The following is a 55,727-nucleotide window of genomic DNA, read 5'->3' on the forward strand; positions in this document are numbered from 1 at the left end:
ACACACATAATAAACAACCACGACAAGAAATCTCACTCACGGGTTTGTATATAGAGATAGGGATATAGCCCCCATTTATCTACATAAGAACAAGCTCATTGTCCTTATTAATACACACATAATTCTACTAAAAACTTTATACATATTTTAGCTCTGAATTTATGCCACTGGGGACCTAAAGGTCACGTGCACCCCATAGTGGAAATGGACAGCGAGATTGGATATAAAAATAAAGGAACAAACTGGTGAGATGAGGAAAGTAATTAAGTAAGGCAAAAATAAATGACAAGCGTCAGAAGTGATTACTCTTATCTCTATCTTTAGAGAAAGGAAAAGCGTCCTTGTTTACCCTGTTTGTGCTGCAGTTGCAGACCAGTAGATTTATTAGGGCAGTCAGTGTGCATGGTGGTCTGATTATTAAAGTAAGGACAATGCTCTATCAGTCAATCTCATCCGTTGGTTGGGAGCTACAACCATCTAAACCTACCACTTTTATTTAATTAAATCAGGATTTCCAGTCTTTTATGATTTTCCTTTTTGGCTGGTCAAATTCCAGTCTTCCTGTATATTCATCACATTGGGAGTTGAACCATCTCTTAAATTCCTAATTTCTAGAAAATAAAAATTCAGTTTTTTTTTTAAATACAAGCGATACTAAGGAGGAAATTTAATTACATATATAATCTTTTACCTGCTTGAACTACAAGACCTTTACAAGAATTTTCAGTTTGATTTCTATAATACACAAACATTCAATTATATCTCTGTAGCTTATACTGTAGAGAATTGAATAATGCCACGAATCCTTATAAAAAAAATATTTGAATTGTCTCCAATAAGATAGATACAAAGATAAAAGCCCTTGTGACTTCAATTTGTCACACATGTCATGTGGGTTGAAGCAAATAATATTTTTGTACCTTCCATTTCCCGACAACCATCTATCTGCTGGTGTTGTGTCACTATTATTTATTGAAACCAGTAATAGTATAGCTACACAAATTATTAAATATTTCATATTCAAATGGAAGATTAGGATTGATTATTTGCTATTCATGACTAGGAGGTCCATTATTAGATAGTCTTGTCTTGTCTTTCAATTTCATCAACTACCTCGAAGTAAATGATATTATAAAATTAATATGGATTATTTATGATTTTTAGAAGGATCATGTGACTTAAGCTCCCAACTGCAGGCAAAAATTGAATGTATAAGCTAATTAATTTATATACAATTACATTGGGTTTTTCATCACAAAATCATTCATGAAGTTGCAAGATACTAATTTTTGTTTTATAGAGCAATCACCAAGAGTATAATGAGTAGGCAAATCATGTTTGATGGGTTACATAAGCATTTTCTTCCTCCAAAGAGTAGACAAAATATATGGTATACCTACGTTATTTTGCATACTCTCTTTGAAATGCTCTTAACGATCGATATAATTCTTTATATTGTGCCGAGGAACACTTGGCATTTGTGTCGTGTTTGCATTGTTTGGGTTAACTTGCTTTTTTTAAAGGGTTAACATGACACAATACGATAAGAAAACAGGTGGAAAATGTCAAACGCGAACACGCCTTGTTACAATTTGTAAATTACATGACGCCACCCATTTTACTCGTTAAGAATTAAAATACAAATAAAAAATTTGAAAATTGAAGAAAAAAAAAAACCACTTACAAAACCATGCCTCTTCCTCTTTCTATCCTCCTTCCCCAATCCATAAACCTCCATTAATGACACAAGCTGTGAGAGAGAGGGTTTGTTGAGAGAGAGAGAAGAAAGCTATTTTTGGTTTCCGAGAAAAATAATGGAAAGAGAAGAAAGAAGTGGGAGAGTTGAGAGAGAGAAGAAAGCCATGTTTGGTTTCAGAGAAAAATAATGAAAAGAGAAGAAAGACAGTGGGAGAGTTGGGGGAATGGGGAGGAAGAGAAGAAAGAGAAGGAGAAAAAAGAAAAACAAAAGAAGAAATATATAAATTTACAAAAATGCCCATGAGCTTAACGGATTAACAGGTATTCGCAAATTTACACGACATGACCCGTTAGCTTAACGAGTGGCTAACGGGTCAACACGATATCAACACAACACAATAACTCGAACCAAAATGCTAAAATTTTCTTGCAAATTCGTGTCGTGTTAATGGGTCATTGACTTAATCAATCCCCGCGTTGGGTTGGATCAAAAACTTGGGCCGAGGTTTCAATTTACGGCCTTTGGGCCTTATGGGCCTAGCCAAGTCATACCTATTTGTGGGGCCGAAGGGGAAAAATTAGGAGTCCGATTTTCCTGTTACCAAAGTTCCTGTGCCCCCATGTTTCCTCCTTACTTTTGTGGCATGTGGCACACAACTTAACAGGAGTTTAACTCTGTTAACTCTCTTTTACCATTTTTTTTCTTTAATTAAAATAATTAAAATATATTATATTAGAAAACATGTTTGACAAAAAAAATTTGCAGGCCGCTTCATCTTCTACGCTACACTTCAACCCCTACATCTTCTCTGCACTGCAAAACGCAGCCACTTCATCTTCTCCACTCTACAAAACTCAGCCCCTGCATAAGGTTTATTTTTCTAGTTCGCTCGTCGGCTGATGGTTCATCAAGTTAGCACGCTCTGCTCTTCATGTTTTTTTCTTCTGCTTTTTGATTGCTGGTTTTTTAGCATCGTATGCAAAATTCAGCCGCTTCATCTTGGGTATATAATTATCAAATGAATTGCGTAATGGGTATATAATTACCAAAACTCAGCCCCTACATATATTTCGCTCGTTGACCACTGATTCGTAAGGTAAGCCTACTTCATAATTTTCCCCCCCTTTTTGGTTGCTAGTGTTGGAGCCATCGCACAAGAAGCTTTTAAATGATTAATTTGCGATAATTATATACCCATTATGCAATTCATTTGGTTTCAATATTTTTTTTTCCAAAAAAGAGAAGGAAGAAGGTTGATTTGGCTGAAGCATACCTCCACCATTTTGGTTGATTAGAAGTTAATTCCCATCTTGCCTTTTAAATTGATCTTATTTTCAAGCTGTCTCTGGACACTTGGCTACAAAGTCATCACAAGATTGAAACCAAATGAATTTGGTTCAAATGAATGGCATATTTGGGTATATGATTGTTGCAAGTTATATATTTATAAGTTTTTCATACGATGCTCGAAAACCAGCAATCAAAAAGCAGAAGAAAAAAACATGAAGAGCAGAGTGTGCTTTCCTGATGAACCAACAGCCAACAAGCGAACTAGAAAAACAACAGGGCTGAGTTTTGTGGAGCAGAGAAAATGAAGTGGCTGAGTTTTGCAATGCAGAGAAGATGTAGGGGTTGAAAAGTGTAGCGTAGAAGATGAAACGTGTTTTCTAATATAGCATATTTTAATTGTTTTAATTAAAGAAAAAAATGATAAAAGGAGAATTAACAGAGTTAACTCTTGTTAAGTTGTGTGCCACATGTCACAAAAGTAAGGAAGAAACATGGGGCACATGAACTTTGGTAACGGGAAAACCGGACTCAAAACTTAGGGTATAAACACATTCCCGTAGCCACCCATCCACCACCCTCGATCAACCCGCAAATAAGTTACAAAGTAATCCCAGCGGACCAACCCCACCCCTTCTCCCCCTAATTGGAGTGAGTGACTGGAGATATGAACAACAAAAAACACAGAAAAAGAGAGGAGAACATGGGAGCGAGTTCTTTAAAAATGTCACCAATGATAATCGTTGAAGAAGAAATCATAAAAGAAAATTGAAATTAGAATCCATGCAACTCTGGTGCCACGTGTTAAGACCGGACCATTCACTTCCTCTAACGAACGCGCAGCGAGCGGCACCTGTCAACTTCCATACACTCCTCAGTCTCAGTGTGCCTCCCCAAACCTCACCTTCACTGTTCGTCGCTCAATGTTTCAGCTGCTCCACCATTTCCAAAATTTCCAAAATTCCCCAATAAACAAGTAAAATTAAAAAATGGCTTCTCATCCCGGAGATTTGCTTCGCCGTCTTCCATTTCCTCTGCTCTCAATTCGACCAAATCAAAGGTGTTATCTCTTATTTCTCTTCAATCAGAGTACTGGAACTCGGTGGTTCAGTAGCAGAACCGAGTCAAATCGGGCCGAGTTCACCTCAGAGAACGCCTATGAGGTCTTAGGCGTTTCAGAAACCAGCTCATTTGCCGAAATCAAAGCGTCTTTCCACAAATTGGCGAAACAGACTCATCCGGACCTCGCCGAGTCCACGAACGATTCCGATGCTTCTCGCAGATTCGTGCAAATCCTCGCCGCCTATGAGGTTGTCTTCAATTATCTGATTTTAATTATTCGATTTTAAACTCATTTTCATCTACTTTTTTGGTTATGATGAATGAACATTACATGGTTTGGGAAGTGATTATACTTAAATTTTCATTCAAAAGAAAAAAAAGTCTTGAAGTTTATAATTGGATTAGTGAAAAAGGAATTGGGGTTTGTATTATAGCTAGATTAAAAAACTTAAGCTTGGGAGAACTTTATTGCTTGGATTCTTAGAAGAACAAATAGGATGTTTACTGCAGTTTCCGTGTACCAACTGACACTGCAGCTTATCTGTGGCATGCTGCGGGTATCACATTAGTCTGTGTAGGCTGTAGGAAATGTACCATATAAATTGCCACTTCAGTTTGTTTTGTAAGAAAGAATAAAACTTTTGGTATCTCTACCATTAAAATGGAAGAGGCTACAAATAGAAAATTGACCTCGTTTTCCCTCCACCAAAAGAAAAAAGTCTCTTAGCAAACAAAGGGACAGACAAAAATGAAATTATTCAATTTATCCTTTCTTTCCTAAACAGCTCGTGCTGTAGTCTAAAGCAATGGAACAATGAAGGAAAATATGGTCAATACCCTCAGCATCTTCTTTGCACATGATGCACTAATAAAGTGATACAAACAATAGGCCTTCTTCTTTGAATAAGATCGTAGGTATTTACCCTTCTATGAGCAATCATCCAAAGAGGAATTTACAAATTACAAGGCAAATACAGGTATTCTGACCTGACTGCACAATCGATAATGGATTGCAGATTCTTTCAGATTGTGAAAAGAGGGCCCATTATGACAGGGACCTGTTATCTCAGAGAAATTTTATGCAGAAACATTCTGGGTGCGGCATGACATTGCACATGTACAAGCGTCATCTAACTACATATAAGCGGATGGAAGTTGTTGAATGGTTGAAGTGGTATAGACTTGCTATAAATGATGTGCTGTCAGAGAGGAAGGTGGTTGTTGGAACAGGTTATTTTGATGTTCTTGAGGGAGATTTTTATTCAGCTGTACGTGCGGCGTACTATGGCCCTCTAATTGAGTCTATGGACCTTCTTCCTGACTGCTTTGAAGCTGAAGAGAGATCTGTGTGTGAAACTCCAGAGGTGCTGCATTTGGTTTCAGGCCGTGATCTTTTTGGGATGGTCTGCCTGGTCAATATAGTTCCAGAGTTATCATCTTACAGCAATAAGAAATTAAGTTATTCCACATCTGCGGGTTTGGGGATTTGTCAATCTGTTCAGGACTTGAGCATCTGCATGAACTCTGGTGGTGTTGATGATGCTGGAAATGCTCATGTGCGAACCTGGGATGTTACAGATGAAACATCAGATGCATATAAAGATTTAGAATTGCATATATCTGGGAGGGTGGTTGCTACAGCCACCAGAGCCCCTCCAAAAAGCTACTCTGATGGGATGCAGAATGAAGAGTCTGATCACATTCATGTATATCTGAGCTCTAATGAAAATCCTGTCCATACCAGCGAAGGGTTTACTGAAGATTCTTTTTCAGGTGCTGCCGTTGGATCAAGGATTCTAATGGGAACTATAACCGGATTAGGGACTAGCTCAGAAGAAGGGTCTTGCCTTGTCTACAATAGCAGTGGTACCAAAACCCATGTGATTATGAAGCATAGAACATTGCTGGTTTGTAAACCTGGTTTTCTTAAGTTCTTATGCCCTTTGGCTTTCATCCTTATTGATACAATTTCTTGCTTAAAGTTTATATATTGTCATATTTGATTAGAGGGAAAATCTGCAGGTTTCAGATTCTGCATGATCCTCCTCAATTTCTTGTATATACCAGTGGTGCATATTCTAAGATGTACTTGCACTGACATATGATCGTCAATAGTTCTTTAAACTAAAACGGATTTGGTGTTAGAGATGGTTACTTTTTCTCATATTGCCTGCATAAATATTATATTTTGACATGACTTTTATTCTAGGGGGTTCATTTTGTACAAATGCATATCATTGCATGAAGCATCTTGTTAAGAACCATTATTGGTCACCATAACTGCCAGCCTGAAATTTTGTTATTGTCTGTGTCATATATCTGTTTGTGTGATTCTAATTATATTTGCCTTAGAGGTGCTTTATAATATATAGACTATTTTCAAATTAGTTATTCTTATATTTATACTTTTAACATTTGTACAGGTGAAACACATGTTTTGGTATGAATTGGGAGAAAAGGTTTCTGTTTGTGAGTGTAGATGCAGTAGAGCCCGGTTACCACCAAGCAAGTAAGCTGCGACATCCGTATGAAAGCTTCACTTTAATTTCAGTAACGGATTCATTCTGGTACTTTATTTTCATGTAAATATGCCTCCATGTTATTTCTTCATTGCAAGAGCATGCTATGGCTTTGTCATGCGTAATTTCTTTCTCTTCATAATTGTGTGTTAAATTTAATAGTTTTGGCATCACCAGACAATTGTTTGTAATGTTTATCAAAGCATGCAAAAATTTTGCTACCATTGTTATTCTTTATGTGCTTCCTTTTGTTCTTCTTCAGTTTACTTAGATTAGAGTAATGTGATATCACTTTCATAGTTATAAATCTACTTCTCTGTTCTCAAGTGAGACTGCTTTACGTAAGCTACCCAAAAAATTGTTGGTTAGAGTAATCCTGTTAGTCCTATGTATATCATATGAAATTAGTCCAACATATTGTATCATTAAATAGTTTTCATAACTTAGCTTATGCGAACAGATTTTGGCTGTTTGAGCCTCGCTGTGGCATGCATGATATAGGTGGTTGGTATATTGAAACATTTGGCAGAGATAAGAAAGGCCGGATGTTGCCATCACAACGGTATTGGGATGGCTTTGATGCAGGCAAACAATTTGAACAGTAAGTAGGTCGTGTGCTTTGAGGTTGAGCTCTTTTTCATCATTCACAGTTTTTCTCAACTCTAGTGTTTAATTACTTTACTAAATAGAACAGGAATTTTAATTTTGAACTTGTTTTGCATTTATGTTCAATTTGTATGAATTATATTAACTTATACTGTAAATTTAATGAGTTTGGAACACATCGCGTTTGATGTTCGGTTCTAAGCATAATAATTCATTACGAATTAATTCAATGAATTAAATTGCAAATGAGTTGAACCCTTTTTCCATCTGGTTCCAAACTGTGTGTTAAGAGTTGAAAAAAAATAAAATGAGATCTGGTGAATCTTATAATGGCTTGAAAAATGTGTTCAAAGTGAAACCTCAGAATTTATTTTCAAATTTAGTGTTTTTATTTTTTATTAAAATTTTCTTTTTGTGTTTCTTGTCAAATGCCAGCATTATGATTAATGGTGTTGTCTTTACATGTTTATTATTTTCAGGGAGCTCTTTTGTATATTATCCCTCTATTAGTCCATTATGACTTTAATTGGTGCTTTAATACCTTTTGAAATACACTTACTATCCGTTTTATGGTATGTGCAGGAGACTCCATCCTGCAATGTATCTTCTTGCTCTTGCATATAGAACTTTGGATCTTGAAGATGCAAAAAGAAGGAAAAGTGCATTCAGGGATGTTGTTGACAAACGGATTTTTAAAATTCTCAATTGGTGCAAAAGACTTGTTTATTAGGTATATTAGTTGGGGAACTACACACCATGGGTTCTACAGCTCTCTTGCATGCTAAATGCCTCTTTTCTGAGATCCAAGGATTCATCGTTGATTTTGCTTTGCTCTAATCAGGGTGTCAGATTGCTTACACATCTGCAATTAGTGCAAAAGCAATGATCCTGTATCCTGTTATTAGTTTTCACCATGATGATAGCATACAGTTGAAGGTCAATTGTCTAGTGTTTGCGGAACTTTTTTGGGAGAGATATCCTTTGGGGCTCTCATACACTATAATTTGGTGTAGCAATTAGCATTCATGATCACAAATGGCTCTTCGCATCTTTTTGAAGTACAGCTATTTAGAGCTTGCAATTGGTGCTACAAACTTGTTTGTAAGGGATATTGCTTGTGGCTTCACACTAATTTGGCTGAGCTATCTGCCGTGGTAGAATGCTTGATTTCTGACATCAGAGGCTCTGTTGTTGATTTCTTGCAAACCTCACTAATCAAGGTTGTTTGGATACCAAGTATGGCTGGCAGTGATTGGTGTTGAAGAAGATGACTTTTCATCCTGCTATCAAGACTTGTAAAGATTATCATTTAGATATTTAGGACTGTCTAGTTGTTCCTTCAGGAAGTTCATTTGGCAAAAAGCGTTGAGGTGGTAGTAGATAATGTGGAAGCAAACCAATGGTATTTTGATATGTCTCACATAGCTATGATATATATATTCCTCGTTTTTAATTTTACATGGTTCCCCATGTTTATCATGTATAGTTACTATCTTCTTTGAAAAGTTGGTAATTTTTCCTCTTCCATTAATTGCATAATGTACAGCAAAGTAGTAAATCAGACATGATGTGCTCAATTTTTGACACATCACCTTATATATGCGTGTGCGTTCTACCTCATTTCCTTCTTTCATGCTTTGTTTATCTCTGATTTTCTAATAATTTGTTCTACTAATATAATGAGATAGAACCTTACATTTTTGCTGTTTAAACAAATTACAGAGCATAGTTATAGAGAAAATTCTATTTGTCAAATGCTTTTACAGAATCTGTTTTATAAAATTAGGTGGTGACTAAGGTGGCATGCCACCATATCACGCTACCCACTCCCTCCCCCCATGTATTTGCCAGTGCTAGTGGATTTTCCTTAATGGATATTGCATTGCTATGCAGGTCACTACTTTAGTTTGTAAAACAATTTTGTATATTATGATATGGAATTTCATATGAATTGTTCTTTTCCTTTGTCTTTTGCCCATCACTTAAGTAGATCCTCCCATTTGCAGTACTGCCCACCAGCTAATGCACGATAAAACCTATCTCTGCAGTAGACTGGTCTTCCATCAGCAGCCTCAGCAGCGGCTGCTGCTAGATCATCATCAGACCTCACGTCCGTAGGCAATTTTAGCAACTCCTCTTTTCTGCAAGATTAAGTAACATTGGAGAACAAAGTAGAAAAAAACTTATTTGTAAATAATTGACCAGAGGGTTGCAATCTCTATTTATCTATAAAACCTTATGTTGAACTTTGTGCTGATCTTTGAGGCGGAAACATTTGATGAGTTATCTTTTATGCCAAATGTGGTGTGAATGAAATCCTCCACCGGTGTAGCAAAGATAAACAGCAACACTCCTGTGACAAGTAATGCCCCTGTTCCAACTAGAGTCTGTTTCAGCAATTTGATGACGGGTTTAACCTGCTTGCATAAATTTTCAATTTTTCACATGAATCTCATAATTCTAATGATGAAGTTTATACATGGCAGCTCACATCTTTTGTAGTGCCTTGAAAACTAAGGTGTGTGCATCTGTGCATTTTGTTTTTCTTCCACCTCAAAATAACTTTGTTTAGCATGCATCCATCCTTCTCTGGGATGTATTTTGATATTTGGCATACATTTCAAGTTCCAGTTGCTAGTACCTTGTAAGAGCCCAATAGTCTATCACGAGCCAAGACCTACAGGAAAAAATTTAGGTGTTAGTTTTCAGTGGTGAAACCTTACACATAGATGGTTCCTGCATTAATCTGTATGGGTAATAGAGGGAAGGCGAAGGTTGATCTCATGCCCTCCTGTACCATATTCATTCTGACTGTTCACTCAACCGGACAACTCCAAGAATAAGCTGATCTTGACTTATGGTAGCAAAACTCTTAACTATGGGAAACTCTTATTTGTTTTTTTCTGAGTCTCAAATTAAGATCAGATTCACTTAGGTATGCTGCTATCATTTATTCAGTGGTTGGCCACAAGATGAAATGGTCCGCCATAGCAACGGGGTAACAAGAATTGTGACATGACAGGTATTGTGGAAATACTTACCTATTCTTATTTTAGTATAAGTACTCTCTTTTACTTGACGTTTATTTCTCTTAGTAATCAAATGATGAAATTCATTAGGATCATCATGCTTTGTTGATATCTACCTAAATTATGGGTTGCCACAGGCCTAGATGGTTTTACATGTTTTTTCTTTCTGTTCAATTGGATGTGTTTTTACCTTGATAGATTTCATTCCCATTATGTAGGACACGGACCCTGATTTTTTTAATTGTTTAAATTTCTTAGTGTACCAGTTTTAGATACATTCAGATTTTCACCTTCTCTGATAACCATACTTAGTTAATATCTCATAAATTATTCTCCATGACATGCATTTGCACATATACACCACACATATATACACAGTTGACTATCAGAAACCTTGTTTCAGTATTAAGCTCTAATGATATGCTACAAATTCGTTTCCACAGCATAATCATAATTTCGAGGTTTTGATGTAGAGATGCAATATATGCATAAACATCAAGCCTCATGTGATTAGTAAATTCCTTTGAATGAATTTTATCATTTACTGATTATTCTACTTAGCCTGTTTCAGTTGAATACTTGAATAAGATGTGATTGAACTTGGAAGGCTAACTTGTCCAGGACGATTTCATCCTTGTTTCTTATTAACTGAGAAAGGATGAGGTTAAGGGTGCTAACCTCAGGTGGCTTTACCCACATTTGTCCATCATACCAGCCACTCTCTTCGTAAGGTATGACTGCTGATAGTAGTCGATCACCAACATAACTCCATCCCTGCAATAGGAATGATAATATGGTTTACTTGCTTTAAAAATTCTACATCAAGAGGTGTATCAAACAAATATCAAGCATGAAAATTGCTTGGAAGTAACATTCATTCGATTAAAAGATTAAGTTTTTTTTTTTTTTTTTTTCCCATTGCTATTATTTTTGGGAGTGCCGTGCATTTGTTTCATGGAATCCTTACATACTGGGGAACCTGTACATTAAACAAGTATGTTCTCTTGTATTTGGGACTGGAAACAAATAATATATATTGTGACCAGTAGAATTTAGTCCATTATTGTCAGTATCATAACAGACCATGCAGTGGTTTTCCTATCGAATATTGTAGTTTTGGCTATGAGCTTTTGCTAGTGCTCAATGTCAAACTTCCACGCATGCACTCCAGTAGTGATTATAAGAAGAAGTAAGCTGAAAATAGTACCAGATAAATTCTTAAGACGATCAACGATACAACAAAAAGAGTTCCAGTTCCAGCAGCTAGCGCAAATTTTAGAGGATCCTGCAAGGTTGGAACAACTGGAGTAAGGACAAATGAAATACCTCTTGCTGGTGCTGATATGTGCTTCTTGTTTAACTTTTTTAGTAATATGCCAGTGGTTCTGTGTGTGATTTTGCTGACCGTTTGAGTATAGTCTTAGACATTTGGAAGCACGAGATACATTTCTCTTCTAGTTTCAGAAAGACGTGTTGGTCCCGAGACATTAATTTTATTTATTTTTTTCTGTACACTACTACTCTACATAAAGTATCTGGCCATATCCGCATATTTTTTATTTTGACTTTAAAACGTTCAATATCTTACCCTTGATGGATTAAAGCTTGCAGCTGCAATAGGCACTCCTAGAGTTGTGAAAGTTACCAACCACAAACCTCCAAGACGAAGGAGGAAAGGCCCAGGTCCCAGTTCGCCCCACGAGTATAAAACTCCGTCCTTCAGAGATGAGTACTCATTCACCTAACCAAAAAACTGTAAGTATGAATTTTCATGGCATATTGCTTACAAGAAATAATGCGGGGGAATCTGTTTGAATCTGATTCCCTTTCCCTTTTCTATTCATTTTCTTTTTGGGCCAATTGCTGGGGTGCATAATAAGGGATGGCCCTGACTTTCCCTCAAAACCTCCTCTTACCCTTCTGGGATTCGAACACCTTTTCAATCCCATGACTTAAAGTGGGCATAGGTACTACTTGGCCATAAGAGCCGTTGTTTCCATAGCTTATGAAGCATTTCACTCACTACTCATGATGCCTAATTTTCCTTGTTATTTCTTTTATATTTTCTGATTCATTTAAGAAAACTGAAAAACTAGATTTGTTGTCACAAGGTTTCTTCAAGAGGGGTAGTGATTATTACCAACTGGACCCTAGCTAAAGACAACGGATCCTGCTGAAATCTCATTCAATGGATAAGTTCATCTAATTTGTGTCGACCGATGAAGAAATGGGATTGCTTGCGGAAGGTATACAGAGAAAGTGAAAACATACCGGCCTTTGTTCATAAGGAACCTCGATTTCTGACCCGGGATCCCAACTCTGGCCACGGAAACCGCTCGTTTCCCCGCCTGCCTCATCTTTCAAGGCTTTTACAGAAACCCCCTTGGGTAGCCTTCGAGTACTGCGGTATTGGATCAGCCATGAGCTGGAGCTGCTACCAACCTTCACTAACTTGACTTGTGGAGGACTGTAAAGCGGAGAGCAATATACATCTGCCCGGAGCATCTATTTCCCCAAGTTGAACTGAACCAAGCGCAGTTTAGGTGTACTCTGAATTTCTCTGTTCAACTGGCATGAAGTTGGGGAAAGAGATGAGTGAGGTTTCAGCTCTCTAGTTAAAAGACATGGCTGTGTTTTTTCAAGGACCATGCATTATTTACGTGGAGGAAAACAACTGATCAGAATTATATTTGTAATTTACTTGCAAGGAAAGGGTTTGTTTGGAGGGTGACCCAAGCCAGGTGGACAAAATGTGTGATAAGCAAGGACTTGTATTTCATGGGTGGGCCCACTCAATTGGACATGTGTGCAAGCCTCTTCTTTGTGTGCGTACTTTTGGACCGTCAATTATGTAGGCTTGTAATTTAGATTTCCCAAAGAGTAATGCTATTAGGGGCCTTCGGAGATTTGTTATTTTATTTTATTTTGTTTTGTTTTGTGTGTGTGTGTGTGGAAACAGAGTGTTGGGGGTGTTGATTGTGCAAATGCAATGTGGAATTCGTTACCTTCCACGCAGTTTTGTGTGCAATCCTCATGCTCATGGGACCAAAGTCCGGACCCAACCGAGGGAGAAAAACCAGGGAGTCTGCAGTAAAAAAAAAAATAATTATCAAAATCTACCCAAATATAAAAGGCTGTGTCGACCAACTACCAACAGGAGTTGGTCCAAGTGGAAGGGGCTTGTATCCTTTAAATAAGAGGTCCTGGGTTCGATCTCAGGCGCTTGCGAATAGAGTAGACTTTGTTGGGAGAGGTTCTCGCTTTGCGCCCGACAGTACCTCGAGGGTTAGTCCCCGCAATCACGCGGGGGATATCTTGGTTTTCACCCAAAAAAAAAAAAAAAAGGCTGTGTCTAAAGGTAAAAGATACGTTTATTTGTTTCGGTCAATAGGTAAAAGACACATTTGTCACAGTAAAAAGTGAAAAAAGAAAATCCACGAACGATGAGTACGGCAAAGAATTGAGAGAATATGATGCGACCCCAGTGACACTTAGGCTACCTTTGATCTTTTGTGGGTAATATCTTAGGCCAAGAGTTATTTCTTTCATCATACCCTTTTTCGTCATGTCATTTTCTTATTGATTTCCTCCTCTTTGGCCATGGTTTTTCAATATTCACCGTCTAAAAGATTGTAACTTTTCTCTCACTCTCTCTCTCTGTGGAAAGTCTTAAAAAGTTGTGTAGAATGGTATTTAGTGCCATCTTTTCAGGAGTAGAAAAGATTGGGGGTTCTATTTCTAGTTGGAATAATGAAGGATGATACTTGACCTTTTTCAGAACAAATGAGAATAATCACAATGGAGAAGGTAGAATTTGAATTTACAAAGCGAAAGTTTAAAAAAGAAAAAGAAAAAAGTAGAGTTGTAAAACCATGAAAGCCAAAGGACCACCTTGGGAAGAATCTATTAACCCACTTTGTCAGAGACACAATGCTGTGGGTTATGACTTTGGATTTGAGCACTTTGCAAAACAGGGAAATTTACTCCCCCGACCAAATATATTCGTTGTACCCATTGGATTCCAAATCCTTTTAAGCTTGACTACACCCCCAGTAATTTGGTTCCAAAAATCTCAATCTTCTTTTTTCGGTCAGATTACAAAAATCTCAGTAGTTTTACGCGAACTCCCGCCGTGCTGTGCGCGCAATTAGAATTTAGAACACGCTTGTTTACAGTCTTGACAAAGACTCTGCAATTAAGTCTTTGATCGACTGTCGTTTGTCAAACGCAAAACAAAAGCACAAAAATTTACAGACGAGAGAGCAAGTAGAAGCCACCATTCACACCACCATTGCCACCTGCATTTGAAGACAAATTGAAATTACAATGAGAGCCAAAAGCGGGAAAGGGAATTGGAGCTCCAAGTTCAAGTTGAAGTCCAAACTTGGGTTACCAACCACTTTCATCTTATGCTCCTTCTTCTTCCTCGCTGGCTTCTACAGCTCCTCTCTCCTCTCTCAGGCAAAGTTTTCATTTTTCCTTTTATGGGTTTTTTTGTTTTTGATCAAGAACTTTAGTGGGTTTTTCAGTTTTTCAAAAATAATTCATTTAACATTTTTCAAATTTTGATTTTTGGCAGGATGTGGGTGGTGGTGATAATAGGCTGAGAACGAGACTGTTGGAAACAGAGTATACTTCGATGCCTTATGGAGAGACCGGTGACGATTCTTTAACTTCCATTCCCTTTCAGGTTTCGGTTGTCGACTTTTCTTTGTGACGATTCTTTAAACAGTTTGATCAATTTAGGGTTGTATGAGTTTTGTGGGATCAAAGATTGAATTTTTATTAGCTTACAAGAAAAAGGGCATATGAACTGCGTAGGTCTTGAGTTGGTATCCGCGTGCACTATATTTTCCTAATTTTGCAACTGCGGAGCAATGTGAAAGCATAATCGGTATGGCCAAGCCAAGCCTTAAACCATCAACTTTGGCTTTGCGAGAGGGTGAGACAGAGGAGAACACGAAGGATATACGAACAAGGTACACAAACTTAATATTTTGTTAGTACTTGTTATGCATACCATTTTTACTCTTGCACCAAAGTTTTGAAGACTGCCTTGTTAGTGAAATATTATGAGTGTTGATACAAGCTGAGAAATACTAGCATCTGATGATTTTATATTTAGAGGAATAAATCTAACGGGTCCAAATGTGAATAGTTTTCTTAATATGAGTGATTACAGATCCCACAAACCATGCTTACAGTGTCTTTTCAAGCAGTTCTGGCATGTTTCTTTCCGCTTCTGATGATAAATCTGGGACTCTGGATGTAATTGAGGAAAAGATTGCAAGAGCAACAATGCTTCCCAGGACCTATGGAGAGGTACTATTTAGTGTACAGTTTAGAGCTTATTATCATCATCCTCATCATATCTCTCTATACAAAATCATAATGCCTAGTCATGTTTCGTTCTAAGCAATGCTCGTGGAAGTTTTTCTTCTGTCCAAGATGACAGCATCAAATAAAAAATTTCTCTTGTTGCCAAAGTAATTTTATTCCTTAAAATTATAAATGAGAATGCCTGCAATCACAAACTGTGGTAGGAAGGGTGAATGGAGTTGGGGGAAGGAGGGTTGTCGGAAAATCCTCAGTCAGTTCATGGCAGAATAACGAACCCAGCTGTTTACTAACTTCTTGGAAATTTCTTTCTTGTGCCTAAGAAATCGGAAGTGTGCTGTGCATATAGTTAACTTTATGTATTTGATGTTCCATTTCTTGTTGGCAAAAAATTTTCTCAGCATGGGTCCGAGCCGTGGAAAAGTTCTTTTTTTGGTAGTGTTGACAAGACTGTTATATGAGTATTTAAATGTTAGGTACCGCTGCTTGATGGGTTGTTTATGTTAATTTGCCAAGTAATGATGGGACACTTGATGTTGTAATCATAGTGAAGATATTCTTTCATGCCTATGTGTTTCTGTTATGCAAAAGCTAAATCTGCTTTACTTGTTTTATGAATTAGTTAACCTTTTATTTCAGGCCAATTTGTAAAATTGTCTGAGCTGAGGATATCATGTTTCAGGCTTTCAACATCTTACGCTATGAGATCGGGCAGAAGTATAATTCTCATTACGATGCATTCCACCCTGATCAATATGGTCCACAGAAGAGCCAAAGGGTACATCTTCAATATAAAACATGAGTTTCATTTGGTCATTATTTGTTTTCTATTTTTGGCTTGTGTATCACAGAAACCCTTGCACACCCACTCCCCAGAGTGCACATTTTAGGAAATAAAACCAGGCAAAGATAAACCTCAATATTTTATTTCCTACACTTGTACAACATTTATACTTGGGTTGGAGAGCACAGGTGGTCATTCTGTATCACCTTAAAGATATATGGCATGGGAGTATTACCAGGATAAATTCTATTGACTTCTTGAAACCAAATAGATGTGTGTGCTTTCATGTCTGAAGTCGCAGATAGATGTTCTGCGCTCATCCACTTGACCAGTTCAAACAAATTCTAGAAATTTATTAATGATTACATGTTCAAATCAAATAATAATATGCTAATAGCGGAAGTTAAGTTGCATCCAGGAGTGGTCATTAAACCATCTTCTAAGATTAAACACTAATAGTAACCATAACAAGTTGTAGATCTGATAGAATCATAATGTTTATTTTCCAAAAGGTTTTAAAGAATGCTTACATTAGTCTTATTTGATCTTTGTAGGTTGCATCATTCTTGTTGTATTTAACTGATGTTGAAGAAGGTGGTGAAACCATGTTTCCTTATGAGGTGAGTTGAACACCTCTGCTTTTCTCATCACCCTTTTGGTTTGTCCATTGTTCATCATCCTTTTTTGATCTGCAGAATGGCTCAAACATGGATGGAAACTATGATTTTCGGGAATGTGTTGGTTTGAAAGTGAAGCCACGCAAAGGGGATGGACTTTTATTTTATTCATTGATCCCAAATGGTACAATTGATATGGTTAGTTGCTTCCCAGTATCATTCTTATTATCATCATTTCAAGAAGTATTGATGAGAAAGAAAGAACGTTTTTCTTAGCATTTCTCGTGAAATTTATCCTGTATGAGGTATCTCATTCCTTGTAAGAGAAGTTTGTTTATTTTGTTCCATTCTAATTTAATTATTGGCTGGATGCGCCTCTGCAGTTATCGATACATGGGAGCTGTCCTGTAATTGAAGGGGAAAAATGGGTGGCTACAAAGTGGATCAGGGATCAAGAACAAGAGGATTAGTTGTAGTTGTCTAGAGTGTCATTGTGCAGTGCTCAAATTTTGATCCACACCTGAGCATTAGCACACACCAACCCCCTCGGAGGGGGTCGTTTGAGAATGAGCCTTCTTTTTCTTCTATGATCGAAGTTTCAATAAATTTTCATCGTGTCAATATCTCATGTCGCATCTAGCAATTCAATTAAATAAATGAAGAAAGGTTCCATCTGTTGCAATGCAAGATATGTGAAGTGTAGCTAAGAACCTTTGCATAATGGTGCAAGAAGCTGTAATTGCATGCCTTAGTCCATTTCCATCATGAGTCCAATAATTTCTTTAGTAATGCCCTCAAAACCAGAAAGAAAAAGAACTCGAAACTTTCTACGTTCGTATCTAAATCTCTTTGGTTTTCAAGCTAACTTTTTGACACAAAATTAACGTGATGAGAAAGAAGAGTAAATAAAAGCCACGGTCAAAGTGTTCAGAGTGTTTTTCATGACATGCTTTCACACAACTCAAGAGTCAAGTTGGCTAAACAAGCCATCACGAAGTTGTTAAGAAAAAGGCCCTGCAAACACAAGTTTATGGCACATTGATTTCGTGGCAGATAACCACAAAAGCCTACAAAGTACTCACACCTCTTCTCCCTCTTTGCTGTCTTTTCCTTTTATTCCCTCTCATTTCTCCTCGTTCTTCGGGAACTTGGGCAAAGGAAATCCATAAGAAGCTAATAAAAGTGAGGGTGGGGAAAGGTGTCAGAGGAGAAAGAAGCAAATTTGAGGATGAAAGAACAAATACAACAAGAAGCAATCGAGGTTCTGGCAAACGTCATTGTTCTCTCGGTCTTCATAGCTTCTGTTTGTATATCTCTTCTCTGTCACCCTGTTTGTGCTCAGAAATTTATAACAGATGAAAACGAGGTAGCTATTTTTTCTTTACTCGTCTTGGGTTTGAGTCATATTTGAAAGAAACTCCTCACTAAAGCGAAACATGCACATTGGATTTACAGGACAACTATGAACCTTTTTTTTATTCACCGATCCAATCATCAAAGAAATCTGGCAATAATTTTGACATTTCCATTCTGTTCCACATATTTAAGTACAATTTTTGCCAAACTAAACTGCTAATTGTGTCAGTTCAGTGCAAAACTTACAAACAAATCTTCAAAATGAGGATCACAAAAACTTGCAGTTCTCGCCTCTACTGCTGAGGTCTAAATCCCTAAACTGTGCAGAGGGCTGATGGTAAACATGTAAATCCCATCTTCTCCTGCCTAACCACCAGACCTGCCCAGAAAGTTAAGATGTTCAGATGGGTTTGGCAACTTGAATTGAACTCGGTGACAAGGAACCGATAACTGGTTTCTGTCTTGCACATAGTCATTCAGTTGATTCCTAAGGAATACACAAGACCATATCAATCCAATTTTTTGCAACTTACAACATATTGTTGTTTTTTCAGTATTTATGTCCCCATACTTCTATAGTCGCATACCTCAGGTGGAATTCAGAGGCACAGAAATTCTTTGAAACACTCATTTCTGCTAGTCATTAATGATCTCCAGGACTCACCAACTCAGCCAATAAGCTCGCTGATGGTTTGGTATAAAATCAGAGTTTATGCCAGTTGTGATATGGTTGCTTCCCCCATCGCTTCAAGACGTGCATGCAACCAGCTGCTGTGAATAGTCCAAGGGCAGCAAACGCTATGATTGTTGAGTTCCCAATGTTATTGTAGTATTTTCCCTGCATCAATAACACGGTAGCAAGAAAAGTCAGTGGATGGATGTTTAATCAATAAATCTCATGGTGGAATCTACCAGTCCAATTATGACCCCTTTTTACTGTGGCTGCTCTCCACCACTGGTGGCACACATCAATTTCACTGGGCAGGGAGTTTCTTAATCATATGTTTTCTATGTTGAAGTAATCCTGGGAAGAAACACTTACTTGCACCAGAAAAAGCAGAATTGCTGCATTTGCTGGGGCTTGAGAAAGGCTTATCATCCCCCCACGCAGTGCATTAGGCACATACCTGTGAACACCAAATAGAAGCAGGAAAACCATCAAATTAAAATCCACGTAACAAAAGTTGAACCTGAGGCATAATATTTAGAGGAGACATTAGCGGACAAAAAGACAGAATACTCGTTCGATTTACATTGTCCTCAATCTGGCTAGTGAAGGAAAAATCATGCCAAGACCGGCATGAAATATGCAAAATAATGTCACTAATACTCCAATTTCCTGCATATCACCAATTAAACATTTAAACTTTGGAACCACTATCATTAAACATAACTGATGATCATATTTCTTATATTTCCATTTACAGAAGACATCTTTACCTGATAATCATACGCTGTTATAGACAATACAAGCCCCATTATAATGAATGCATATACTAGGCAATCCTCAGTTCTCAGGGATGACAGTCCACTAACGAGCCATGGAAATATTGTGCTTCCAAGCATTCTTGAGCCCAAAAAACATGGATATATCAACCCTAGGTGCACTTCTCGTCCATCAGCCTAAAATCACATATTTATTAAAAATTGATGGAAGAAATTGAAACTATGATATCTAAGGTTCAATAACTTTAAACCCCTCTTTTAAATTTACTCAGGAATAAGAAAGAATTCTTTGTTGAGTGCAAAAAACAAATCCCATTAACATAAAGTTTCAAGTAGTTCAGATATTAACCATGGTACCTTTCACTTCGCTAAACATTTTGCTTTAAATTATAGAAACCATACCACTATAGTAGGGGCCCATAGTATCCAGAAGACTGCTACAGAGAAGTGAAGGCAAGCCTGTGCCCACACCAAAAGCCATATTCTTTTATCTGCCAACCATATAAAGTTTCAACGGTAAGAATACACACCAAACGTATAGTTAAAGCTTACACCTACAGTAGCTCACACCATGATTTGCAAAGCATTATGCAAAAGAGCAGCTAAATCATGCTAGCACAGCATCTTTAAATAATCAATCCTCTAAACTGCAAATAATAAGTTGCTGAAAAAGTGAAGATTAAAAACCAACACTCCCACCTAAAAAGTGAAGATTAAAAAACAACACTCCCACCTAAAAAGTGTGAAAATTATCTTCAAGGTACTCAGCTCGTTAAAGGAAAGATGACATAAGTGATTTAGCTAATCAAGAACATTATAGAAATGGAAAAAATTACTCTCCTGGATCAGAGGATTGATGGCATGTTGATCATATTGGGGCAAACAGATACAGTTGAGTATCATAGGAGGCAAATAGCAACAAGCAAATGAATGAAGTGCAAAGCAATAAGAGTTTGATCCTCAAGAACAAAATTTTACACAAATTCGAAGCATCTGCCTTTGACGGAATTAACATGCTTCACTATATCTGGAACTACAGTCTCACTCGAGCTCATTTAACTGATTCATTTTCATACTGAATGTATTCAAGCAGTATAGTTCATTTAAGTAAACGAACAAGAAAAGTAGATAATTTTTTTCAAACGAATGCAACTCTTACCACCAAAAATATATGTAGAGAAAGACGCCCTATACTCCTTAAGAGCTACTTTCTGTGGGGTTTCTGTCCATCCTCTGAGAAGACAAACCAAGGCAATTATTGCCAAGAAGATGGCTGCAGTGGAATGAGATGCCATGTTTTTGTCCACATTATTACCAATGAGCCAATTTGAAAGCACCTGGCTTCCAATGAGAGATGCGGACTCAAAGAAACTCATCAACCAAAAAGTCTCACTCAACATATCTTGCCTGTGCCCTTGCTGCAAACATAAATGTTTTCATCATAATTAGCACTATAGCTAGTCCAACAAATTGCTTGTGTACAAAAGTCTATATATGAGTCACTCCCATTTCTAGACTAAGTGATGTTTCTACGTGCAAACCAAGTCTGAAATAATTGGCACTTCTGAACAACCTCTTCGTGTTGAACTACCATCCACGTCTCGAAACTGAATGAAAAAATCGAAGCTGCGAGAGACAAACAAATGCTCGCAGCCAAAACACTCGGCTGATCAATAATTCTCTTCCACAAGCCAAGAAAGAGGTGTAGAATGCAAAAGAGGAAACAAACTTTCTTTGGACCTCTACACAAATTACAAAAAAAAGGAAATCAATTAAGGTTTAGCATTGAGCATTGGAAAAACGAACAAGAAGCAAGACTGGCCTGAAAATGCACTTACATTAAATCGGAAAGTACGCCTAAGAAGGAACCAATTAAAAGAGAAGCTGCAAATCCAACACAGAGAGAAAACATCATTTGCTCTCTGCTTAAACCGTAGTAAGCTAACTCAAACTCACCAAATACAGACCACAGTCCCTCCATCACTGACAGCAAAAAGTCATAAGAACCCCATCAGTGATCCAAACCAAATAGCTAAATTAAGATTAAAATGCGATTCTGCTTGATTTATGACAAAATGTAAGTACAAAAACTTAAACGGAAGCTGAACTAAAACTTAAAAGAGCAAAAATAACAAAAGAAAAGAAGATCTATCCGGAAGGAAATACGAGACGACGTCGTACAGACCTGAGGCGAGAGAATAGATAAGAAGGAAGTTCCTCTGGAAGCGGAGAGAGGAGGCGGTGGGGGAGATTCCATGGTCGAAGAGCGACGGAGCTTTGCTGGAGCTGCTGCTGCTGCCAGTGCTGCTGTACTTGTTTGAAGCATAAGGGAAGGCGAGGATGGAGAAGAGAGAGGCGAAGAAGATGAATATGTAAAGGCCAGGATTTGGCTCCCAAACAGAGCTCTCAATCACCACCCCCATTTGAATATTGCTTTTATTCGAATCAATCAGAATGAGAAGCTTCGGATCTCAGGGATTGGAACCAGTTTTCTTGAGGCATTGGTGCAGATTTGAACCAGTTCGAATTCGGGCTTGAGATCTCAATGGATTGGAATTTGGAGATGATTTGAAACGTCGACGTTCATTAATGGAATTGGGGTCTGCCGATAACTGCAAGTCTGTGAGTCTCTGACACAGTGCAACTATTTTCTCTCTGCAGCATACTACTGTAGCGGACAATCCAAACGTCGTCGTATTGAGTATGTTCGATTATCCTACGTGACTTCAACTCAAAGAAACGACCGCTCGATTCGCGAGCCTTCTGTTCATAACGATTTTATTTTTATTTTTAATCTAAACTTTATCAGAAGTTTGTATACATATAAAACTCGCAAAGTGGCAATGGATTTGTAGTTATAGCATAGGAGGTCTTCTATTCGTATCTCCTTCCCCAATATCTCTTGTAAAAATTTTAGTTCGTCTTATTAGATGAATCAATTTGTAAATGAGTGGTGACGACGACAGCAATGGTTGCAATGGCAGATATGATAGCCATGATGATGGTGGTGGCGGTGGTGAGATAGCTGTGGTGGCTATAGTACCCAAGGATGATGGTAGCGGCAATGATGGTGGTGGAGGTGGTAGCTTTCGTGGTGGCGCTAGGTCAACCTAACATTAAATGCAGTTTCAACCTTAAAAATGAAGATCTATGGCTTGGTTAGTTGTACAATACCATCTGTTTTGTTGAGGTGTAACATCACCAATTTTCTTCTCATTTCTCTCATGCAAGGAACAAAAGGGGTTTGGTTTAAACAGAGATGTAGTGGGCAAGTGGGATATACATAGTACCATAAACACATGGCTAAATCTTTATTATAAAAGACAATGGCAATATGTACTGGTCACAAATGAGACTGGATGTTTCCAATTCTTCAAGTGAACTCCTCCTGGGCCTTGGTAGCCTCTGCTGTCCTGAAGATGCTCTACCTTGGTGATGAACAATTGGCACAAACCTGGATTTCAAACATAACCGAGATACCGGAAGAAACATTACGGCAAGCTCTTCAAGTAATGGGAAAACTTCATCAGAGTTCCAATTTGTTGCAGATATGATTACAACATATTCAGTAATTTTTTATATATGGGATTTCAACATATCTAAATAAGCATTATGTATGATTACAGGAAGAGAATTTGTCAGCTTGTAACTTCTTAAACTTGATGAACCAAGAACCAAAATATTAATCATTAATTAAATACATAAACTGACTCCTGGTGGTATCAATAATATTTGTGTCTTATCTCCTACTCAATTCATGACCAAGCAATTAATTATGTTCAACTTCTACAGCAAACAAAGGGGGACAAGATTCCATGAGTAAAACTACAGGAACCATCTATTCATTTAATGCCATCAATGAAAATTCAGTTTACGTGTATATGCAGGCAACATTGAGCAAATAAATATTATATACAAGGTAATTTGCACGCACAACAAACTTCATTTCAGATTGTATTATGTGAACAGTGGCATCTGTGACTGTGGTGTTTATAATTTGCAAAACACAAAGATATCATATCAGATAAGGTAAAGCTATGGACAAGATTACATAACAACTAATTGCATGCATACCTTGCTCAATTATTTAAGACCCCCACCCCTGTCTCATCTAAACCTTTAAAATCAGGCTTTAGTTCTTCCATTTTTCTGCAAATTCAGAAAAGATTAAAGAAATCAGTAAAAAATACTACAAAAAGAAAAAATAAAATCTGCAAACCTTGAAAGTGCTTAACATTGGCCAATAAAGAAGGAAAGATTGAACACCTTTCCCCTGCAGCTTCTGATTGGTTTTGCACCAATGTCTTCAGATCAGAAGCTATCTTCTCATATACTTGAGCATCTGCAAAATCCTGCTCCAGTCAAACAGGAAAGGATTATTATCCTACATTGTTCATCTGTAAAAACAACTGAATGAAGCACTAGCACTTTCAAAAGTAAAATGCTTACACCATGAACATCTTGCATCCACCCAGGAACCCTTTCTGAAAGAAGTGTGATATACTGCTCCATTGCTACCTCCGCACTCATGTTTCCGAGTTGTTGCCAAGCATTCCTTGCACAATGTAAACCGGTTTTCTCTATAAACTTAGTGAAGCATCAGAAGTAATCATAATTATTGTCCATAAAACTACATTCTGGATGCGAAAGCTTAGTGTGATGCCATTCAACTCAATTTCTATGAGTTAACAGTACTAAAAGTTTATTCATCTTGAGCCTGAATATACTCTGTAGATGAATCGCTTGCACTAAGAAAAGGTCCTTCATTTTCGGAAAATAAGTTCCCAGTTTAGTCTGCTTGATATAAAATGTCATAACAGTTGGAACTTGCAAGTAGTCCAAGAAAAAATCGAAAGGGGGAAGAACATTAAAGGGACTTATCCCTGAGACACATGAACAATGCAATTGGGTATTGTGACTTAACAGTTTCATAAAAATAATTTTTCCTCTCCCCTCTGTAAACTTTGCTTATTCCACATTCATCATGTACCTTGATAAACAAAGTTAATGCTACAAAGTACAATTCTTGAGAAAGTTGCAAAGATTATCGCGTGATAGGACAATCACCAAGTAAAAAGTCTTAAATCAAAGTATCACTATTTCTGGACATGTAGAGAGCTTACACTCAGAGAAACCAATAAGCATATATAAGAACATAATCAAATCAAATAGTACCCTGGAAAATCACAACACAAAAAAGAGGCAGAAGAGAATTTAGAAGCTACCATTTTGCTCGTGCAGAGACCTTGAATGCCATAGGTTGGGGTTCAAAGCAAGGCCCTCGAGTGGCGATCTTGTGAAGCCCATCTAACCTCGTCTTCACATCACTTCCAACACTTGAACTTCTCTCAGCATTACTCTTAGACCCAACAAACACCACTGCAGCACCAAAAAGCCTCTCCAATTCAGTTCTTTCTATTCCCTCCCAATCATCCTCACCAAGCAACCCCTCCTTTTCCACACCATCTACTACACTCTCTTTGGCTCGATCAGCTTCATGATCACTGCCATCACACTCTGGAAATTTGATATCCTCACTTTCAAAGATTCCCACTTCGTTTTTTGTCAAATCTACCTCAATTTCTCCAAATTGATGCCTCTCAGAACTTTGATCAACCATGTTCTCTGAGCACCCGCATAGACCACCATGCCCACCAGAGCTTTCATCTTCAACACTCTTCTCTGACAAACAAACAACTCCAACTTCTCTGCAAACTTCATATTCATCAGTCTTTGAACCCTCATGTCCCTTCGGCGATCCACAACTTTCATCAACAAAATCTTGAAGTAGCAAACTTTCCTCTTTTGGTTCTTCACCCGTAAATTCCTCAACTTTCACAACTTTTTCAACAAACCCACCTCGTATCTCACTTCTCCAGTCATGAATTTCGGGTTCAAGTGGAGATTCACACTCATAAAGAACCCTTCTTTTCCCCACATGGTCATTGGCATCCCTGCTTGGACACGTAGAAAGAACCAGAGGAAGAACGAAAGAAAGCAAAAAAGCCATCAAGAGAGAAAAAACAACTGTAAATAAAAAATCAGGAAGAAGCTCCATGGCTTTGCAGAGAGACCCAGAAAAGAAAAGAAAAAACAGAGCTTAGTTTCCGATGACGATGATGAAAAAGAGAGAGATAATAAAAGCAATAAGGATTTTGCAGAGCAGAGGAAAGTATATTCTAATTCTACAATATTTTTCTCGTTGCTCAGCGACTGCTGCTTGCTACAGTTAGGTGTCGGTCGGTCGGTCGGTCCCAGTCCTTCCGAATATAAATACAGAAAAATGAGGTGTGTTTTTTTGGTTTGAGTAAAGTGCGGTATTGGAAAAGGACTCTTCCACTGACCCACAAGTCCGTTCAAATTCAGACCCAAAAATAAATAAATAAATAAAAAGTCCTTTCAAATACTCTTTATCTTCTTCTATTTTCTATATAACCGCCACTACAATGAGGGAGAAACAGTTTGACGGCTTTACCATATTATTTATATTTTATATATTCTTTGAGTGAAGCTGCCAATTTTGCCAAACAATGATCTTGGCTTTGTACATGCTTATTATGGAGGATCACGGATTATGGGACTATTTGTTATTGGAATTTGGAATTTCGTCTGTTTTTGCTAATACTAATTAGTGAGTGCTGATGTGTAAGTGGCGTAGTGCTAAAGAGGTGAGTATGAAACAAGTTGTAAACTTTGACATCTTAAATTTGAAGATGCACAAGTGTAAAAAACAATAAAATTCACATCACATGTAGTTTTCTAGTGATTTCAAGGCTTTGTACCCTTGAGAGGGTGAGGTTGTGGGATTTATTTACTACCCAATTGGTAATTTTTGGGTAGCCTTTTTTGTTTACTAGAATCAAGAAAAATATAATTATTTAAAAAACAATATAAGGTTCTAGATCATCAAAGTTCATTTAGAGATATTCCTCAACAGTTTATGAAACAAACTCAATTTTATGGGAAAATTGTTTTTTTCTTCCTGATCATATTTGCAAAATGACAGATCCTGATCATGGAATTTAAAACAAAAAATAAAACATTCCTTCTTTCTCTATGAAACCAATCATGTATGTGTGAATTTGTGGATGGTATTGACGGAATGGAATTTATTAGTGGATATCCAATTTATAAAAATGATCCTACTCACCACCATGTCAATTGATTGGATAAGCTCAAAACTCTGTTTGGTATAAGCTTTGACCAAAGCTTTGGGATTTGTCACAATACGTAACCTAATAAACTTAAATGTATCCATATATATTTAAAAGAATAATGTTTGATGAAGATGACATAGAGCTTGTTTGAGAGTGATTTTATAAAGATAAATAATTATTTTTTTAAGAAAAATTTATTTTCTAAATAATTATTTTAAGTGATTTTATGAAGAAGCTTCTCTCATATACTTCTCCTCAGAATCACTTAAATCACTAAAAGTGATTATATAAAGAAACACGTGGGAGATCACTTCTCACCAGAAGGAATTATGATCTATCCAGAATCACTCATTGTATGTAAGGCAAGACCCATTGGCAATTATTATTTTTATCATACTTGATTATTTGAAAGTTATAATAGGATGAGAAATTCCAGGGCCAAAAACTTGAATTTGGGTGTTTTAAGACACCTCTTGGGTGCCCCTCAAAAAGAAAAACACAATAGTCCACACCGAATGGGCAATAATGAAGGCATTTGTGGTTTGTAGCCAAATTGGGCCCAGATCCCTACGTGCCGTTCGTGTGAAAAAATATAGAGTCACCTGCCGTCAGAGAAGTCATCTCGAGCTTTCTGAAGCTATGGACTTTAATAAATTTCTCCCCACCTATAAATTGACTTATTCGCACCGAATTATTGCTCCCCTTTCTGCCTAACAGGCACAGAGCTCAATTGCGAAATTAGGGTTTTCAGGTCTTCATCCTTCTTCGGTTACCAGACATGGGAGGAGGCAACGGTCAAAAGGCCAAGATGGCACGTGAGAAGAACTTGGAGAAGCAGAAAGCCGCCGGCAAGGGTAAAATTCCGACTTTGTTGTTGTCACAGACAGACATTAATTCTCCAGTTGCATAAAATAAAGAATTTTTTTTTGAACTTTTGTATTATATTGGCAGACAAATATCCATTGTGAGAAAATAAAGAAAAACTTTTATGTTTAAAAGCTAGAAATTTTTATTTTTCTTGGCAACTCCTTTTGGGGATTATGGTTAGATCTAGTTGTTGGTCTTGTACAATTTGGTTAATTTTTTAATTTACACAGGAAGCCAGCTTAAAACAAACGAGAAAGCCATGTCCATCCAGGTAATTCTTTGGGGTGTTTCTAACTCCTTTTTAGTTTCTAAGGAAAATTACTTAACTAGTTGTTGATGACTATGCTTCCTAGTTAATTCAAGAACCATTTGTTTAAGTCTGTCTCGATTTTAGTCTTGATGGGTTTGTCATAAATACTTTCTGCTTATTAGTAGCTGACTGCATAATTCAAGAACCATTGGCTAAGATGACTGCATAATTCAAGAGCATCTTGTTGTATATATCGATAATTTGTAGCTGGTGATGAAGCCTCTTTGTTTTTGCTTATCATTCTTTATTTTGTGCTAAGGGAGTGATTTGTATGGGCTTTGGGGCTAGGATAGTTAAAGTACAGTACAATTAGTTGTGGGCTGATCCATATAGTCAAATCTAATTGTTTCCCAGGGAGCTAATGTGTTCTCTTTCATCTGCATACTATGACCGATTATCATTGAGTAATGGTATTGCAAATGTTGACTGCAGTGCAAGGTGTGTATGCAAGCATTTATGTGCACCACATCAGAGGTGAAGTGCAGGGAACATGCTGAAGCAAAGCATCCCAAGTCTGATGTGTACGCTTGTTTCCCTCATCTCAAGAAATGAACAAAATGTGAGAAGAAGTTGTAGGGACAAACTGTGAACGTTATGGCCCTCTATATTAAGCTTTCTAGAATGAATTTACCAACAGTTCTTCTGGATTGATAGCTATTTAATACTGGTTGTGAAGTGTTTGTGTGTGTTAATGTGAGTGAGGGAGAGAGCAAGAGAAAGACATGTATCTCCTTGTTGAACTGAATCTTGGTCTTAAATGATCATGAATGTTGGTGCTATTGCTCTTTGTAAGACTTTACATCAATTCATGTTAGCATAATAGCATGTGCTTTATTTGTTGGCATACCCAACTGCCTACTCTGGTCAATTGCCACACTTCAAAATGTGGGATTGATGTTTACTTAGCTTTTGTGGCCCCAAGCTTGTGCCAAGCCTTAGACAGCAATTGAATTCAAAATTTCTGAGTTGCTCTTGTTATAATAGGCGCGTTAAATGTGTAATAATTCCGCATTCTTCAGTATTATAAATCTTTTTCGTCCGAGTCAAGTCTCAATTGTGTTGTGGAAGGATATTGGAGGATGAACATAAATCCGATCTGTTGGTTGGGGCTGACAGCTTTGCTGAGACTTGTATTGCCAAAGTTTATTCAACAGAGAGTGAGTATATAATGAGCGACAACACACCAGAAAATAAAGGAGCCCCCTTTTGTCCAGGATCTAAATATTGTTGAAAATAGTTGAATGATGTGTGTCAATGTCATAGCCAAAAACCATTTGCTCAGCAGATGAGGCTTTCATTGATCGGATTTACAGCATTAAGCAAAAATATAAAAACAATCTTGCCAGAGCGAGGTGGCAATAAAGAATATATTCACGGAAATCATGCTTTAAATAATTAATCTTCTATCCAACAAAGTCATTAACTTGACAACCATACTATAAAATCCCATTCAACAATATTAAACTTACAACAATTGCCAAAGGCAGCCAGAGTTTTCAAGTAAATAAAACACTCCCAAATAGCACAAATTCTAGTCCTACATATGGGGCATTATATTATCAAAGCTCTTATGTCCGCATCCTGCTACTTTCTGCTGCCCTCACTTGGGAGAAATATGGATGGCCCTGCAGAAGTGCCAGCATGGCAGTAAGGTTTTCTCATCCCCAAAATATAATGGTAGAAGTTATCAACAGCAAACATGTAATGCATAGAACAGTGCTCACATAAAATGAAACTTAGTGATTAAATTAACAAGGAAAGAATTTGGTGTCACAAGAACCCTTGTTCAGTTTGACTGTAACTAACGGAGAATTACCATTGCCTCTTTTGCAGTTAGCCTGTCTTGATGATCATACCGAAGAAGTTTATCCAGAAAATCAATGGCCTGCATGTCAAATACCTTAAAAATTAATAGCATGTTGGCAATTGTAAGAGTTTTAATTTGTAAAATACATAAAAGGAAGTTTTGATGAAACATAATGTGAATAAACTAAAGAACTTTTTATGTACACATTTCGATGATGGGAGCTCTTATTGGCACTCTAAAAAAGTGATCATGCGCTCCTCCCTCATAATAATATAAGGAGGAAATTGCACTTTCAGAAGGATGAATTTTTTGGAGGGCCAATAACAGTTTGCTTCCAAGAAACGTAGAATTTACCTCTGGAGAAACTAGATGCTGATTATCTGCATTAATAAACTTCGACCAGGGCTTCCTGCTGTGCCTGCAGTACAGTGTAACAGCACATCAATACACGTACACAGATACTAATTCCACATTATTTATTACTTTCAAAATTTCATTCACATTTATATACTGCAGCACCTTTTTACTTTGTTTGATAAGTTAAACTGCAGCAGTTCCTAGCGGAAGATGGAACCTTTGCATTTGCATGCTAAGATATTTCCACAAAGAATTCATATTATAACAAAATTGACCTTTTACAAGATTACAGAGAATTAGCATCACTTAGAAGAAGAGATTTATGCTGAAAATACCTCCCCACAAGCGCATCAAGTTGAGGATCAAGCTCTAAATGGTATTTGTTCAGATATGCATTCAACTCATCAGTCCCAAGTACCTGGAAATGAATATAAATTACTACAACTCATTAAAAATATATACATATTACATCAGACGATATTGGTTAGACCATATATTATGTATATCACGAGTCATTAGTCCATATTTATAGGTGTGTGTGCGCGTGCATGGGTGCATGCAGATGGGGGTTGATGTGAAACTGCCCTAGATGATACAACACTATCACCTAAGTGAGAGATAGTAATACAAACAGACATCCTTGAGTTTCTCTCCAAAGATATATAGAATATAAACATTCATATAGAAGTAGTTGTAATATAAACAGAAACCACTAACCACTAATTTGTTGTTTCATTCCTGCAGAAATTTCTACCAGTGGCTATAATATGCATACTGATTACAGCATGTCAACCAAAAAAGGACTAGAATTACCTTGGCAATTTTGACCAGTTGGTCATGGTTGTCATGGCCATAAAAGAAAGGTTCCTTGCGAAATATCTACACAAAACAAGTATAATGAGCAAACACACCTGATTACATGCTTTTCTAAACAGAAACACATTAAAATTGGGAATTTAAGTAACTAACACCAGAAACCATCTAAACCAAAATCCAGTAACTGTAATTCTCACCATTCCAGCAAACATACAACCCAGGCTCCACATGTCCAGAGAATAGTCGTAATCTTGCAAATCGACTAGAAGTTCAGGACCTTTAAAGTATCTAGAAAACAAGGAAAGAAATTTCAATCATTCCACAAAGATGAATTAACAGTCTAACGATGCAAGAAAACTCAAAGGAACCATCACAATGCTAAAATCATTAAAGAGACTCTACTCTAGCCTTCCAAATACAGGTACCTATTTTAGCAATTGATTACGCTTTGATTTGCAGATGAAAAAGCATTGAATATGTAGTGCCAATACAGTATATGCATGAAAATAACCAAATAAAAATATTTATTCCTAGCCACCTAAAAATACCTGATCAATACTAACATCAACTAAAGGCTCAAGCAATTCACATTTCAATGTACATGCATGGTCTATATAGGACCCAGAATAGGTAATGATTCTACATTGTTATAAAATATTACCTTGAAGCTACACGGACGTTATATTCCTTTCCAGGGTGGTAAAATTCAGCAAGTCCCCAGTCTATCAAGCGAAGTTTTCGCAATTCATGGTCTATCATAACATTGTGAGGCTTGACATCTCTATGCATTATTCCTTGTGAATGACAGTAATCTAATGCCTGCAATGCAAAGATAATTAACATATGAAAAGGTGCTTACACATTACTAAGATGGTTAGTTTGGAGCTTAAATTCCACAAGTACTTATTAAGCAAACTAGATCCAGACAAGGATGTTGATCCAACATTCCTAAAATACACAACACATTGAAAAGTTGATAGCAGGGCTTTTTCCCAAATAATTAAGGTTGGTTGCACATTGAACTGCATATTATTGAAGCGGGGGTGTGAACCTCTTCCCACGAGGAAATATACCACCATTAAAAGAAATGCATGCAGCACAATGGACCAAAAGCATATCAAAGTAGTTGGCGAAAGTTTTTAGCTTCTGATAACACAAGATCTCAGCTGATATTTGCTATTTCCAAACGAGTCTAATGCAAACCTTCATTTGGACTGAAATTTCAAAATCCCCAGTACCTTGGAAGAGTGCAACTAGAAAGCACTCTGAGGCCCATTTGAATTAGATGATTTCAAAGAAAAAAACATGTGGATTTGAAAATAAGGTTAGATTATATTTTTTAATATTAAAAAGACAACAGAAAAACTAGCAAAGTATTATTGTGCACCTACGTCACTTGGCTCGTGCATGGAATGTATTTGAGATAACTACATGTACATACAATGAGTCATTTGAAATCCATATGTTCTTTTTATGAACTAAATTCCGAAATTTGAAACCAGTCCTCCCAAATGGCCACTAAATCAAATCCCTCCTTCCTTAGAGAAAGATATGGCAATTCATGAAGGTACACAAGAAAATAACATACTTGAAACAATTTCTTGTACAGTTAGAACAATCTCTCTCTGGAAACCATGTGCTCTCTCATTTCTAAATTCAAGTCTCCTCTCATTTAACAAACTGTAGCATTGCAGTACTACCAGAAAACAAAAAAATTTGACCAGAAATGATTCATAACTATTCATGGTTCCACAAGTTGAGCAGGGTAGGAAGGAAATAAGCAGAAACAAGTGACGATAGTTACCTTGAGAAGCTCATATATGTAGTAGCGTATGTCATAATCGGTCAGTGTGGGGTACAAAACTTTGAAATCGGTACTGTTCACAAACTCAAATATCAAGCTTGGAGTTTTTGAGTGCTGATCTCGGACAATGTCAAGAAGCTTGACGACATTTGGTCCCCCACAAAGGTTCTGGAGAATTTTTATCTCTCTCTTAATCTGCACAAAGACCAATAGAAAGATCAAATTCTGTTTTAAATGTTACAACAAATGATCCACACACATGACATAGTAAACAATGGCGCCTTTATAATATCGTGTCGCTAATGCAGTTATGACAGAACACATACTAAAAAGGTGCAGAATGGGATCATTGGCAACTAATTCAAACAAAACACCAGAACCCAAAACCCTAATTTTCAAGAAAGCAATTATTTTACCTTCTTCTTCTTAACAGGCTTAAGGATCTTGATTATGCAGCGCTCATTCGTATTGACATTTATGCCTTCGAAGACCTCGCTGTATTTTCCCCTTCCTACTTTCCGTACAACTTCATAATCATCTTGATCACTGAAGAAAAGAAAACCCATTATAAAAGTAGTAATCTTTTTAAATAAAAACTACAAAAAGAGGGTCACAGGGTACCCATCATTACCACAGAGAGCACAGTAGATATACCATAAAGCCCTAATTTACAAAATCAACAGCTTACTCTACTGCAAACTTAAACTCAAAATCAAAATCAACAGCTTTGGAATGAAAGGTCCCAAATTGGATTAAAAATTTAAGGAAATCAACAAATTGAATTGACAGAGAGAGAAGAAGAAGAAGAAGAAGAAGATGATGATGATGATGATGATGATGAATGTAAAAATGGTTACCCCCATTGAACGGTGAGGGACTCGTAGTCCCAGTACTCTTTAGGGCGGATGACATTGACGTCAGCGTAGACACGAGCTTTGGACATGGCTGCTCCTCCGAGATTATCAGAAGCCGAGATCTGATGAGTGGCTTTGGCGGTAGGGGGAGCCTGTGTCTCTTGAGGAGGGCAGGGGGAGTGGGTGCGCACGATAGGAGGGTGCGCGACAGGCGCACGCAAGGCAACAAGGGTGCACACTAGCAGGAAGCGAAGAGGTATTGCTGGATTGGGCGCATATATCATGTGCTATAGACTATAGTTACCGCGACGACGACACCATTAACGTCAAACGACGCCCAACAAAAAACCTGCGTTTTGGGTTCGTTGGTACTTTGCCTTTTCCCGATTAAATATCGCTGGCGGGGAGTTTTGCTTGCCTGTAGTTGTTGCAACATAATATTTTGGGTCTGAGCTGAGAATATGATTATGTGTCGACCGGTGAGTGGCCATTCTTAATGATTTTTTCTTAATTTATTATGTTGAAAGAAATCCAACGGTTGATCTATCATAATTCCAACTCATTACCCTACCGGCGTACTGCCATCTCATTACTATATCCTAATTCCAACTTGGCTGTATCCTAATTCAACTTATTACCCTACCGGCTACCCTCATGACAAAAAATGCTTTCAATTATTCTGGAATTTTTTGTTCTCCACAATCCTTCTTCCTAAACACTACTTTTTTTTATGTAGATTCACCAAATCCCTCGGTTTTTCAATTATCTCACATATGATAAGACTTCTAAAAAAAAAAATTCGGAATAAAATTTTAAAGCATTTTTGGAATAGGAAACGGAAAAAAAAAAGTATTCCAAAACATTTTCCTTCTTGTATTTTATTGTTTTTCATGCAGGATCAACACTTGGTGGGTTGGAAAAGAACAAAAAAACACAGGTTGGAAGTACACATCGTGCTCCAGTTGCAATAATGTGCTCTAATCACATACTTTGTGGCTAGGAGCAAGCCGAACCCCGAGCAGGGATTAATCCCACCTTTCAGGTGTGGAGACACCTCGTGGTATTTACCAAAAAAAGTGAACATAATTAAAAAATACTTTAATTTAAACTATTACATATTTATATTACATTAGTGTTGTTAGATAGCACAATCACATACTGTTCCATGCAAGTATTTCCTCTTTAGAACTGAGAAACTAGGGGAAAAAAAGTTGAGGAAACTAAAAAGAATGCTTTGTGGCTTGTGTTGGGATCGGAATATTGAATAGTTCATCTTCACACAGTGACAGCTTTAGGTTGGGTTTGCTCAAAATCGAAAACTTCAAACATGAGGCGCCTTACATCTGGTTTCCCATATATGGTGTATGAGAGGCCATGAATGGCTTGTTGAACAGCAGTTGTGGCTGGATTCCTTAATCTTCGGTTGTGCTCATATGCATCCTGAACCTGGTCGGAATAGATGATAAACTGATGCAGACGCTTCTCCCTCAAATACCTCCCGCAGAATTTGTTCATAAGAACACGGCGATGTCTCTCCGCTAGCCACTTTCCAGGAGCATCTAAATGTTTCATCAGCAACCTTTCAGCCATCACAAGGTCCTAAACAAGATGTAAACACAAAACCACAGAACTGTCAACTAATATACGTGGGGAAAGAGAAATATCGGGTCTCCTACACAATTGACAAATGAAATTGCATTGATGCACTGTTACCTGGATCTTTTGGCCAACATATTCTAACCGCTCGTAACAAAATCGAGGATGCTCAAATTTATGCTTCGATGGATGCAAGAAAGAAAGCTGTATGTAAATAAGAAATCAAACAATACATCAAGATGCAGGGCCTGAACAGATTGTAATCATTAACAAACATAATTTATCCACAAACTTTTTCTTTTGGTGGTTCTAAACATTTGGGAACAGGCTGATCCGCACTGTTGTAACCTAGTGAACTTTGAGTGCAAACAAAAGCAAATGCTAGCTAGATATCAGGCGGTACATGGCAGAACATGTTGCCTAGTGAAGAACAAATGCTTCAAGGTCCATGCTCGACCAGACAATATGATATAAAGGTTATAGAGATAAGATTACACTCTACTGAAAAATGCACATTTAGAGATGAAGGGCAGCAAATGAAACACCTGTAGCCCAAGTCCAAGTTCAATGTTCCTTGCTGCAGTAATGTCTGGAATTCTATCAGTCATTGCTAAGGGATATCCCAATGCCCGCATGACTTGAGGTCTGCTCTCATAATCCCATATATTTCCTCTGAACCGATGCATACCTGGTGGAACACAAGCCCTGAAGAGCCTTGGATGTGCAAAAAGAGCATCTTCTGGGGGCTGTAGAGGGGGAAAACATATTATTTGCAGGAACCTTCCAGCATTGAAAAGACAAATAAACATAACTATTTACTTAACACATGGGAACCAAATTGAAGTACGGGCAACTTAAATAGTCACTCTAATACACATGACATGAATAATTTATCTGAAAAGTCACTGCACTTCAATTAATCTAAAATTGCTGCAAAGCATGTCCAAGACTAGAAGATCAACAATGACTTTAACATATGATCATAAACAAACCTCAACAGTCAGCTTAAAACAAGTGCCTTGTGATAAGCCTTTAACAATCTAGTCTTATATTAAGTACCCTCATGGTTTTACAAAGTGCATGCAAAATATCTGACCACCTGAAAATCCCAGATGGTTTGGAGTGTTTATATGTTTTGTTTTTATGGATAAACAACAATAAAATTGAACAGAAAAGAAAACATTATAGAGCTTGCCTTGTATCCTGCAACATCTTGCCAGCTGAGTTTTTTGCCTTCAAATTCAACGGAAACATAATCAACATCTTCAAGTTGTCTCCGTAATTTTGGCTGGCAATCCTCAGCTTCTGGGTCCATTCCAAATACTTCAAAAAGAACACGATATACTTCGGGCATCCCGAAACACAAATATATAGCTCCAAACAACGCCCAGAATACAGACCTGCCCAAAAGACACAAAATTTTTGAAGCCCAAATGATTAGCAACTATGAAATTTCAAGCTGCAAAAGAACCCCATTCAATTGCATGAATTAAAAAAAACAAAAACAAAATCTGTTATGTATTGCCAAAGAAACTATGATCTTTTTATGGAAGGTGACATCCAAAAGTTAATTGAGCAGCAAGAGATAATTTATGCTATTAAATTATGATATAAATTATTTATAAGAACTTACAGCTTTATTTGTCATGAAAAATCAGCTAGTATGTTGGAATTAGGTAACAAAGATTTAGAATACACCCTAAATTGAGGCTAGGAAAGGGCCAAACAGTTATCATGTCTTCAAGTGCCATTCTTAAACCAAATAATGATTTTTTTTTCCGTATTAGTTAGGTATATAACTTTGATAATAGAGGAATGTCAAAAGCAAAGAGAAATTTGTAACCAAATAAGCCAGCCCCAAACCCTACATCTCCATTCTATTCCTTCGGGAAGAATTTTCAAGATATAAGATTATAAATGCTATATGATCAATCACCAACATAGATGGTGATCAGTATAACCTAATCCCCACATATGCATCAGACATCAAGACAAGAAGAATTCTTATCATATGCATGCACTCCAAGTCACAAGAAACAGATGTATAGTTAAAAAGAACTGATGGCTATATCTAGTGATATAAACTCCCATTTCCATGGTAAGATTGCAATTATATCCTTTACATTGTTTTGATATCTAACTAAAGTTCTGCACTTCAATACAAGTTATATTCTCAAGGATCCAAGGCAATGCAATAAAACATTTTTTGGATAGGAACTAAGGAAAGATAATTAAAATAAGAAAAGAAAAAAGACCATTGAACTTACTTCACAGGCGGCTCTCGGTCCTTCCTCTGCAACTTGTCCATATCATCAAAAGGAAATACCAGGTTCTGCAAGCTAGCTGCTTTAATCCACCTGGGCAAGTTCCTCTTCCCAATCAACCCAAACACTCTCTCTCTCATTGGACCAGGAGCCTCCCTCGGATACCTCTGCAGAAAAAACTCAGCCAAACCCAATTCAAGCACATACTGCCCCAAAAACCACAGCCTCGAATGCGCAGACCGCACATGCCGCGCATTGGTCCTCTCACACGAGGGATGCTGAAAAGCCATGTACAACAAAGTATCGAATTGCTTTGCTGGGTTATCGTCCCCGAACCTATCAGAAGGCTCAAGTGGGTACCCAAGCGCTTGCTTGGCCTCAAGCATGTACTCTTCTATCCAAGCCTTATCGGCATTGTTTAGCCGCGAAGAGGGCAAGCAAGAACTGAGTAAAGGAAAGGACTTTAGCGATAATTGTGGGCTATTGAGAAACCTCTGTGCTAGTCTCTTGTCATCCAACGGTGGCCTGAGTATGAACCTCTTCGGAGGTACCTTCTTCTTCGGAGAAGTGGCTCGTTTGCGCTCAGAGAGCTCTTTGAGGAGCCTTTGGGGGCTGTTTTTGGGGAGCTCTTGTTGTGGGTCTACGGCAACAGCAAGAACATGGAAATTACGCGAGTTTGGGAATGAGAATTTGGGGGTTTTAAGTCGAATTTGAGTTGGGAATTGTGAAAATGAGGATGAGAAAGAGTAGTTGTTGTAAGTGGAGGGGTTTGAGACTTGTATGAAGGAAGAAGAAAGGTCCATGAGTGATGTGGGTTTTTTGTGTGAAAGCTGAAGAGGTGATGTGCATTAAGAGGTTGGGTTATTAGAAGAAATGGGGTGTGTGGGTTTGATAACGAATTTGGTCCGCCATTGATGGAGGGTTTCTGTGCGGTTTTTGCAGGGTTTTGGGAAATTGGAAGTTGGATAAGGTGGAGAAGGCGTGGCGCGAGTGTGAGCTTCTGTTTGCTACTGCTCGTCGTTAGATATTTTTGTTGATGGTCTGGTGAAGACATTTTGGCTGGTGAAAAGTGTCGTATAGCTATTTTCAGTGTCGTCTGTACCAAGTTCGATGATAATGGGCAGCAGTGCTTCGTTATGACTTATGACCGGTAATTAATTAGGGTAGGAGCGGTCCGTTTTGATTTGGTTTAGGCCTCAAATTACAAATTATACATGGAATCAAGGTAACATTACAGTTAAATTGGTTTGGTTTAGGTCACAAACTAATAGCATAACCGAACCATGAAGTGTTCAATTCTTAGTGAATTCCAGAAAAGAAACTTGTTCTCTTGATTAAAAGCCTTAAACTAAGTATTCTCGGAGAAGCTTGTGATTTTGTTTTTGATGCAAAAAGTAGGGGAAACCAATTCTTAATTGTTAGTTTTAAAAAAATAAGGCTTGTTGTCATTATGTTAATAAAAGAATCTTCAACAGCCTCTTCAACCTCAGTTATCAAAGCTGCAACCTCTTTCTCTCTCCTTAGGACTGGTAAGTTGACTTTAGCTCTTCAAACAATTAATTTTACTTTGGAAAAACTAAACCTACATTGAAAATGTTAAAAACATGCTCTCTTTTTTTTCTTCTTCTTTTCATATAATAAATACATAGACATTTTTCACATGTTTTCATATTTTTCATTCTTTTCCATGATATTGCATTAATTGAATTGAAGAGTCTATCAGAGCAAAAATTATTCGAGTAGCAAATAAGAACATCTCCAATAGACTCTTCAACAACTTTGGAATTCTAAAATAGGTGAGCCACGTCAAAAAAACTCTCTCTCCAACAATCTCTTCAATCTCAGTCATCAAAGCTGCAACCTCTTTCTCTCTCTTCAGGACTGGTAAGTTGACCTTGGCTCTTCAAACATTTAATTTTACTTTGGAAAAACAAAACCAACCTTGAAAATATTAAAAACATGCATTGTTTTCTTTTCATATAATAAATACATAGACATTTTTCACATGTTTTCATATTTTTCATTCTTTTCTATGATATTGCATTAATTGAATTGAAGAGTCTATTGGAGCATTCAAGTAGCAAATAAGAACATCTTTAATAGCCTCTTTAACAACTTTGGAATTCTAAAATAGGTGAGCCACATTGTTGGCTTTGCAAATCTCACGGCCTGGTGCTCCAGGCCGAGGGGATTTGCGTCAACACAAGTCGTCCTTCTCTGGTGTGGTGCGGTTGTGCGCGGGCGTGCCAGCATGGTTTACAGTGCGTTTGAGGATGATGCGATTGGGTGAATAAATGAGTTATGCGCCTGTTTGAGTCTGACTTCTAATCAGAGCGATTGTGGCCGAGAGAGAAACTGATCTCGGCCGTCAGGTTCACGGCCTGAGCTACAAGGCCGTTAATGGTGGTGTTTGATGGTGGGTTTTTAGGTGGTGCTTTGGCGCGTTGCTGAGTGGCAACGGTCGTATGATATATGAGATGACCGAAAGAGTAACAAATGTGGTGCTCCGGCGCCTTGAAAATCAAGGGTCGTATGATATATTGATGAATGGATTTTCCTACAAGCTGTCACTACTCCTAGGAAAGCTAGTAAAAGTATTGAAAATGCATTACAAGAGGATAAATGATAGGAAGTAAATGACAGGAAAATATAATCTGCTCCGTGGGAGGCTTGTGTTTGGTGTTGAACCCTTTAAACGTAGTTGGAGCCTGGTATTTATAGGAGAAGTCCTGAAGAGACAGCAAGGCTGAAAATCTGCATGATGAGGTTGATCAGAGCTAGTGGGTAGTCGAGTCGACATTTGGGAATGTGAAGTATGGTGGTGTGACCCCCATAAATCCCGGCCGCCGCCCTGATGGTGGGTTCTGCGTCTCGGGCCTCGAAGGAGCATTTAATGCCCTGGTCTGATGGTTGGTGACTTAATCCTACAAGTTGTAAGATTTTCGCACCTAATCGCCCTGATTTTGCTCGTTATATCCTGACTTCAGTCACTTCCTCTCTTCTCTTGCACATTAAATGCTCTTACGTGACATGGGTCTTCTGCTGTAGTCAGAGGCGTTACTTTATTAAATGAAGTGTGGGACCTTGACGCCACGTGGCGACGCCACTTGACTTTCCTATCTTGGCCGTGTATCTGAGAAGCTATCACTCCCTTCGTCCTCAGCCGGCCTCACTGAGGCCGTGCTGGCTTTGCCTTCATAGCTCACTTTTGTCTTTAACGAAAGAAAGCGAACAACGACTTGCCACGTTCGGCCGTGGGTAGGCGCTAGGGCCGAGAGGAAGTTCCCTTAGTCAACTTCATCGGCCAAGATTTATTAGGCACAAACACACATCAGAAAAACTCTCTTCAACCTTAGTCATCAAAGGTGCAACCTTTTTCTCTCTCTTTAGGACTGGTAAGTTAACTTTGGCTCTTCAAACATTTAATTTTACTTTGGAAAAACAAAACCTATCTTGAAAATGTTAAAAACATGCATTTTTTTCTTTTCATATAATAAATACATAGACATTTTTCACATGTTTTCATATTTTTCATTCTTTTTCATGATATTGCATTAATTAAATTGAAGAGTCTGTTGGAGCAAAAATTATTCAATTAGCAGATAAGGCTTTTCAAATTGCCATGTAGGTCAACAAACTTCAATTTGAAGAGTTTTATTTGCTACTACTATTGGAGATGCTCTAAGGTTTTTCAAATTGCCATGTAGGTCAACAAACTTCAATTTGAAGAATTTTATTTAGGGTACTGATTTTCCCACTTCCTTTTTATCCACTTACACTCCATTTTTCTAAACAAAAAGGAGTATAGGTGGATAAAAGAGGAGTGGGAAAATCATTTTCCTTTATTTACTACTAGTGTTGGAGATGCTCTAACACTACACTATTACCATAACCATATTTAAATAGGCTAGAAAACTAACTGCTACCTAAACAACATTAAAGGCTACATTGAGAAACAACAAGAGACCAACATAAGATAGCTTATACACTTAATTTAACTCCAACTACCACATAATTAGGGATAAACCTAGATTAGTTCCGACCACTAAACATAGAGAAGTCTAGTTTATTCTCAATAGAACCCCTTAAGCTAGACTTCCTTTACTCCAATTAGAGTCCATGTATCTTGACAAGTATGTTCTTTTTCAATGGCTTGATGACTAGATCTGCTAGACTAGGCACACTTTCTTGAAATATTGACGTGCTCATTACTTTTGTAGTGGTCAATTTTGTGTTGGATTATGTGAGGGTCTCAGTTGAAGTTTCGCACAAGGACTTCAAAATCTAAAGTAAGCCCTGTCAAGAATATGTAATTATGCAAATAAAAAAACGAAAGAAAAAAAAAGGCTTCAAATATAATATAAAAGTTCAAAACAGTAAAGGGAGCTTTTGATCGAATGTCCAAAGTAAATCAAGATGATGATGAGATGAATACTTTCAAATATTACTTTATAAAAGGGAATATATATATATATATATATTGGGATGTGATTCCCTTACTTGGAATATAAAAACTTTTTTCTTTTTTATATGTTAAGCAAACAAAAGTTTACCATATGGAATAAAGGCATTTTATGATATTCCAAAGTGTTTTCCAAGTTCAACCAACCCATTGGTTGCTAATTGATCATGCTTCACATCATCCCTATTTTTACCTATATAAGTAACAAGCAGCATTGGATAGAAGACGTGTATTGAAGTGATGGGGACTGGGTGGTCCTCAAATGGTGAGGCCTCACAGTCACAGACACAGCCAACAAAATCAGTTAAGCACCATGCTCAGATGGTTTAATTTTGCGTACGTTTGTGTGTTAGTTACGTGGTATATACACAGATACATATTTATGCTTATGAAATGTGTGCTAAAATTCAGCTCCAAATCAAAATTTATGGGACTTCAATTTGATTTAAAGAATGGAAACTTGTAAGAGAACTTAGAAATCAACCATCTTGATTATGTCATTATCTTGTTGGATATTGTCAGCATTATCACTGTTATTGCATACGTATCTTGACCAGAAGTCCAACAAGTGCTTTCTGGTGTATGCAAAGGCTCTTGATATCACTTGGTCTGGAGACCCTCGTTACTGGCATTAGGTGCAAGAAACAAGGTACCAAAAACGTCAAGACATAACTTATGCTCAGTTTATCGGTTTCTCCAGTCCTATTGAACATATGAAACAGATAACATATACAGCAAATTTAAAATATATATCCAGATTTTTCTCCTATGCAGACATCCAAACGTTATCACCATGCGGACGCTATATATTTTCTACTACCCCTCATTGTTTTCCTCTCTATTTACAATGGCGTCCGCACATTCGCATAAGAGAATAATTGTATGTCATACTAATGCTATCAGTAATCTTAGGTTTCATTGCAGTGATGGCCCCACTGAAGCTGCTGAACTGTTAAAGGTATGTTGGCTAGAAGTGCGTGGAAAACTTAAGACCACAAAGCTGTCACCAAGAATTCGGTATGAAATTGTATTTGTGGTCAAGCTGCAAGCTAAAGCTTATGGATGGGATCTTCCAGTGAATCTCAAACTCACTATCCCACACACTTCAGATAATCGATGGAGTAAAGTTAATTTGACGGATAAGGCAAGAGAGCAATGGATAGAGATTCCGGTTGGCAACTTTATTGCATCACCCGAAAAACCTGGGGACGTCGAGTTTTCATTGTACGAATATGATGGGAGATGGAAGAGCGGACTTGTTATCAAAGGTGTTGCCGTTTGGCCAAAGGACTAATAACTTGGCATATAAGCAGAGATAGATGATGTTCTGATAGGAAGAGCCTTCTGTTGAACCTTCTGTTCTATTGGCATTTCCTTCTTTATTTTTATTTTTCTGAAAAAAAACCAAACCAACTGCAGCAGTGGCTGTTTAGATTAGCAAGAGCCATGCAGCTCAATAAAGTAATTCCACACAGAGGTTCAATTCATGAAGAAAGAGGCTGGTTCACGGGTAGGGGCGGCTCTGAGATTTTAGGGGCCCAGTACAAAACGAGTAATGGGCCAGTACAAAGTCTTCAATGAAAAAATATATAAAAAGAATTGTAGCATAAATATTGAAAGCAAATTTAAACTAAAACTCATTAATGTGGCAACTGATGTACAAACATCTCCATGTACTGTGACCTTGATAGAGAAAAGAAAGGGACCCCTGCTTCTCCTGCTATGGCCTTAGCCAGCAATGTCTTTCTAGTCCAAGGGAATGGTCACACCTCATTGCCATGACAATGACAACTCATACCTCATTTTCTCCTAAGACATTCTGGATACCGGATAGTGGTGCCAGTCATGACATGGTGCCCACTGTTGATCAATTGGATTATGTAACTCCATGTACTTCTGCAAATCAAGTTACTATTGGCAATGGGGTAGGTTTGCAGTTGCTCACATTGGACACACCAATCTCTTTAGTGGCACTTCTAAACTACATATGCACAATGTTTTTCATGTTCCACAACTTACTGCTAACTTTCTGTCAGTTCATCAACTATGCCAGGATAATAACTATTCTGTCCTTTTTGATCAGTTTGGTTTCTGTATACAGGACAAGGCAACAAACCAAGTTCTTCTCAGGGGCAGGAGCAATAAAGGCATATATCCTATACCTGGTGCAGTTCCTCCAGTCAATTCTTCTCCTCTAGCTGCTGGTTCCTTTTCTCCATCTACTGCTTATGTGGGCCAGCGAATCAAATCATCTATGTGGCATAGTAGGTTAGGGCATCCTACTAATGAGGTAGTTTAGACTATGCTTAAAACCTCTCAATTACCAGTTCTTGTAGTTGCTCATCATCATATTTGCCCTTACTGTTTAAGTGGTAAAATGCACCTTACCCTTTCCATCTACTCATGTTAAGTCTTTAGTGCCATTTCAAAGAATCCATAGTGATCTTTGGGGACCCTCTCCGTGTAAATCCTATGATGGATACAGATATGTAGTGACTTTTATTGATGAGTTTACCGGATATTCTTGGATATTTCCATTGTTCAATAAATCTGAGACCTTCTCAAAGTTTCTTCAGTTTTCTGCATTTATCAAGAATCAATTTTCTGCATCTATTAAGTGTCTTCAAACTGATTGGGGGGTTGGGGGGAGGGGGGAGAGTTTATGAGCAAGCAGTTTACAGATTTCTTGTTGAATAATGGTATTGAACATCAAATTTCATGTCCTTATTCTCCCCAGCAGAACGGCCTTACTGAGAGGAAAAATAGACATTTGATTGAGACATCTGTAACCCTGTTAACTGCAGCTTCGTTGCCTGAGATTTTTTTGGTTTCATGTTATGGCACATTCTGCCTATCTTATTAACAGAATGCCTAGTAGAATATTGGCAGATGAATCGCCGTATTTTAGATTGTTTCATAAACTTCCAGAGATTAAGCATCTACGCATATTTGGTTCAGCTGTGTATCCTTGTCTGAGGCCCTTCACTAAGCATAAGCTTCAACCTCGCTCTTCCTTATGTGTGTGTTTAGGCTATGTGTTGGGCTATAAGGGTGTCCTTTATTATAATATGGAAAATCACAAGGTTCTTATTTCTAGGAATGTTATTCATGATGAAAGTACATATCCTTTTAAAGGTCATAAGGTGTCTTCTCCTCAGGATACTTCTTCAGTTCCCTATATGCCTATCAGTGTTCCTTCAAGTGTAGTTTTCCCCAACTCTCATATAGATCCTCCACCACATATTGTACCTTCCGTCTCAACATCTACAGTGGAGTTTTCTTCTTCTCATGCCTCTGAGACTTCTATACCTGCTATTCCTACTCTGCCAATTTTATGCGAAGCTCAGTTGGAAGCTTTACTCCCTCATATACCATCATCTAGTTCTTCTGAGGTTGTTCCCGACTCAGATAGTTCCTCCAGCTCTACTGCTTCAAATCATGCTAATGAACATCCTATGCAAACTCAAGCAAAGTCTGGAATTAGCAAACACAAGGATTTCTCAGATTATCATTGTTTTAGTTTGACTTTTCTGCCTTCTTCAGAACTAGATGAACCTGCCAGTTATAAGATTGCTTCTTACTCCTCAGAATGGACAAAAGCTATGCAAGAGGAGATTGCAGCTTTACATATGCAAGGCACATGGGTTTTAGTTCCACCTCCTTTGCATAAAAATGTGGTTGGTAGTAAATGGATCTACAAGATCAAACGAAATTCTGATGGCACCATTTCCAGATATAAAGCAAGGCTAGTGGCTTAAGGTTTTAGCCAGGCACATGGTTTGGATTACTCTGGGACCTTTAGTCCAGTAGTTTGGCACACCACTGTCAGAATTATTCTTAGTATGGCTGCAATGCATGGTTGGAAACTCAACCGATTAGATATTAAGAATGCTTTTTTACATGGTGATCTTGATGAAGAGGCCTACATGAAGCGACCACAGGGGTTTGAAGATTCTCAACATCCAAATTTGTCTGTCGACTAAAGAAATCGTTATACGGCTTGAAACAAGCTCCGAGGGCATGAAACTCAAAGTTCACTGGATACTTACCTTCTCTAGGATTCAAAGTCTCTCAATATGATCCCAGTTTATTTGTCAAGCATCATGGTTCAGATGTAGTCATCTTACTTCTTTATGTAGATGATATCATTTTAACAGGTTCTAATATGAGTCTCATTCAAGAAATCATTGCTGATCTTGGTTCTGTTTTTGAGTTGAAAGATATGGGGCAACTATCCTATTTCTTGGGGCTACAGATTTCGTATCATAGTAATGGGGCTATTTTTGTACATCAGTCAAAGTACGCAAAGGATTTGCTACCCTTGCAGATGTATTTACAAAAAGACTTCATGCACTTGTGTTCTCCAAGCACTGTACCAATCTCAGACTGGGAAATCCAAACTGAGCTTGAGGGGGGATGTTTGGCTAATAGCAAGAGTGCTGAGGTGTCAAGACTGTTGCGTTAATCATGGGAGTTAGTTTGTATTAGCTGTTGTAATGGTCACGTGTATCTTTTTGTTAGTTAGGAAGAGCTAGCATAATTACTAAGCAAAGCCCAAAGTATAAAAGGTTCTGGGTACTGTAATATTCATTATTCAGAACAGAATTCTCAGATAATATTCTCATTTTCTCTTTCTAATTTCTCAATTCTTCTTCTTCTTCTCAATTCTTCCTCATTCGTTAGCAACGAATTTTCAAGCCTAACACATGGACAACTCATATTGGCTGCTTTCACACGTGGGCTAACCTGCTCTGATACCATGCTAACAGAAAACATATTGTGGAGAAAAAGAGATGAGAAATTCCAAACTTGTAAAAATGTGCAATTCAAACAACCATAAATAATTTTAAAGGAAACAATAGCAAAACAATTGCAATACACTAAACATGGAAACGGTAAGTAATTGCATGGCTGATTCTTAATGACGTCTTTAAAAGTCTTGAAATGAGTCATCCTTGAAAATTTTCAGGGTGTCTAGAGTGATTAATGAACCCAATTATGTAATACATACACTGTAGTCTGTATGCATATGAGTTATATATATAGTAAACCAATCATGTAGATAAGCATTTGTAACAAAATCAGTGACAAAATTCATTCAGAATAATTTGTATTATACGGGAATTCGTACCAACAACACTTTTAACGAAAAATTTACCAAACGCCAAACTGCATTATCTCACAGCTGATTTCTCTCACAGCAAATTTAACAGCGATTATTTTCACAGCACAGCAATACCAAATTGACCCTTACTATTTTTCAATCATAAATATGATTTCTCTCAAAGGTACTATCATTTTCTCTGCGAAACAAATGTGGGCAAAATTAATTATCCCTTCAAAGGCTCCTATTATCCTTTAAAGATTTCATGAAATTCTATGTCATGAAGTTGTTTAATTTTCGTCTATTTTTTTCAAGCAACAAGCGATTGGTGTTATTTGATTGAGGGAGATCAACATGATAGGAGCCTGGGGACCATAAGCATTCGAACCCATGCTTCAACTTCATGTTCTTCAACCACATATGTATTAAAATAAATCAATAAGAAATTAAAGAAGACCTAAAAGAAAATAAATACCCAAATCCCCTTTTCTACCGCACACAACCCCTCTCATCACAAAGTCCATGTGTCACCTCCTCCAGGATGAGAAAGAGGGATGAACTCTTGAAAGAACCACAATCGGCTTGGAGAAAAGGAAGGGGGGTTTCCCTTAATACGGGTCAGGAAGTAAAACAGATATAAGTTGGGTTTTTGAGAGAATTTGCTTTGAATTAATAATTAAAGGGTATTTTAGGAATAATGGTGGGTGGGGAGATAGGATTGTGTTTTTTTAAAATTTACATGGTGGGTGGAAAGATAAGGTGGGTGGAGAAATATGATAGGTGGGTGGAAATAGTAGCACTCTTATTTTTATTTTTGTTCACCCTATGGTAGAGGTATAGTATATACTCTTGTAGATATATTATCCTATGGTGTAGGTATATTGTCATATTGCCTATTGCATAGGAATATATGTGTTTTTTCATATTTAAGACAATGAATAATAGTATTTTATATACATTTGTTTTTATAGGTAACATGCAATTTTATTTGTCTATTTTTGGATCTGACTTATATGTAGTCTTCTAATTTATGTTAATAACTTATAGGTAGTATTCTAATTTATGTTCATGACTTATAGGTAACACGATTTATCACTAAGTTTTTTTCGTTGCTAATAAGAACACTATTTACCTGTATGTTAGGTACATAATTTAATGTGGGCGCTTGCTTAATCGATTAGTATAATATGTGGGCCTTTTACTTTCATTGATTAATTTGTATTTTACCCATGTATTAGCTAAATATTATCAATGAAAGAATTCAAAATTTAAATTCTAAAATTCAATTACAAGTAAATAATTCATTAAATTTAAATTTTTAATGTTTTCCTTATTTATCTCAAAGGGTAATAAAAAGAGTAGTAAAAGTCAAAGGACCTACATCTAAAACAAAAAACGTGTGGACTAAACCTAATAATAGTTTATCGTTTTGGACTTAGATCTAAGAACCCCAAATAAAAAATAACACATAAATCAACTTACATTGTAAATGAATACCCGAATATAGAGCCTCCCATTGTAGGAGAGAGAGATGTCTTTAGAGCCCCAAAAATTCCGTCGAAGCTCTAAATTGGGTCTATCAACTTCTTTTAGAGTCTGTACCATTGGGGATGGCCTAAGTGATGCACACTGCCCACCGCCCACACACCTTCTGATAGTGATGTGCGGTTGGACCGCAAATACCCGAATTCGGCGGTTTCCAACCGATATTTTCGGTCAACAAACCGTTGACTTTTCCAGTCAATGACCGGTTGCGGTTGGATGACCGAGCCGAAATGCGGCAGGTGCGGATGCAGTTGCAAGATACCAAAGCCGTCGGCAACTGCAACCGACCGATATATATATATATATTTTAATACAATCGCCGAAGAAACTAGACGTTGAGATCGACTCTCCCTCATTTCATTTCATTCCCTTCAAATTCGAACCCTAGTCATCTCTGAATTTCCTTCTCTCCTCGTCTTCCCCTTGAATATGAGAAACAGGGGGCCAAAAACCCCACCAAGCCAGGCAAAAAAAGGAGAAGAAGATAAATTAAGAGAGAGGAGAGAAGCAACGAAAGAGGAAGAAAAAGAAAAAAAGAAAGAAAAGAGAGAAACGCAGAACAAAAAGAAAATGAGAAACAGAGAGAAAAGATAGAAGGAAAGAAAAGGGAAGAAGGAAAAAAGAAAAAGGAGAGAGAAATGTTTTTCTCTGCCGTTACATTTTCTTCTCCCTCTCTTGATATTCTATACAATATTTTAATATTCTAATGGGGAAATGATATTCTATACAATATTTTAATATTCTAATGGGGAAATGGGCAAATGGGGTTGATGTAATTAATTTTAAATTCTAAATATTAACAACTTTTGATTGTCATGAGATTTTTTAATATTTTCAATGGGTGTTAATAAATGCCCAAGGTTTCCTTTCATCTTTCACTGCTCAAGGAAAAAAAAAACCACGAGCCTTCTTCCCTATCTTCTTCTTCCCCTCTCTCTTTAACTCATCTCTCTCTCTCCCCTCCCTTTTCTCTATTTCCTCTCTGGTTCTTAGGTTAATAACTAAGTTTGGTTTTATTTTTTAAATTTCTCTCTCCCTCCTTCTCTGTGTTTGTGATGAATCGAGGTTATTTCTCTCTCTTTCTCTACTTTTTTTTTGCAGGTTTGTTATTCTAGGTTTGGTAACCGACCGATACCGCAGCTACCCACGGTGACCGGCACCTCCGGTAACCGTCTTTGTGCGGTGCGCCGTTGGTTTGGATTTTGACTAAACCGCAGGTAGTCGGCCGGTAAACGGTTTCTTTGTTTCGGTGCGGACACCCCTACCTCCTGATGTAGACAAGTGCAGCAGCTAGCTGCAAGAAGATTCACCAACAGCTCCCCCGTGAAGAGAAAAGAAGCCAAACCATGACTTGCAGCACATGGTTTCGGCACCATGATTTCTTCCTCTTTTCCATCTTGCTTTCGGCTGCCCATAGAGCCAAGGGAACACAATATCCAATGCAATTTTATCAATAAAAGACAACCACCGAAAGCACTTGTGAAGCCAACAAAGTCAAGGTAGGTGCCCATAACAAAACACATCACATGCCATCAAATTTGAGCCAATTCCAACATTTACCTATATAAGTAACAACAAGCATTGGATGGAAGACGTGTATTGAAGAGATGGAGACTGGGTGGTCATCAGGTGGTGAGGCCTCACAGTCACAGGCACAGCCAACAGAATCAGTTAAGCACCATGCTCGGATGGTTTAGTTTTGCGTACGTTTGTGTGTTAGTTACGTATATACATAGATACATATTTATGCTTCTGAAATGTGTGCCAAAATTCAGCTCCAAATCAAAATTTATGGGACTTCAATTTGATTTAAAGAATGGAAACTTGTAAAATAACTTAGAAATCAACCATCTTGATTATGTCATTATCTTGTTGGATATTGTTAGCATTATCACTGTTATTGCAGATGTATCTTGACCAGACGTCCAACAGGTGCTTTCTGGTGTATGCAAAGGCTCTTGATATCACTTGGTCTGGAGACCCTCGTTACTGGCGCTGGGTGCAAGAAACCAGGTACCAAAAACATCAATACATAACTTATGCTCAGTTTCTCGGTTTCTCCAGTCCTAATGAACATTTGGAACAGATAACATATGCAACAAATTTAAAATATATATCCAAATTTTTCTCGGACGTCCAGACATTATCACCGTGCCGACACTATATATTTTCTACTATCTCTTCCTGCTTTTCTCTTTGTTTACAATCGTGTTTACATTTTAGTAATGTTCAGACATCCTCATAGGAGAGGAACTGTATATCATACTAATGCTATCAGTAATCTTAGTCCTAACTTAGGCTTCATTGCAGTGATGGCCCTACTGAAGCTGCTGAACTGTTAGAGGTATGTTGGCTAGAAGTGCGTGGAAAACTTAAGACCACAAAGCTGTCACCAGGAATTCGGTATGAAGTTGTATTTGTGGTCAAGCTGCAAGCTAAAGCTTATGGATGGGATGTTCCAGTGAATCTCAAACTCACTGTCCCACATGCTTCAGAGAATCGATGGAGTAAAGTTAATTTGACAGATAAAGCAAGAGAGCAATGGATAGAGATTCCGGTTGGCGACTTTATTGCATCACCCGAAAAACCTGGGGACGTCGAGTTTTCATTGTACGAATATGATGGGAGATGGAAGAGCGGACTTGTTATCAAAGGTGTTGTCGTTCGGCCAAATTACTAATAACTTGGCATATGAGCAGAGAAATGATGTTCTGGTTTTTTCATTTCAACGCAGAAATGAGAGAACTGCATATGTAATAAATGATAGCATATGGTTGTTAATTAGCAAGAGCCTTCTGTTGGCGCAGTTTTAAAAACCTTCTATTGGCATTTCCATTTTTTTTCTGAAGAAAAACAAACCAATTGCAGCAGTGGCTGTTTAGATTAGCAAGAGCCATGCAGCTCAGTAAAGTAATTCCACACAGAGGTTCAATTCATGAAGAAAGAAGCTGGTTCACGGGTAGGGGCGGCTCTGATATTTTAAGGGCCCTGTACAAAACGAGTAATGGGGCCTCCTAAAACAAAGTCTTCAATGAAAAAAAATATAAAAAGAATTGTAGCATAAATATTGAAAGCAAATTTAAAACTAAAACTTATTAACATCAGTTAATACTAGACTTACCATATTTTTCATACCACATGATGTGGCAGCTGATGTACAAACATCTCTATGAATTGTGACCTTGACAGAGAAAAGAAAGGGACCCCTGCTTCTCCTGCTATGGCCTTAGCCCGCAATATCTTTCTAGTTCAAGGGAATGGTCTTCACCTGCAAAAAACTTCTCTTGGGTTTTTAAAAATTCAACAGTCTCTTCTCTTGGAAATATTGCTTTGCTTCGTCAGCTCCTGCCAAATCGTCAAATGTTACCCTTCTCATTGCTGTAAACATCAAAACAATTGCATTAGGCCAACATGAAAATTTATTGAAAATAACTACAGAAAACATATTGTGGAGAAAAAGAGAGGAGAAATTCCGAACTTGTAAAAATGACAACCATAAATAATTTTAAAAGAAACAACAGCAAAACAATTGCAATACACTAAACATGGAAACGGTAAGTAATTGCATGGCTGATTCTTAATGATGTCTTTAAAAGTCTTGAAATGAGTCATCCTTGAAAATTTTCAGGGTGTCTGGAGTGATTAATGAACCCAATTATGTAATACATACACTGTAGTCTGTATGCATATGAGTAATATATATATAGTAAACCAATTGTTGTGTAGATACAGCTGCACCAAAATGGATTCAGTTGCATCCTCAACTTGTGATACTCGCAAGTGCACGAGCCGTTTGGTAGTATAGCATATGTAAGTGCGAGGTCGATCCCACGAGGATTGGTGATTGAATGATCCAATTCATTTTCCCTATACAAAACAAAAACAAAAACAAAGAACATGAAAGAAGGAAAAAAAAGAAAATAAGAAAGTAACTCAAGCAAATAAGTTCCCAAGTTCAATTTATATTAATGGATTGATTCTAGCTAAAGTATGATTAAGCCATGGTGTGTGGTCATAACCTTGTGTTCCTAATTCCCTAATTTGATCATTTGTTGTCTAACCTAAAATTAAGCATTAGGAACCCATTAAGCATAGAAGAACATTTTAAACAACCAAGTATGTATCTAATCCTTGTTGTTGAATGTCCATACATACTCTTCCTATTCATAGTTCAATTCGAATTAAAGCATGGTGTATACTCTTAATTCAAACCAAGATAGCTAACATGCAAGCCTAAATGGTGATCAATCATTCAAACTAGCATATTAACTTATAAGCATAATGAATAAGAACAAAAACCATAATTGAAACTTGGAAACTAATCAAACTTGAAACTAAAGAAAAGAATTTACATAATGAAAAGTAAAGTGGAACTAAGAAAAACTTAAGGAAAATTTCAGCACAAATATTTCATTACTACAATTGAAAACTAGAAAGAGAAACTAAGAGAATTTGAGGGAGAGAAGGGAAGGGAGCTCTAGAGAAGTGTTTGAGAGCTCCCCCCCTTGGGGTGTGTTTACAAGCTTAGAGAACTTCCCTATTTATAGGCCTAGGGGAAGTGAAAATCTGAATTCAATATGGCTAATGCATACAACACTTGTTTTATAAAATCTGAAATGGTTGATGCACTTGTATTAGAAAATCTAAATTGGGTGATGCACTTGTATTAGAAAATCTTGAATTGGTTGATGCACTTCACCAATAGATCCCACCAGCAGCCCTAGCTCATCTTCATGTCACCATGACCAAGCTTCCAACCAGAAATGATAGCTCATACCTAGCTCACCATGACCAAGCATCCAACCAGTACATGTTGAGGTCAGCATGACCAGCAACTTCAAGGGCTTACAACTTGGGCTTCTCTTAATCAAATTAGGACTTTAAGCACTCGAAATTGAAGTTCAGAATGTCTTCTTTCCAGCCATATGTTATTTGGGCCAATCCAAGGTCGGAGGAAGAAGTTAAGGCCGAAACAAATTGCTAACTCATTTTCCGCGCTGATAAGATCCATCCTGAGCATGGTTCTGTGTTTGCTAGGTAACGGACTCCAGATTTATCCAATGGGGCTGAATTTTGGATATGTTATAGTACACACCCATTGGAACAACTTTCATGAAGAATGTGGCCTCATTCGAGCTATGTAGGTTGTTGAAACAAAGCTTGCAATATGACCTACGGAACTGGACTGGCAGGGGGCTGTAGCCAAAATGAGTTTGTCTTTAAGCTCTTCATCCATTCATCCAAATTAGGCCTTAACATGCTTAAATTGCATGAATTATGCTCTCTAAAGCCATCATTATTACCTAAAGCTCAATGAACTGAAAGATAAACACAAAAAGGATTAAAAGCACAAGTTTAACTCAAAAACATAACCAAATCATAAGCTAGAAGGGTACAAAATGATATACAATTATGAACCGATCACCAATCATGTAGATAAGCATTTGTAACAAAATCAGTGACAAAATTCATTCAGATTAAAGAGAAAAACCCAATAATAATAATATTAAAAAAGGCAAAATTGACACATCATTGAAGTTGAACTACTAAGGAGATATGAAATACTTAATTCAATTTCAAAAATAACGACCTTGTTCATAGCAGGCATGGCACCAATATGAGAAGTGGTTCGAAGTTTGGCTGCAAACCTCTGTGATCTCCTTGGAGAAGTGGTTCGAAGTCTGATGCATGTCAATTTTTTCTTGTTCTGTAATCATTGGTTTGTTTGGCTGTTTACTAAACCCTTTTTACTTTAAAAAGAAAAACCGGATTTTGATTAGTTTCTTACTTTCACTCCAGCATTTGTTTCGAAAATGTATAGGAGTGTGTTAGTCAAGACATAAACAAGACATAGACAGCTTCCCTAAAACAAGGAAAAGCTTGTCTATCACACTTCCACATTTCCATGGTTATAGAAACACTTTTCCATGTTTACAGTTCCATGTTTTAGGGAAACACAAATCCTGGAAATAATCCATGCTTTGTGACCTTGTTTGTAACTAATAGTTAGCTAGCCACATTTGTATATATCTCCTCAAGTTAGTAATACAAGAAGCTCATTTGCATTCTCTGCAAAACCTCTAATATTTCACATTCTCTACTCTCTCAATTACACTATCTTTGGCAGAGTAGAAGAGACTGACTCAACTTTCTACTGTGATTTGTTTTTATGGTGTGTGCTTACATCGTTGTTTAAAGTACTTAACCATTGTCACCCTCAACTTTATTAAGGGTTGGTTATTGACCTATGGCAGATAAAAAAGGGCTTTTTGTCTATGGTTTTATAGGCCTTGTGACCTCTAAACTCCTTATGAATCATGCATGGTTATTATAATGGGGGAAAGAAGTTGAATCTTTTAACTTATCCTGTTTGGGCTGCTTTTAAAAAGACCTCAAAAGCGCTTTCAGATATCTAAAAGCGCTTCTGCCATTGTTTAGCAAAGACATTTTAAAGTACTTCCAAGTGCTTTTATAATCCATAAGCTTTTTCAGGAAGTAATTTGATGTTGTATTAAAATTTGGACATACTTCTATTAAAAGCACTTCCAACAAAACTTCTATCAAAAGCACGTCCAACAAAAGCGTTTATGAAAAGAAGCACTTTCAAATAGACATACACCACAATCAACATGAGTGTGAATCTAAATTGTGAAAGCATGCATGCCTGACACACATGCCTATCTCAGATGTTTGTACTGGATAAAACTGCTGCCTGAGCCTCACTCACTATTCATCATTCTCTCAAACTTTCAGCAAAGTAGTGAGGGTGATCAGGTCAGGTGAATACAGTATGTTACAAGATTGTAGCAAGATTTTCTTCCTACATAAAATGGGTTTCATTCTGTGTTGTTACATATATATATATATATAGACACAGGATACAGATTAGGATCGATATAGACGGGATTCAGGAAGGTTGTATTTAGCAGTTAATTATTTGCATTTGGATTATATACATGCATGAATTCGTTGACATAAATGAATGCTGAGAATTTTTAAGAAAGTAGGAAATGATTCATCACATTGTAGTTTAGTGACTCCA

General features: G+C 37.4%; 9 protein-coding genes and 1 pseudogene across 16 annotated transcripts; 5 read left to right on the forward strand and 5 right to left on the reverse strand.

Annotated features, from left to right (window-relative positions):
* Positions 1-3,541: 3,541 nt before the first annotated feature.
* LOC110753051 (Chaperone DnaJ-domain superfamily protein) lies at positions 3,542-8,698 on the forward strand. Of its 3 annotated transcripts, XM_021953855.2 has the most exons (5): positions 3,548-4,296; positions 5,065-5,955; positions 6,472-6,557; positions 7,028-7,168; positions 7,756-8,698. In XM_021953855.2, the coding sequence occupies exons 1-5, from the start codon at positions 3,976-3,978 to the stop codon at positions 7,901-7,903; spliced, it is 1,587 nt and encodes a 528-aa protein (XP_021809547.2). In that variant the 5' UTR covers positions 3,548-3,975; the 3' UTR covers positions 7,904-8,698. The 3 variants fall into 3 exon arrangements, 2 of the variants coding, with proteins under 2 accessions (XP_021809548.2, XP_021809547.2); XR_002526101.2 differs by lacking the exon at positions 7,756-8,698 and having other exon boundaries at positions 3,542-4,296; positions 6,472-6,615; positions 7,028-7,167; XM_021953856.2 differs by lacking the exon at positions 7,028-7,168 and having other exon boundaries at positions 3,542-4,296.
* A 155-nt stretch (positions 8,699-8,853) lies between these two features.
* On the reverse strand, positions 8,854-12,861 carry CGLD27 (DUF1230 family protein (DUF1230)). Its single transcript, XM_021953857.2, has 7 exons — positions 12,474-12,861; positions 11,791-11,943; positions 11,410-11,487; positions 10,881-10,976; positions 9,815-9,850; positions 9,409-9,590; positions 8,854-9,314 (listed from the first exon to the last, which is right to left on the reverse strand). Exons 1-7 carry the CDS (start codon positions 12,705-12,707, stop codon positions 9,152-9,154), a joined length of 942 nt encoding a protein of 313 aa, XP_021809549.2. The 5' UTR covers positions 12,708-12,861; the 3' UTR covers positions 8,854-9,151.
* Positions 12,862-14,148: 1,287 nt separating this feature from the next.
* Positions 14,149-17,627, forward strand: LOC110753045 (putative prolyl 4-hydroxylase 9). 2 transcript variants are annotated; one of them, XM_088254005.1, is made up of 8 exons: positions 14,149-14,663; positions 14,782-14,892; positions 15,024-15,181; positions 15,407-15,524; positions 16,222-16,317; positions 16,878-16,943; positions 17,019-17,138; positions 17,324-17,627. In XM_088254005.1, exons 1-8 carry the CDS (start codon positions 14,529-14,531, stop codon positions 17,408-17,410), a joined length of 891 nt encoding a protein of 296 aa, XP_088110131.1. In that variant the 5' UTR covers positions 14,149-14,528; the 3' UTR covers positions 17,411-17,627. The 2 variants fall into 2 exon arrangements, with proteins under 2 accessions (XP_088110131.1, XP_021809533.2); XM_021953841.2 differs by having other exon boundaries at positions 14,154-14,663; positions 15,422-15,524.
* A 761-nt stretch (positions 17,628-18,388) lies between these two features.
* Positions 18,389-22,519, reverse strand: LOC110753047 (Major facilitator superfamily protein). 4 transcript variants are annotated; one of them, XR_002526099.2, is made up of 10 exons: positions 21,928-22,518; positions 21,581-21,725; positions 21,316-21,484; positions 20,902-21,160; positions 20,145-20,233; positions 19,737-19,919; positions 19,550-19,635; positions 19,339-19,423; positions 18,884-19,134; positions 18,389-18,783 (listed from the first exon to the last, which is right to left on the reverse strand). XR_002526099.2 is itself a non-coding variant. In XM_021953844.2 (10 exons), exons 1-9 carry the CDS (start codon positions 22,163-22,165, stop codon positions 19,000-19,002), a joined length of 1,389 nt encoding a protein of 462 aa, XP_021809536.2. In that variant the 5' UTR covers positions 22,166-22,519; the 3' UTR covers positions 18,389-18,675; positions 18,961-18,999. The 4 variants fall into 4 exon arrangements, 2 of the variants coding, with proteins under 2 accessions (XP_021809536.2, XP_021809535.2); XR_002526100.2 differs by having other exon boundaries at positions 18,389-18,675; positions 21,928-22,517; XM_021953844.2 differs by having other exon boundaries at positions 18,389-18,675; positions 18,961-19,134; positions 21,928-22,519.
* A 403-nt stretch (positions 22,520-22,922) lies between these two features.
* Positions 22,923-25,992, reverse strand: LOC110753049 (uncharacterized). Its single transcript, XM_021953846.2, has 5 exons — positions 24,968-25,992; positions 24,192-24,297; positions 24,009-24,094; positions 23,817-23,891; positions 22,923-23,196 (listed from the first exon to the last, which is right to left on the reverse strand). The coding sequence occupies exons 1-4, from the start codon at positions 25,798-25,800 to the stop codon at positions 23,822-23,824; spliced, it is 1,095 nt and encodes a 364-aa protein (XP_021809538.2). The 5' UTR covers positions 25,801-25,992; the 3' UTR covers positions 22,923-23,196; positions 23,817-23,821.
* A 1,575-nt stretch (positions 25,993-27,567) lies between these two features.
* Positions 27,568-28,920, forward strand: LOC110747935 (uncharacterized protein At2g23090). The gene is made up of 3 exons (XM_021947990.2): positions 27,568-27,753; positions 27,997-28,037; positions 28,509-28,920. The coding sequence occupies exons 1-3, from the start codon at positions 27,678-27,680 to the stop codon at positions 28,626-28,628; spliced, it is 237 nt and encodes a 78-aa protein (XP_021803682.2). The 5' UTR covers positions 27,568-27,677; the 3' UTR covers positions 28,629-28,920.
* A 524-nt stretch (positions 28,921-29,444) lies between these two features.
* Positions 29,445-34,086, reverse strand: LOC110753057 (casein kinase II subunit alpha-2). Its single transcript, XM_021953862.2, has 10 exons — positions 33,718-34,086; positions 33,277-33,406; positions 32,861-33,055; positions 31,718-31,875; positions 31,254-31,344; positions 31,054-31,119; positions 30,576-30,658; positions 30,238-30,301; positions 29,893-29,961; positions 29,445-29,701 (listed from the first exon to the last, which is right to left on the reverse strand). Exons 1-10 carry the CDS (start codon positions 33,996-33,998, stop codon positions 29,645-29,647), a joined length of 1,194 nt encoding a protein of 397 aa, XP_021809554.1. The 5' UTR covers positions 33,999-34,086; the 3' UTR covers positions 29,445-29,644.
* A 705-nt stretch (positions 34,087-34,791) lies between these two features.
* Positions 34,792-38,614, reverse strand: LOC110753061 (Ribonuclease III family protein). The gene is made up of 5 exons (XM_021953866.2): positions 37,578-38,614; positions 36,506-36,710; positions 35,856-36,056; positions 35,428-35,514; positions 34,792-35,313 (listed from the first exon to the last, which is right to left on the reverse strand). Exons 1-5 carry the CDS (start codon positions 38,375-38,377, stop codon positions 34,990-34,992), a joined length of 1,617 nt encoding a protein of 538 aa, XP_021809558.1. The 5' UTR covers positions 38,378-38,614; the 3' UTR covers positions 34,792-34,989.
* A 3,662-nt stretch (positions 38,615-42,276) lies between these two features.
* Positions 42,277-43,330, forward strand: LOC110753075 (protein PHLOEM PROTEIN 2-LIKE A1 pseudogene; annotated as a pseudogene).
* A 6,228-nt stretch (positions 43,331-49,558) lies between these two features.
* Positions 49,559-51,506, forward strand: LOC110753062 (protein PHLOEM PROTEIN 2-LIKE A1-like). Of its 2 annotated transcripts, none has more exons than XM_021953872.2 (3): positions 49,559-50,388; positions 50,592-50,698; positions 50,996-51,506. In XM_021953872.2, exons 2-3 carry the CDS (start codon positions 50,592-50,594, stop codon positions 51,363-51,365), a joined length of 477 nt encoding a protein of 158 aa, XP_021809564.1. In that variant the 5' UTR covers positions 49,559-50,388; the 3' UTR covers positions 51,366-51,506. The 2 variants fall into 2 exon arrangements, with proteins under 2 accessions (XP_021809564.1, XP_021809559.1); XM_021953867.2 differs by having other exon boundaries at positions 49,562-50,355.
* Positions 51,507-55,727: the final 4,221 nt, after the last annotated feature.

This window comes from Prunus avium, chromosome 6 (assembly GCF_965620075.1).
Source record: "Prunus avium chromosome 6, drPruAviu1.hap1.1, whole genome shotgun sequence".
Taxonomy (NCBI): Eukaryota; Viridiplantae; Streptophyta; class Magnoliopsida; order Rosales; family Rosaceae; genus Prunus; species Prunus avium.

Bases quoted from the DNA above. Each gene is read 5' to 3' on its own strand.
- LOC110753051 (XM_021953855.2), top strand. From the start codon at position 3,976: ATGGCTTCTCATCCCGGAGATTTGCTTCGCCGTCTTCCATTTCCTCTG. The intron at 6,558-7,027 runs GTAAGCTGCGAC...TTATGCGAACAG, and splicing joins GCCCGGTTACCACCAAGCAA to ATTTTGGCTGTTTGAGCCTC. The intron at 7,169-7,755 runs GTAAGTAGGTCG...TGGTATGTGCAG, and splicing joins GCAGGCAAACAATTTGAACA to GAGACTCCATCCTGCAATGT.
- LOC110753061 (XM_021953866.2), bottom strand. From the start codon at position 38,377: ATGGACCTTTCTTCTTCCTTCATACAAGTCTCAAACCCCTCCACTTAC. The intron at 36,711-37,577 runs GTAAGTTCAATG...TCTTTTGGGCAG, and splicing joins GACCGAGAGCCGCCTGTGAA to GTCTGTATTCTGGGCGTTGT. The intron at 35,314-35,427 runs GTAACAGTGCAT...CATCTTGTTTAG, and splicing joins ATGTTGGCCAAAAGATCCAG to GACCTTGTGATGGCTGAAAG.
- LOC110747935 (XM_021947990.2), top strand. From the start codon at position 27,678: ATGGGAGGAGGCAACGGTCAAAAGGCCAAGATGGCACGTGAGAAGAAC. The intron at 27,754-27,996 runs GTAAAATTCCGA...TAATTTACACAG, and splicing joins GCAGAAAGCCGCCGGCAAGG to GAAGCCAGCTTAAAACAAAC. The intron at 28,038-28,508 runs GTAATTCTTTGG...TGTTGACTGCAG, and splicing joins AGAAAGCCATGTCCATCCAG to TGCAAGGTGTGTATGCAAGC.
- CGLD27 (XM_021953857.2), bottom strand. From the start codon at position 12,707: ATGCTCCGGGCAGATGTATATTGCTCTCCGCTTTACAGTCCTCCACAA. The intron at 11,488-11,790 runs GTAAGATATTGA...CCAACCTTGCAG, and splicing joins CAAGCTTTAATCCATCAAGG to GATCCTCTAAAATTTGCGCT. The intron at 9,315-9,408 runs GTTTTATAGATA...TTAATCTTGCAG, and splicing joins AGCACAAAGTTCAACATAAG to AAAAGAGGAGTTGCTAAAAT.
- LOC110753045 (XM_088254005.1), top strand. From the start codon at position 14,529: ATGAGAGCCAAAAGCGGGAAAGGGAATTGGAGCTCCAAGTTCAAGTTG. The intron at 14,893-15,023 runs GTTTCGGTTGTC...TGAACTGCGTAG, and splicing joins TAACTTCCATTCCCTTTCAG to GTCTTGAGTTGGTATCCGCG. The intron at 17,139-17,323 runs GTTAGTTGCTTC...GCGCCTCTGCAG, and splicing joins CAAATGGTACAATTGATATG to TTATCGATACATGGGAGCTG.
- LOC110753062 (XM_021953867.2), top strand. From the start codon at position 50,293: ATGGAGACTGGGTGGTCATCAGGTGGTGAGGCCTCACAGTCACAGGCA. The intron at 50,356-50,591 runs GTTAAGCACCAT...CTGTTATTGCAG, and splicing joins AGGCACAGCCAACAGAATCA to ATGTATCTTGACCAGACGTC. The intron at 50,699-50,995 runs GTACCAAAAACA...GCTTCATTGCAG, and splicing joins CGCTGGGTGCAAGAAACCAG to TGATGGCCCTACTGAAGCTG.
- LOC110753057 (XM_021953862.2), bottom strand. From the start codon at position 33,998: ATGATATATGCGCCCAATCCAGCAATACCTCTTCGCTTCCTGCTAGTG. The intron at 33,407-33,717 runs GTAACCATTTTT...TCTTTTCTTCAG, and splicing joins TCCCTCACCGTTCAATGGGG to TGATCAAGATGATTATGAAG. The intron at 31,120-31,253 runs GTGAGAATTACA...TGTTTTGTGTAG, and splicing joins GTTGTATGTTTGCTGGAATG to ATATTTCGCAAGGAACCTTT.
- LOC110753049 (XM_021953846.2), bottom strand. From the start codon at position 25,800: ATGGAGCTTCTTCCTGATTTTTTATTTACAGTTGTTTTTTCTCTCTTG. The intron at 24,298-24,967 runs GTAGCTTCTAAA...ACATTGTGCAAG, and splicing joins GTCTCTGCACGAGCAAAATG to GAATGCTTGGCAACAACTCG. The intron at 23,892-24,008 runs GTGTTCAATCTT...CTGAATTTGCAG, and splicing joins TCAGAAGCTGCAGGGGAAAG to AAAAATGGAAGAACTAAAGC.
- LOC110753047 (XM_021953844.2), bottom strand. From the start codon at position 22,165: ATGGGGGTGGTGATTGAGAGCTCTGTTTGGGAGCCAAATCCTGGCCTT. The intron at 21,485-21,580 runs GTAAGTGCATTT...TAATTTGTGTAG, and splicing joins GGCGTACTTTCCGATTTAAT to AGGTCCAAAGAAAGTTTGTT. The intron at 19,636-19,736 runs GTAAAGATGTCT...GGTGATATGCAG, and splicing joins TAACAGCGTATGATTATCAG to GAAATTGGAGTATTAGTGAC.